At 42.6% G+C, this 72,089-nt stretch overlaps 2 protein-coding genes, 1 long non-coding RNA gene and 2 pseudogenes across 3 annotated transcripts; 1 reads left to right on the top strand and 4 right to left on the bottom strand.

Moving 5' to 3' along the window:
* Positions 1-21,098: 21,098 nt before the first annotated feature.
* LOC136487334 (probable serine/threonine-protein kinase PBL22) lies at positions 21,099-23,148 on the top strand (annotated as a pseudogene).
* A 17,419-nt stretch (positions 23,149-40,567) lies between these two features.
* LOC136487372 (uncharacterized) lies at positions 40,568-41,161 on the bottom strand. The gene is made up of 3 exons (XR_010767233.1): positions 41,095-41,161; positions 40,944-41,011; positions 40,568-40,822 (listed from the first exon to the last, which is right to left on the bottom strand). It is a non-coding gene; the product is annotated as an uncharacterized lncRNA (long non-coding RNA).
* A 6,530-nt stretch (positions 41,162-47,691) lies between these two features.
* Positions 47,692-48,860, bottom strand: LOC136487333 (jasmonate-induced oxygenase 4-like). The gene is made up of 2 exons (XM_066484494.1): positions 48,355-48,860; positions 47,692-48,013 (listed from the first exon to the last, which is right to left on the bottom strand). Exons 1-2 carry the CDS (start codon positions 48,858-48,860, stop codon positions 47,692-47,694), a joined length of 828 nt encoding a protein of 275 aa, XP_066340591.1.
* Positions 48,861-50,410: 1,550 nt separating this feature from the next.
* Positions 50,411-51,244, bottom strand: LOC136487332 (uncharacterized). The gene has a single exon (XM_066484493.1). The coding sequence runs from the start codon at positions 51,242-51,244 to the stop codon at positions 50,411-50,413; it is 834 nt and encodes a 277-aa protein (XP_066340590.1).
* A 19,048-nt stretch (positions 51,245-70,292) lies between these two features.
* The window catches only part of LOC136487331 (probable inactive poly [ADP-ribose] polymerase SRO1), a 36,062-nt pseudogene continuing 34,265 nt past the window's right edge, over positions 70,293-72,089 (bottom strand).

Raw genomic sequence — 72,089 nt, 5'->3', positions numbered from 1 at the left:
GCTACAACGTAAGCAATCCCAACTATCACTAAACAAACTAAAACTACAATGCACTTCAGTAACATAATTATTTCATGATCGTACGCAACTAAAACAGACAAATCATTCTTCTGTTGAATATCAATAAGCTTCTCCTGCTGGCTCACTGACTCATCAGCAGCAGCCGCTACCTCAAGCGCACCCAAATTCTGCACGTATGTAGCATAATCTTCCTCTCAGTACCAACCATCGCATCCATTGCCCTCCCACTAAAATTAAAGCCAAAAAATATTTAGTCAAAAATATTCAAGAAAAGCAGGTCAATTAGCCATAAATAAAAAATGCGTAAGAAACTCACATCGCGATCCGGGCACTTGTAGAAAACACGACCCTTGTTGGGTCCCTGTCTCTTGACTCGGTACTCCATCACAATCTTCTGCTTACACTTGCCGCAGATAATGAGAGGGAGTTCTGGCCTCAGTCGTTTCGCAACCGAACGAGAGGCCGAGGATCCGGTACCAGTTGTCATCTACTTTCTATACTTATTTTTGCAAACTAGTGTAAATTTCATATTTTCTAAAATGATATATTTAACCTAAACTAGTACGGATTTCACATGTTTCAATAAATAACCATCCGTACTAGTTGACCTTGCTTACGTGATCATCTCGGCCAGCATTTCTCCACCGGACGGCACCGTACTTGGCCAAGGAAGAGCTCCGATTCTACGAGAAAGGGAATACGGTCTTTCACGACCGTTGTCGCTCTCCCTCGTAGAATCAAAGTTCCTCCTTGACGTCCGTTACCGCTCGGCAGAGAACATGTTGGCCGAGCTGAACATGGTCCGCAAGTTCAACTAGTACGGATTTTCTATAATTTTCTAACTATTTACTAAGTTTTTCATTTCATGGAAAATTTAATTCTAAAAAAAAGGCATGATTTCTAAGTAGTTCATTTCATGGAAAAAATAATTCTAAGTGACCTGCTCGATATCGGCGAGCTCGCGGACGTTTAGGTTGCCGAGGATAGTAACATTTGTAGATGACATTTGTAGGTCTGAAGTTATCAAATATCCATCAAATTATAGCTCAAAAACATGTTTCAATAAATAACCATCCGTACTAGTTGACCTTGCTTACGTGATCAAATCGGCGAGCATTTCTCCACCGGACGGCACCGTACTTGGCCAAGGAAGAGCTCCGATTCTACGAGAAAGGGAACATGGTCTTCCACGACCATTGCCGCTCTCCCTCATAGAATCAAAGCTCCTCCTTGACGTCCGTTACCGCTCGGTAGAGAACATGCTCGCCGACCTGAACACGGTCCGCAAGTTCAACTAGTACGGATTTTCTACAATTTTCTAACCATTTTCTAAGTTTTTCATTTCATGGAAAATTTAATTCTAAAAAATAAAAGGCATGATTTCTAAGTATTTCATTTCATGGAAAAAATAATTCAAAGTGACCTGCTCGATATCGGCGAGCTCGTGGGCGTTTAGGTTTCCGAGGATAGTAACATTTGTAGATGACATTTGTAGGTCTGAAGTTATCAAATATCCATCAAATTATAGCTCAAAAACATGTTTCAATAAATAACCATCCGTACTAGTTGACCTTGCTTACGTGATCATCTCGCGAGCATTTCTCCACCGGACGGCACCGTACTTGGCCAAGGAAGAGCTCCGATTCTACGAGAAAGGGAACACGGTCTTCCACGACCGTTGCCGCTCTCCCTCGTAGAATCAAAGCTCCTCCTTGACGTCCGTTACCGCTCGGCAGAGAACATGCTCACCGAGATGAACATGGTCCGCAAGTTCAACTAGTACGGATTTTCTACAATTTTCTAACAATTTTCTAAGTTTTTCATTTCATGGAAAAATTAATTCTAAGATCACGTAAGCCACCGGGGACGAGGATGGCGCGTGCTCCAGCGAGGACGAGCGAGGCGTGATTTTGATGAACTAATTTAACTTTTGTTTATCCAAACATATATGCAAATCATCATGTGATTTTGAGCTAAAAATGACATATAAAATCATAATAAAGTCCAACATATAAAGTTACACATGCATCTACATCGCAAAATGAGATAAGCTACTGACAAAACATAAGAGGATTAAGTTTCTTACCTCCAAAATCGAAGAGCAACACCAATGGAGGGGGAGAGAGCAAGAACAACAGCAAGCTGAAGAACAGAGGCAGTGAGTTTGAATGGAATGGCTCGGGCTCGGGGAGGAAGAAATGAGCTGAATTATAGGCCGGGATAATTAGTCCCGGTTAGGGGTCCAAACCGGGACTAAAGATTAATCTTTATTCCCGGGGCATCACCCAAACCGGGACTAATTACCAACCGGGACTAAAGGTAAACCTTTAGTCCCGGTTGGTAATACCAGCCGGGACTAAAGATCCCTGCCCCGCGGACGACCGTTGGGCAGGGACCTTTAGTCCCGGTTGGTATTACCAACCGGGACTAAAGGGGGGCAAAAAATGCCGAGGCTAATGCCAAATTAGGACATCGTTCTAAAGTCTGTTCTCTAGTAGTGATTGTCAACTATTCCCTCCCTCATCTGTCCCTCTCGGTGGATTAGCTACATGACAGCCATTATATTATGGAAACCACACAGGTGGATTTGATCTCCGCTTATTATCGCATTGACCAAATAAAAAATTAAGTCCACGCCCCTTCACAAGTTGCTAAGCTTGTGAATGAATCTGTAGCACATTGAAGTAGTACTTACCATTAATTTTATGTTCTTGATATGCAAGAAGAAGTACAACAAATCCTCCCTCAGTCCCTCTCGTGGAGTAGGAGTAGAATGCAAAGGTTAGTCTTGAATTTAACGTGCAATGTCATTTAGATACAGAAACTCTAAAAATGTATTTTTAGTTTTCCAAACTTATCATATACTCCGTAGGTGTCATGTATGCGGGTCTAAAACTCTTAAATGTAATTTTTTAATCTGAACCTATCATCGATGCGTTATCTAGGTCTAGATGAGCTCCAGTTTGCTCTGCACCTTGACGCCTATACCTAGGGGTGAAAACGGTACAAATATTTTCCGACCGTATTCGAGACCGAATCCGTTTAGAGGGGTTTAAATCTGTCCGTATTCGAGTTCGGATATTCAACATCCGATACCGTATCCGTATCCAAATACTCAAATCGCATATTTATAATGTCGATATCCAATCATATCCTATCCGACATGGCGAACACTATATGTATTCGAATCCGAATCCGAACAGAAATATGAAAACAAATATAATATCAGTGATATCCGTTCGTATTCAATCCGTTTTCATCCGTACCTATACCATGATGAATCCCCAGTGGTTCACTTGTAGATTCCACGTGAGGAAAGGGTCCACATGCATGCTGGGCACTCCATCTCGATGCTCGTGCATATCTATTCCCCTGCTCATGTATAATTCATATAACCTAAGAGCGTCTCTAAGAGACATTCTAAATTTCATGTTCCATATCTTCATTTAGCTATCCACTTCATAAAAAAAATTTCTCCATAATCCAACATATTCCAACAGACTAGCTATATCTTCAAAAGAAAGGAATGTAATTTGGAGCAATGCAAACATGCCACTAGCTGTCAGCCTTACATACACCAAGATAGCAAGGCAGGTCGGCTAGCCAAATTTAGCTTATGAGGCTCACGGGATAGCATGTCGAATAGGATAGCAATCGCGTTGGCTAGTCTATTGGAAGCCAGTTTTCTAGAGTTTTAGCTAAAAATAGTAATAGCAAGTTAGATAGCAATTCTCTTGAACATGCTCTAATAAACCCATTTTTAGTACAAATAAGGTGCCTATATATATGTCAATAGAAACAAAGAGAGAGAATGAGCCTTTATTAGAAGAAGACAACCAATGCAAGTGTCGTTGCAACTGGGGCAATCTCAACTGAGTAATCCAGCTAATTAGTAAGTGTAAGGTTGTCAAACAGCTTAGCTTCTCGTGGCTAGAAAGAAAGTCAAGTCAAGGGCGGCGCATGCAGCGACAGTTCAGTTGGGTGGCGTGCCCCTAGCTAGGATTAATTTATGGCAGGGATTTTCTTTGAACCTGGCCAAACATAGTTTTGTTTTCGTTTGAGATTACAGTACTAGATGACAGTGACGCCTTCACCATGTCAGACAAGGCTGTTCCCACGCGGTGTATGAGCACTCTGAATTTGTCAAGGAATGTTAATTACTTAAATCCACGAACTTTAAAAACATATATATGCGTCTCTAACTTGTTAAATAGTGCACAGTAGTGATCGGTATTGTCTCGAAATGAAGCTATGTATGCGTCTCTAACTTGTTAAGTATTGCACGGTAGTGATCGATATGGTCTAGAAATGAAGCTGCTGTGCAATATTTAACAAGTTCATAACAAAAATATGTTTCAACAAGTTTGTAGATCTAGAAATGCATTTTAGAAATTCATGAATCGGTGGCACATCTCAATAAATTTATTAGAGGCCGGTTTGCTAAGAATCATCATCGTTGTATCATCGATGGAGAGAGTTTTATTTAATTGTTTTATATAGACACTACTGGAAACTCGCATTCTTCTGTGTGTGCGAAAACATAAAGAAAAATGCGAATACCGTCAGAAAAATATTTTTCTGACGGTGTACCCTCAGAAAAATACACACGGAAATATAATGATAGAAAAATCAAATTTTTCTGTCGGTTCATCGTCAAAAATAGTTTTTCTGTAGGTCTTACACACACGGAAAAATTAAGTTCGCCCAGATTAAAAATAATTTTTCTGTGAGGATATCTACACAGAAAAAAAGAAATAAACGTACAGAAAATACGTGTATTTTCCTGTCGGTCTAGGTGAACTCACAGAAAAATTCCTTTCGCCCAGATTAAAAGTAATTTTCTGTGTAGCCATCCTCATAGAAAAAAGAGTTAAACGCACAGAAAAATAATTTATTTTAAAATAGTAGCAACAACATATTAAAATATATATTGTCCATACAGTAATTTCATGACACATCACAACATAATAAATACATTCATAGGTGTCTAAATATTCAGCACATTCATAGATACATAGATGATGTCCAAATGTTCCGGCATCAATACATTCAAAACCATTACCATCTTAGCAGTTCAAGTTTAAGCCAAGATGACCACCGGTATGCATCATTGAGCCATATAGCTAAAACCAAAGCTAGAGCCTCCTAACTAGTTAGTGTGCAAAAGCACAACACTACAAAAGAAGAAACCACCACCACATCCATGTTTTGCAACTAAACACCACCATCACATTCAGTAGAACATATGAAATTAAAGATATTACAAAGGTATAAGCCTGCCTTCAATAACTATGCTAGCAAGTAAAAGAAATGCCTCACTTCTCAAATAAATTAATTTATGAAGACAGAGATAAGTCTATCAGTTAGGCTTATTCAATTTAGAATGATTCAAACGAATGAGAATGTATTATTTCTACAATTAAAAGTATAGGATTTTATTTTCTTGTAATTGAACACTTGCTATGGTAAGCTCTCATCTTCTCCTAACTAAAGTTATAATATACACCACTTAAAATTCAGAGCACCAGAGTAACCTGCTCAAGGGCCCGACATGAAACATAAAAAGGAGTGTGTCAATTACAAAACGAGGAACTTTCTTTAGTTTATATAGGCAGTAAATTCGTCTATAGCATAAAGGCAAGCTGCTTTATAAACATAACAATGTGTTGTTGGTTAAAATATACTTGAAACAAAGGCGACAATGAATAACACCTCGCATCAAAATTCAAATTCAAACTAACTACTAGTAGTTTCTGCATGACATGAAGAAATTCGACATAAAAGATTATGCCAACAAGCCTACAAGAGTAATCATGGAGCAAAAATGACATGATAGGAAGGCATATAGTCAGGCACACGATCTATGCAGCTAGTTTTCTTTGTGGTTCCTCTAATATCTCACTTTTTCTAAGTTCGTTTTTTTTCTGCAGTACAGAACCAAAAATCAGCAATTCTTGCATACTCTAGCTAGCTCAGTACCTTTCATCTTGTCAACATCCTCTACTGCAAGCATGGCTGCTTATGGGAATTACGCATCACAGACTGCTTTAACCTTCATGCTACCTGCCAAAAGATTGTGAACCCACAAATATAAATTAATAACATCAGTTATATTAGATAGATATTGCACTATAATCTGTGCTCTATCCAAGTAACAGCAAGATCGTAAACCAGCAAAATCTCCAAATCTGTGCTCTATCCAAGTATCTAACAGGACCAACAGCCATTTGAGCTGCAACTTCCAATCTCTAAATATGTGAAATATAATCTAAGTACTAAACAAGTAACAAATCAAATGAAGCAAGTTTGATTTACACTTGTCGTGGATTTGTGATGCAACTTGTCAAAAGCAGTACTTTAATTGTGAGACATATGAACCAGGAATAATAAGGGAACAACTTGTGAGAGAATTAGAGTAAATTAAGCATAAGTCCTTTATCTGTATCAAGAAGTATTGGCTTCAAGATACATAAACTATTCAAAAACAGATATGCTTGAGACAAACCTACACTATAGGGCAATGTCAAAGTTAACTCATTTGTATCAAACTTCTCTAAGTTTGGCCAAATTCATAGACAAATTTATTAACAAAATTCAATCCACATCCTATAGGAAGACCAAATCAAAATTTGCTCATTGAGTCATTTAGATACAGAAACTCTAAAAATGTATTTTTAGTTTTCCAAACTTATCATATACTCCGTAGGTGTCATGTATGCGGGTCTAAAACTCTTAAATGTAATTTTTTAATCTGAACCTATCATCGATGCGTTATCTAGGTCTAGATGAGCTCCAGTTTGCTCTGCACCTTGACGCCTATACCTAGGGGTGAAAACGGTACAAATATTTTCCGACCGTATTCGAGACCGAATCCGTTTAGAGGGGTTCAAATCTGTCCGTATTCGAGTTCGGATATTCAACATCCGATACCGTATCCGTATCCAAATACTCAAATCGCATATTTATAATGTCGATATCCAATCATATCCTATCCGACATGGCGAACACTATATGTATTCGAATCCGAATCCGAACAGAAATATGAAAACAAATATAATATCAGTGATATCCGTTCGTATTCAATCCGTTTTCATCCGTACCTATACCATGATGAATCCCCAGTGGTTCACTTGTAGATTCCACGTGAGGAAAGGGTCCACATGCATGCTGGGCACTCCATCTCGATGCTCGTGCATATCTATTCCCCTGCTCATGTATAATTCATATAACCTAAGAGCGTCTCTAAGAGACATTCTAAATTTCATGTTCCATATCTTCATTTAGCTATCCACTTCATAAAAAAAATTTCTCCATAATCCAACATATTCCAACAGACTAGCTATATCTTCAAAAGAAAGGAATGTAATTTGGAGCAATGCAAACATGCCACTAGCTGTCAGCCTTACATACACCAAGATAGCAAGGCAGGTCGGCTAGCCAAATTTAGCTTATGAGGCTCACGGGATAGCATGTCGAATAGGATAGCAATCGCGTTGGCTAGTCTATTGGAAGCCAGTTTTCTAGAGTTTTAGCTAAAAATAGTAATAGCAAGTTAGATAGCAATTCTCTTGAACATGCTCTAATAAACCCATTTTTAGTACAAATAAGGTGCCTATATATATGTCAATAGAAACAAAGAGAGAGAATGAGCCTTTATTAGAAGAAGACAACCAATGCAAGTGTCGTTGCAACTGGGGCAATCTCAACTGAGTAATCCAGCTAATTAGTAAGTGTAAGGTTGTCAAACAGCTTAGCTTCTCGTGGCTAGAAAGAAAGTCAAGTCAAGGGCGGCGCATGCAGCGACAGTTCAGTTGGGTGGCGTGCCCCTAGCTAGGATTAATTTATGGCAGGGATTTTCTTTGAACCTGGCCAAACATAGTTTTGTTTTCGTTTGAGATTACAGTACTAGATGACAGTGACGCCTTCACCATGTCAGACAAGGCTGTTCCCACGCGGTGTATGAGCACTCTGAATTTGTCAAGGAATGTTAATTACTTAAATCCACGAACTTTAAAAACATATATATGCGTCTCTAACTTGTTAAATAGTGCACAGTAGTGATCGGTATTGTCTCGAAATGAAGCTATGTATGCGTCTCTAACTTGTTAAGTATTGCACGGTAGTGATCGATATGGTCTAGAAATGAAGCTGCTGTGCAATATTTAACAAGTTCATAACAAAAATATGTTTCAACAAGTTTGTAGATCTAGAAATGCATTTTAGAAATTCATGAATCGGTGGCACATCTCAATAAATTTATTAGAGGCCGGTTTGCTAAGAATCATCATCGTTGTATCATCGATGGAGAGAGTTTTATTTAATTGTTTTATATAGACACTACTGGAAACTCGCATTCTTCTGTGTGTGCGAAAACATAAAGAAAAATGCGAATACCGTCAGAAAAATATTTTTCTGACGGTGTACCCTCAGAAAAATACACACGGAAATATAATGATAGAAAAATCAAATTTTTCTGTCGGTTCATCGTCAAAAATAGTTTTTCTGTAGGTCTTACACACACGGAAAAATTAAGTTCGCCCAGATTAAAAATAATTTTTCTGTGAGGATATCTACACAGAAAAAAAGAAATAAACGTACAGAAAATACGTGTATTTTCCTGTCGGTCTAGGTGAACTCACAGAAAAATTCCTTTCGCCCAGATTAAAAGTAATTTTCTGTGTAGCCATCCTCATAGAAAAAAGAGTTAAACGCACAGAAAAATAATTTATTTTAAAATAGTAGCAACAACATATTAAAATATATATTGTCCATACAGTAATTTCATGACACATCACAACATAATAAATACATTCATAGGTGTCTAAATATTCAGCACATTCATAGATACATAGATGATGTCCAAATGTTCCGGCATCAATACATTCAAAACCATTACCATCTTAGCAGTTCAAGTTTAAGCCAAGATGACCACCGGTATGCATCATTGAGCCATATAGCTAAAACCAAAGCTAGAGCCTCCTAACTAGTTAGTGTGCAAAAGCACAACACTACAAAAGAAGAAACCACCACCACATCCATGTTTTGCAACTAAACACCACCATCACATTCAGTAGAACATATGAAATTAAAGATATTACAAAGGTATAAGCCTGCCTTCAATAACTATGCTAGCAAGTAAAAGAAATGCCTCACTTCTCAAATAAATTAATTTATGAAGACAGAGATAAGTCTATCAGTTAGGCTTATTCAATTTAGAATGATTCAAACGAATGAGAATGTATTATTTCTACAATTAAAAGTATAGGATTTTATTTTCTTGTAATTGAACACTTGCTATGGTAAGCTCTCATCTTCTCCTAACTAAAGTTATAATATACACCACTTAAAATTCAGAGCACCAGAGTAACCTGCTCAAGGGCCCGACATGAAACATAAAAAGGAGTGTGTCAATTACAAAACGAGGAACTTTCTTTAGTTTATATAGGCAGTAAATTCGTCTATAGCATAAAGGCAAGCTGCTTTATAAACATAACAATGTGTTGTTGGTTAAAATATACTTGAAACAAAGGCGACAATGAATAACACCTCGCATCAAAATTCAAATTCAAACTAACTACTAGTAGTTTCTGCATGACATGAAGAAATTCGACATAAAAGATTATGCCAACAAGCCTACAAGAGTAATCATGGAGCAAAAATGACATGATAGGAAGGCATATAGTCAGGCACACGATCTATGCAGCTAGTTTTCTTTGTGGTTCCTCTAATATCTCACTTTTTCTAAGTTCGTTTTTTTTCTGCAGTACAGAACCAAAAATCAGCAATTCTTGCATACTCTAGCTAGCTCAGTACCTTTCATCTTGTCAACATCCTCTACTGCAAGCATGGCTGCTTATGGGAATTACGCATCACAGACTGCTTTAACCTTCATGCTACCTGCCAAAAGATTGTGAACCCACAAATATAAATTAATAACATCAGTTATATTAGATAGATATTGCACTATAATCTGTGCTCTATCCAAGTAACAGCAAGATCGTAAACCAGCAAAATCTCCAAATCTGTGCTCTATCCAAGTATCTAACAGGACCAACAGCCATTTGAGCTGCAACTTCCAATCTCTAAATATGTGAAATATAATCTAAGTACTAAACAAGTAACAAATCAAATGAAGCAAGTTTGATTTACACTTGTCGTGGATTTGTGATGCAACTTGTCAAAAGCAGTACTTTAATTGTGAGACATATGAACCAGGAATAATAAGGGAACAACTTGTGAGAGAATTAGAGTAAATTAAGCATAAGTCCTTTATCTGTATCAAGAAGTATTGGCTTCAAGATACATAAACTATTCAAAAACAGATATGCTTGAGACAAACCTACACTATAGGGCAATGTCAAAGTTAACTCATTTGTATCAAACTTCTCTAAGTTTGGCCAAATTCATAGACAAATTTATTAACAAAATTCAATCCACATCCTATAGGAAGACCAAATCAAAATTTGCTCATTGAGTCATTTAGATACAGAAACTCTAAAAATGTATTTTTAGTTTTCCAAACTTATCATATACTCCGTAGGTGTCATGTATGCGGGTCTAAAACTCTTAAATGTAATTTTTTAATCTGAACCTATCATCGATGCGTTATCTAGGTCTAGATGAGCTCCAGTTTGCTCTGCACCTTGACGCCTATACCTAGGGGTGAAAACGGTACAAATATTTTCCGACCGTATTCGAGACCGAATCCGTTTAGAGGGGTTCAAATCTGTCCGTATTCGAGTTCGGATATTCAACATCCGATACCGTATCCGTATCCAAATACTCAAATCGCATATTTATAATGTCGATATCCAATCATATCCTATCCGACATGGCGAACACTATATGTATTCGAATCCGAATCCGAACAGAAATATGAAAACAAATATAATATCAGTGATATCCGTTCGTATTCAATCCGTTTTCATCCGTACCTATACCATGATGAATCCCCAGTGGTTCACTTGTAGATTCCACGTGAGGAAAGGGTCCACATGCATGCTGGGCACTCCATCTCGATGCTCGTGCATATCTATTCCCCTGCTCATGTATAATTCATATAACCTAAGAGCGTCTCTAAGAGACATTCTAAATTTCATGTTCCATATCTTCATTTAGCTATCCACTTCATAAAAAAAATTTCTCCATAATCCAACATATTCCAACAGACTAGCTATATCTTCAAAAGAAAGGAATGTAATTTGGAGCAATGCAAACATGCCACTAGCTGTCAGCCTTACATACACCAAGATAGCAAGGCAGGTCGGCTAGCCAAATTTAGCTTATGAGGCTCACGGGATAGCATGTCGAATAGGATAGCAATCGCGTTGGCTAGTCTATTGGAAGCCAGTTTTCTAGAGTTTTAGCTAAAAATAGTAATAGCAAGTTAGATAGCAATTCTCTTGAACATGCTCTAATAAACCCATTTTTAGTACAAATAAGGTGCCTATATATATGTCAATAGAAACAAAGAGAGAGAATGAGCCTTTATTAGAAGAAGACAACCAATGCAAGTGTCGTTGCAACTGGGGCAATCTCAACTGAGTAATCCAGCTAATTAGTAAGTGTAAGGTTGTCAAACAGCTTAGCTTCTCGTGGCTAGAAAGAAAGTCAAGTCAAGGGCGGCGCATGCAGCGACAGTTCAGTTGGGTGGCGTGCCCCTAGCTAGGATTAATTTATGGCAGGGATTTTCTTTGAACCTGGCCAAACATAGTTTTGTTTTCGTTTGAGATTACAGTACTAGATGACAGTGACGCCTTCACCATGTCAGACAAGGCTGTTCCCACGCGGTGTATGAGCACTCTGAATTTGTCAAGGAATGTTAATTACTTAAATCCACGAACTTTAAAAACATATATATGCGTCTCTAACTTGTTAAATAGTGCACAGTAGTGATCGGTATTGTCTCGAAATGAAGCTATGTATGCGTCTCTAACTTGTTAAGTATTGCACGGTAGTGATCGATATGGTCTAGAAATGAAGCTGCTGTGCAATATTTAACAAGTTCATAACAAAAATATGTTTCAACAAGTTTGTAGATCTAGAAATGCATTTTAGAAATTCATGAATCGGTGGCACATCTCAATAAATTTATTAGAGGCCGGTTTGCTAAGAATCATCATCGTTGTATCATCGATGGAGAGAGTTTTATTTAATTGTTTTATATAGACACTACTGGAAACTCGCATTCTTCTGTGTGTGCGAAAACATAAAGAAAAATGCGAATACCGTCAGAAAAATATTTTTCTGACGGTGTACCCTCAGAAAAATACACACGGAAATATAATGATAGAAAAATCAAATTTTTCTGTCGGTTCATCGTCAAAAATAGTTTTTCTGTAGGTCTTACACACACGGAAAAATTAAGTTCGCCCAGATTAAAAATAATTTTTCTGTGAGGATATCTACACAGAAAAAAAGAAATAAACGTACAGAAAATACGTGTATTTTCCTGTCGGTCTAGGTGAACTCACAGAAAAATTCCTTTCGCCCAGATTAAAAGTAATTTTCTGTGTAGCCATCCTCATAGAAAAAAGAGTTAAACGCACAGAAAAATAATTTATTTTAAAATAGTAGCAACAACATATTAAAATATATATTGTCCATACAGTAATTTCATGACACATCACAACATAATAAATACATTCATAGGTGTCTAAATATTCAGCACATTCATAGATACATAGATGATGTCCAAATGTTCCGGCATCAATACATTCAAAACCATTACCATCTTAGCAGTTCAAGTTTAAGCCAAGATGACCACCGGTATGCATCATTGAGCCATATAGCTAAAACCAAAGCTAGAGCCTCCTAACTAGTTAGTGTGCAAAAGCACAACACTACAAAAGAAGAAACCACCACCACATCCATGTTTTGCAACTAAACACCACCATCACATTCAGTAGAACATATGAAATTAAAGATATTACAAAGGTATAAGCCTGCCTTCAATAACTATGCTAGCAAGTAAAAGAAATGCCTCACTTCTCAAATAAATTAATTTATGAAGACAGAGATAAGTCTATCAGTTAGGCTTATTCAATTTAGAATGATTCAAACGAATGAGAATGTATTATTTCTACAATTAAAAGTATAGGATTTTATTTTCTTGTAATTGAACACTTGCTATGGTAAGCTCTCATCTTCTCCTAACTAAAGTTATAATATACACCACTTAAAATTCAGAGCACCAGAGTAACCTGCTCAAGGGCCCGACATGAAACATAAAAAGGAGTGTGTCAATTACAAAACGAGGAACTTTCTTTAGTTTATATAGGCAGTAAATTCGTCTATAGCATAAAGGCAAGCTGCTTTATAAACATAACAATGTGTTGTTGGTTAAAATATACTTGAAACAAAGGCGACAATGAATAACACCTCGCATCAAAATTCAAATTCAAACTAACTACTAGTAGTTTCTGCATGACATGAAGAAATTCGACATAAAAGATTATGCCAACAAGCCTACAAGAGTAATCATGGAGCAAAAATGACATGATAGGAAGGCATATAGTCAGGCACACGATCTATGCAGCTAGTTTTCTTTGTGGTTCCTCTAATATCTCACTTTTTCTAAGTTCGTTTTTTTTCTGCAGTACAGAACCAAAAATCAGCAATTCTTGCATACTCTAGCTAGCTCAGTACCTTTCATCTTGTCAACATCCTCTACTGCAAGCATGGCTGCTTATGGGAATTACGCATCACAGACTGCTTTAACCTTCATGCTACCTGCCAAAAGATTGTGAACCCACAAATATAAATTAATAACATCAGTTATATTAGATAGATATTGCACTATAATCTGTGCTCTATCCAAGTAACAGCAAGATCGTAAACCAGCAAAATCTCCAAATCTGTGCTCTATCCAAGTATCTAACAGGACCAACAGCCATTTGAGCTGCAACTTCCAATCTCTAAATATGTGAAATATAATCTAAGTACTAAACAAGTAACAAATCAAATGAAGCAAGTTTGATTTACACTTGTCGTGGATTTGTGATGCAACTTGTCAAAAGCAGTACTTTAATTGTGAGACATATGAACCAGGAATAATAAGGGAACAACTTGTGAGAGAATTAGAGTAAATTAAGCATAAGTCCTTTATCTGTATCAAGAAGTATTGGCTTCAAGATACATAAACTATTCAAAAACAGATATGCTTGAGACAAACCTACACTATAGGGCAATGTCAAAGTTAACTCATTTGTATCAAACTTCTCTAAGTTTGGCCAAATTCATAGACAAATTTATTAACAAAATTCAATCCACATCCTATAGGAAGACCAAATCAAAATTTGCTCATTGAGTCATTTAGATACAGAAACTCTAAAAATGTATTTTTAGTTTTCCAAACTTATCATATACTCCGTAGGTGTCATGTATGCGGGTCTAAAACTCTTAAATGTAATTTTTTAATCTGAACCTATCATCGATGCGTTATCTAGGTCTAGATGAGCTCCAGTTTGCTCTGCACCTTGACGCCTATACCTAGGGGTGAAAACGGTACAAATATTTTCCGACCGTATTCGAGACCGAATCCGTTTAGAGGGGTTCAAATCTGTCCGTATTCGAGTTCGGATATTCAACATCCGATACCGTATCCGTATCCAAATACTCAAATCGCATATTTATAATGTCGATATCCAATCATATCCTATCCGACATGGCGAACACTATATGTATTCGAATCCGAATCCGAACAGAAATATGAAAACAAATATAATATCAGTGATATCCGTTCGTATTCAATCCGTTTTCATCCGTACCTATACCATGATGAATCCCCAGTGGTTCACTTGTAGATTCCACGTGAGGAAAGGGTCCACATGCATGCTGGGCACTCCATCTCGATGCTCGTGCATATCTATTCCCCTGCTCATGTATAATTCATATAACCTAAGAGCGTCTCTAAGAGACATTCTAAATTTCATGTTCCATATCTTCATTTAGCTATCCACTTCATAAAAAAAATTTCTCCATAATCCAACATATTCCAACAGACTAGCTATATCTTCAAAAGAAAGGAATGTAATTTGGAGCAATGCAAACATGCCACTAGCTGTCAGCCTTACATACACCAAGATAGCAAGGCAGGTCGGCTAGCCAAATTTAGCTTATGAGGCTCACGGGATAGCATGTCGAATAGGATAGCAATCGCGTTGGCTAGTCTATTGGAAGCCAGTTTTCTAGAGTTTTAGCTAAAAATAGTAATAGCAAGTTAGATAGCAATTCTCTTGAACATGCTCTAATAAACCCATTTTTAGTACAAATAAGGTGCCTATATATATGTCAATAGAAACAAAGAGAGAGAATGAGCCTTTATTAGAAGAAGACAACCAATGCAAGTGTCGTTGCAACTGGGGCAATCTCAACTGAGTAATCCAGCTAATTAGTAAGTGTAAGGTTGTCAAACAGCTTAGCTTCTCGTGGCTAGAAAGAAAGTCAAGTCAAGGGCGGCGCATGCAGCGACAGTTCAGTTGGGTGGCGTGCCCCTAGCTAGGATTAATTTATGGCAGGGATTTTCTTTGAACCTGGCCAAACATAGTTTTGTTTTCGTTTGAGATTACAGTACTAGATGACAGTGACGCCTTCACCATGTCAGACAAGGCTGTTCCCACGCGGTGTATGAGCACTCTGAATTTGTCAAGGAATGTTAATTACTTAAATCCACGAACTTTAAAAACATATATATGCGTCTCTAACTTGTTAAATAGTGCACAGTAGTGATCGGTATTGTCTCGAAATGAAGCTATGTATGCGTCTCTAACTTGTTAAGTATTGCACGGTAGTGATCGATATGGTCTAGAAATGAAGCTGCTGTGCAATATTTAACAAGTTCATAACAAAAATATGTTTCAACAAGTTTGTAGATCTAGAAATGCATTTTAGAAATTCATGAATCGGTGGCACATCTCAATAAATTTATTAGAGGCCGGTTTGCTAAGAATCATCATCGTTGTATCATCGATGGAGAGAGTTTTATTTAATTGTTTTATATAGACACTACTGGAAACTCGCATTCTTCTGTGTGTGCGAAAACATAAAGAAAAATGCGAATACCGTCAGAAAAATATTTTTCTGACGGTGTACCCTCAGAAAAATACACACGGAAATATAATGATAGAAAAATCAAATTTTTCTGTCGGTTCATCGTCAAAAATAGTTTTTCTGTAGGTCTTACACACACGGAAAAATTAAGTTCGCCCAGATTAAAAATAATTTTTCTGTGAGGATATCTACACAGAAAAAAAGAAATAAACGTACAGAAAATACGTGTATTTTCCTGTCGGTCTAGGTGAACTCACAGAAAAATTCCTTTCGCCCAGATTAAAAGTAATTTTCTGTGTAGCCATCCTCATAGAAAAAAGAGTTAAACGCACAGAAAAATAATTTATTTTAAAATAGTAGCAACAACATATTAAAATATATATTGTCCATACAGTAATTTCATGACACATCACAACATAATAAATACATTCATAGGTGTCTAAATATTCAGCACATTCATAGATACATAGATGATGTCCAAATGTTCCGGCATCAATACATTCAAAACCATTACCATCTTAGCAGTTCAAGTTTAAGCCAAGATGACCACCGGTATGCATCATTGAGCCATATAGCTAAAACCAAAGCTAGAGCCTCCTAACTAGTTAGTGTGCAAAAGCACAACACTACAAAAGAAGAAACCACCACCACATCCATGTTTTGCAACTAAACACCACCATCACATTCAGTAGAACATATGAAATTAAAGATATTACAAAGGTATAAGCCTGCCTTCAATAACTATGCTAGCAAGTAAAAGAAATGCCTCACTTCTCAAATAAATTAATTTATGAAGACAGAGATAAGTCTATCAGTTAGGCTTATTCAATTTAGAATGATTCAAACGAATGAGAATGTATTATTTCTACAATTAAAAGTATAGGATTTTATTTTCTTGTAATTGAACACTTGCTATGGTAAGCTCTCATTTTCTCCTAACTAAAGTTATAATATACACCACTTAAAATTCAGAGCACCAGAGTAACCTGCTCAAGGGCCCGACATGAAACATAAAAAGGAGTGTGTCAATTACAAAACGAGGAACTTTCTTTAGTTTATATAGGCAGTAAATTCATCTATAGCATAAAGGCAAGCTGCTTTATAAACATAACAATGTGTTGTTGGTTAAAATATACTTGAAACAAAGGCGACAATGAATAACACCTCGCATCAAAATTCAAATTCAAACTAACTACTAGTAGTTTCTGCATGACATGAAGAAATTCGACATAAAAGATTATGCCAACAAGCCTACAAGAGTAATCATGGAGCAAAAATGACATGATAGGAAGGCATATAGTCAGGCACACGATCTATGCAGCTAGTTTTCTTTGTGGTTCCTCTAATATCTCACTTTTTCTAAGTTCGTTTTTTTTCTGCAGTACAGAACCAAAAATCAGCAATTCTTGCATACTCTAGCTAGCTCAGTACCTTTCATCTTGTCAACATCCTCTACTGCAAGCATGGCTGCTTATGGGAATTACGCATCACAGACTGCTTTAACCTTCATGCTACCTGCCAAAAGATTGTGAACCCACAAATATAAATTAATAACATCAGTTATATTAGATAGATATTGCACTATAATCTGTGCTCTATCCAAGTAACAGCAAGATCGTAAACCAGCAAAATCTCCAAATCTGTGCTCTATCCAAGTATCTAACAGGACCAACAGCCATTTGAGCTGCAACTTCCAATCTCTAAATATGTGAAATATAATCTAAGTACTAAACAAGTAACAAATCAAATGAAGCAAGTTTGATTTACACTTGTCGTGGATTTGTGATGCAACTTGTCAAAAGCAGTACTTTAATTGTGAGACATATGAACCAGGAATAATAAGGGAACAACTTGTGAGAGAATTAGAGTAAATTAAGCATAAGTCCTTTATCTGTATCAAGAAGTATTGGCTTCAAGATACATAAACTATTCAAAAACAGATATGCTTGAGACAAACCTACACTATAGGGCAATGTCAAAGTTAACTCATTTGTATCAAACTTCTCTAAGTTTGGCCAAATTCATAGACAAATTTATTAACAAAATTCAATCCACATCCTATAGGAAGACCAAATCAAAATTTGCTCATTGAGTCATATACCAGCATGCATCATTGAGTCATATAGCTAAAACCAAAGCTAACAGATTAGAGCCTCCTACTAGTTAATGTGCAAAAGCACAACACTGCAAAAGAAACCACCACCACATCCATGTTTTGCAACTAAGCACCATCATCACATCGATGCTTGATCTCCATTGTTGTCGAAACCTTGATTGTTGCCAACATTTGTAGCATGAAGGTCCCCATTGGTGTGGCCAACATCATTAGCATTGTTGGCAGACTGAGGCAGCGTGAGAAGAACCAGTTGCCTGCATGTGAATAAAGTTACATCAGTAAGTGGAATTGTCTCCCAACAATATAACACTATTAGCAAAGCCTCTAAATTAGATGTAAAGTCATTTGAATGTGGTACCATGAATTGGACAAGGTTTAAAATGTTCAAACTGCTGGTTTCAAGGTGTGAAACATTACAAAACAACATAAGGCCACTTCCTCACTGCATAGCTATGCAACTTCAATGCAGTAGCTATACAACAATCAACATGAGGCCATTCTGAGTAGTACCCCACAAAATACTAATTAGTTTCTACTTCCTTTCCATCTTCTAATCTCTAAGTGATGGATCTGATAGCTACAAAACATGTTGATAGTGGAATGAATATATACTAATTAGTGGAATGAATATATACTCACAATTCCTGGGCAGTCCAACTACGAGCCAAAAAATTACAAGCCTTCAATTGCATACATAAAAACTGCCAAGGAAATGCAAAACTGATACTTAATACTCACCCAAAACTTTCATTTCACATGGCCAGCTTGCATTTGTTCATCATCCCTTAGAGCCTGAGAGTAGTGCCCCCACTTGTTTGCATGATCTGAATGGTTGGTGAGTTAAGAAAACGGAACCATCAATAAGAAATATAAAGTTACTATCAGTACTATTGCAGGACAAGAATCTGTTTCTAATATATGTAAAAATGCATGCAGGACAGCAAATCATTTATATTTAATATTTCTCTACCATACCATTCAGTGAAGCACCACTAAATCATTATCAGCACAATTGCAGTACATCTATTTCAGCACATAATAAATTTCCAAAAAAAGAAATATGAAGCTATTTTCTCTTGGATAACAAAAACGAAAACAGACATTGAAGGTTGCTACTGCTACCTCACTTATAGTGCCACAATACTTTTCCAAAAGTACCACAAACTGATAAACTAGTGAATTCTACATTTTCACAACCACAATTGAACATAGTTTTGCAATTCAGTTAGCCAAATCAACTTGGATCATGATTCCTAGCTGACCAAACCATGCTTTAAAATGTTGGCATTAACCTATTCTCAAATGCCACACATGCAACAAAGAGAGCAAGTTAAACATGTTATTGTGAAAGCACGACTTACCAGCAACTCGTAGAGAAAAGACGGAGCCTCAAACAACATGTAGCAGTGGCGGAGCATAGCACGAAGACTGAGAATATGAGCAGAAATAAGCCCCAAAAAGTCTTTGTGTTACACAGCATAACAAAAAGGAGAAATAATCTCAAATACTAATGTGTTCAGAGAGTCAAACCATCAATGCTGACTTGTTCATTAATTTTAGCTATTCTGTTTCACTTAACACAAGAACTCCAGATTATTCAGAAAGGCATTAATCTTTTTCTGGTCAAGCTACACATCAATTCTAGATTATCCAGAAAGGCATGCGGAACAACAACTCATATTTAATCATAGATAATCATATTCTAGGACATCTATTAAGCATAGATAGTCATAATTGAACGGATTGAGTAAAGCAATTTTTATAATATATTACTTTACTAGTAAGCTAAATCAGGAATAACACATCATCTTTTACACTAGAGTAGAGGATTAAAGTACATCACCTTACACTTGGGGTTAGATCAGATCCGTTCTGAATACAGATAACAAAATAGCTTAAATTGGGGTTCGTGCTCAGTTTTGCACGAAGGAAGGGAACAGAAGCGACAAGCATACCTGGCGGCGCCAGGACGGGCCGCGTGCAGACTGCCGGCGGATCTGGCACAGGGAGGTCGCGTGCAGGTGCGTCACCGGCAGATCTGGCACAGGCCTCGACCGGCAGCGGGCCTGGGGAAGCGCACGGGAGGGGCCATGCTGGAAGGGGCGATGTTCGTCGGCGGGCTGGGGTGGCGGCCGGCGGCGCACAGGAGGGGCCACGCCGAGAGGGCTAGCCGCGGAGAGGTGAACCTGGGGCGGTGCCACGGGAGGGGCCGCGCCGAGAGGGCCGGCCGCGAAGAGGCAGATCTGGGGCGGCGCACGGGAGGGGCGATGGGGCTAGGGCTGGGGCGACGAGAGAGGCCACCCATAGCCTGGTGGCATGTGGGTGAGAATGAAAAGAGAGGCGGCGGGGTGGTTCTGTGCGTGGGTTCAGGTTTAGGATTTTTTTGTTTTTTTATTTTTTATATAATGCATTTGCTATTCACTGGGCTAAAAGGAGCTGAGGCGGCACCAACCCTAAATCTGGTGTGTGCGATTGAATTTTTCTGTGCGTAATATATGACCGACAGGATAATTGCTATTTTCTGCGTTCCAACAAAACCGACAGAATAATTATAATTTTTCTCTGTGTATTGTCACGCACAGAAAAATAATTGAATTTTCCTGTGAGTTTTTGTATTTTTCTGTCGGGATTTTTGAAACCGACACATTAATGACTAATTTTTCTGTGTGTACTGAGAAAAACGCACAGAAAAATTCATCACCCATAGGAGTATTCGAGTTTCCAGTAGTGAGATAAACAAGTTGATGGCTGGAACTTGGTTCCCTTATTAAAAAAGGATAAACAAGTTGATGTGTCGTTCACCCGGTTATCACGCGGCGCCATCGTCAACGAAATATAGAAGCTTATTCTTACTGGGTGTATAGGAGGACAGGAGTCCAGTAGTCTGCCTAGCTATCAGTGATCTGTTGCGATGTAGAACGGGCTGGAGAGCGCGGCGACCGTGGCGCAGGTCGTCGGCCTCGACGTCGGCGGCCTCATCTCCATGATCGGGCAGGCGGCGCGGACGGCTCGGCAGAACACCAAGGACTGCGAGCACCTAGCTCAGCCGCGTCAGCATGCTAGCCGAGCTGATCCCGTGCCTGCAGGACCCGGAGGCCCGGGCGCTGGCCGGGCTGGACGGCACGCTCCTGGAGGCGCACCACCTCGTCATGTCCTGCCAGAGCCAGAGGAGGGGGCTCACGTCCCAGCTGCTCTCGGCGTCCAGGCAGGCCAAAAGGTTCAGGGACGTCGACCGCAAGATCGACACCTACCTCTCCTTGATTCCTGTCATCATCTACATCGGCATAGCACGCCGCCTAGATGGAAATCCCAGCTCCTGTTCCCAATCCCTCCTGGTAGGTGCTCATCTTTCCATAGTCAAGTCAACTCTCTCTTTCTCTGCTAGCTGTATGGTCTTCACTATATTGTAATCTTGTCTTGGATCCCTAGGAGGAGTCGGGAGGAGCTGAGGATCGGGAGTTCAGGTTCGCGGAGATCGCCGTGGCCACCAACAACTTCGCCGTCGTGCTTAGCGACGACGCCGACTCTGGCACCAAGGTGTACAAGGGCAAGCTCCACAACGGCACTGAGGTGGCCGTTATGCGCCTCAACACTGGCCGGCAAGGCGCGGATGACGCCTTCTTCGTGGAGCACCACATCCTCTCGACGCTCCGCCACGACCACATCATCCTGGGCCGCTGCACCGAGAACGGCGAGCGCATGCTAGTCACCCAGTACATGCCCAACAACGGCTTGCTCAACGACCACACGAGCACCCCCCACTCCCATTGCCAGCCGGTAGGCACATCGATCCACCTCAACTCGGTAATCCAGCTGGTAGCTAAACTTAGGGATTCTTTTTATATATAATTTGGAGAAGATGCTACTTGATCCATGTGCATTACCCTAGATTTGGACATCACTGCCGGTTCAAAAACCCACTTCACTGCCGGATTTTGAACCAACATTGGCATACCGACAGTGATGGGGGTTGACATCACTGCCGGTCCTTAAAAACCGACACTGATCTACAGGAAACAGTGTCGGTTCCTGGCTCCACCCGACAGTGTCCAGTTGAACAACACTGCCGGTTTGTAGTGCCAACCGACAGTGACGGTTGCTTCAAGAGTGTCGGTTCTTGGCTCAAGCCAGCAGTGTTGAGCAAGCCTACACTGTCGGTTCATGGATCAAACCGGCAGTGTTGTAGTAAATATCAGTGTCGGTTCATGGATCAAACCGGCAGTGTTGTTGTAACTATCAGTGTCGGTTCATGGTTCAAGCCGGCAGTGTTGAGCAAGCCAACACTGTCGGTTTGTTTATAACCGGCAGTGATAGTTACGACAACACTGCCGGTTTGTTGCTAACCGGCGGTGATGGCCCGTTCGTATTTTATTGTTTTATAATTTATTTTAATTTATATTTTTTCGTAGAATCGGGTTTCGCTTTATATACGCTACGTAGACGACAGGTCCATCAATATTAAACATTACAAATGTTACAATTACAATTCAAATGTTCTTATCCACATCTCGATCCCTCAAAATAAAAAAGAAATGTTCTTGGACTTCACACATGCTTCTGGGACTTCTTACAATAATCTGGCGAGCCGCTCTAGGCCATACTGGTTCTTGTACTTCACGGATTGTGCAATAGAAAATACTCCATCTTTTTTAATACCTCGGCTAAGATGAATTTTGCCAGCTCCGATTGCAGTGCGATGATCTCCATGTCTAACAGCCTTTCATGGTTATATTTCTTGCGCTATCGTTCAAAAAAGATGATATCCAAAGAGCAATAGTAAATTATTTTGTTGAATTATTAACAGACATAAATGAAATGAGGATTATAGACACCAACTTATCGGCTTCTTTCGATTTCCCGCCGATGTAGCGAAGCATTGCCCACATTACATAAAACCCGCATTCATTGTTTTCTGTCGGCTATGATAGGTACTTCCCCTCTATTTCGACAACCTTGAATGAGACCGGCGTCCCACCGATATGTCTTCTTCGGACACTGAGCAACATTAAAAGAAGAAACATTAGAAAGAGGTATGTGTGATTAGAAAATAATATGTTATTAGGATCGCTTACTAATTCAGCACTGCCACCGGTGCATCCAGATGATGAAATGGTTTTTTCCTCGAGTCCCACACCTCGAGCAGATTTTTGGCAAGATTAACACAAATGAAGACGAAATGGTTGCTGCAATCACATAATCCTAATTATCGAATAATCTTAACGAAAAAAGAAGCATAAAATTAAAAGCCGAGAATACATACTCGTAGTTGTAGGCTAAAAGTATGTGGGTTTTCTTCTTCATCGTGAATTCGTCGAAAACAACAATCAATCACTGTTTCAGGTCTTCCACATCACATCCATAGAGGCCTAGACATGTCCTCTCATTGACTCGCATGGGGTCCAAGAAGCCTATGTAATCCCATTTGCTTTTTAGAATGCAAAATTTTGCTATACACCTACATAAAATCATGGGAAGTGCTCAAAAGTTAACAATTTGTGTCTCAAGAGAGTAGTTAATTGTAAAATCGTGCTTGTAGGTACTTACATAGTCCACAACGTCAACCTTTGAACATCGAGAGAGCGTTTCTGGTATAGCTGGAACAAGCACTCCCACTCGACATCGAACTTCTCTTCTTCAGGATAATGGAAAACATGTGGCGAACGGATAATAACCTCAAAACCAAAGTCGTCCGTCTCTGTTGCTTGAGCCATGTAATATTCATGTAACTGGCACGTATATGTTGTCAGATTTTTATACTCATGACTAGGAACCAAAAGATTGCCCCTTTCATACTTCATTGCCGGTGTTGCCGTCCCTTGTACATCATAATAGACGGTCGCAGCCTCTTCCATGGTTAATCCTGGGTTGTCTTCGGCGTATTTCTGTATGTTCCTTAAATCTTTATTGTGTATTTCTTCATCTATGGTTGTAGCGTATTTATTCTATGTTTATCTTTCGAATTCGGACTTCAACAAAAACGAAGGCAGTGAGGCACAGAGATTGAGAAAACTAACACAATCTTCCTTCGAGATGTGTACTGTAATTTTTTTCTTTCATCAAGGTGGTAACGCTGCCACTAAACGGGCTTTTTCTTTTCTGTTGGTCCACTTTGGGAGCATTAGCGACCGAATCCAAGGACCTTTTCTGCGACTGCGAGGATGTCCTTGATCTTGTTTTGGGCTGAGGTGGTGGAGGAGGATGACGACGAGAATTCTGTTTTCCCGGCGCTGATGAAGATGGAGGAGGAGGAGGAGGAGTCTCTTTTCTCGTGGCTGATGAAGATGGAGTCGGACGAGGAGGAATAGAAGGAGACCTCTGTCTTTTCGGGGGTGATGGCTCCGGATGAGGAGGGGAGTGATCTCTGTTGGGAGATGGTGAGTGATCATCGTGGGTGGGCGAAGACTCGTAGTCGTCCTCATCATCAGAGGACAATTAATGGTCAAGCTTAATGAAGCGCTTGAGCCAGGCCACTTGAGAGCCCTTGTTTTGACCAAGTTTCGGCCTGTCTTCTGCTACGGGGGACTCAATGGGTATCTTGTTATACTTCTTATTAAGTATTCTATTAATGGTGACATGAACGTACCCTAGTGGAATTGGGTGGCCATTAATTGTCCCGTCTCCCACAGGCTAGGCCTGGCCGAGCGCCACCTTGTTCTTTGTCCATTCCTGACGGATGTACAACCTAAAATTGACGGGTTCAGTGATGTCGTCCACCGGATGAGGCACATTCGCCTCTTCTTCGTCGAGCGGGGTCGATCCACAGCTGCTGTGACCCTAAACTGTGGGCTAAAGGTAGTAGGAGTAGGGTTTTGTGGTACTACTGACCCCTTGGATAGCAAAATTTGCTCGACTCACGCTTCAACGGTCGCTTCAATCCGTGCTTCCATTCTGTCTTCCATCTCTTTTAGTCTCCTCAAATACTCTGCCTCATGTTCCGCTCTACCCCTCGAGCGGCTCCGGTAAGTGTTAGATTCTTGGGGGAATGCTAGTTTCCAAGGAACAACACCGGTTCCTCTAGTGCGACCAGGGTGCTCCTTGGTTCCGAGTGCTTGGGTGAGCACGTCTTTCTCCCTATTAGAAGTGCGAGTCCCTTGCCTCATCTCCTCAGTTACCTGTGAGATCCTCTAGATGAGTTCGCTCATGGGTTGATTTGAGGTGCTAAAGCTCCCGTCCTCGGCGTGTCGTACATTTCTCCCCATATAGTATAATACTGATCTGGGCTCCTAATCGACGGTCTCAACCTGAACGCCTTCCTTAGCAAGGCGATCCATCTTTTGAAGTTCTGCTTCAAATTCTGGCATCTTTTTGGCGTAGCCACGAGAGCCGAGATGATGAGGATTCATCGCTTTCTACGAATTCTCCTTATTCTTCCTGCTCAGTTCTAAGTACTCCTCGGATAACCTATATTCCTTGAAATCCTGCCAGAAGTCCTTCTGCTTGCTAAACTGTCCACCATCGAAATCTGACTCTTTATTTTGGAGGACAAAATTCTTGTACAATGTCCCCTTGAAATTCTTGAAGCATGTCCCCATGATTTCTTTTGCTTTTTTCTTGACTAACTCCCTGTCATACTCGGTTGGGAAAGTGAAATACTCTGGGATCTTGACATCCCATATGTAATCCTTCTCGCTTTCAGGAACCCTCCACCGGTCATCATCTTTTCCAATCCACTTCCTGTACTTAATCGGGATGAAGTCCCTAACAAGTAACCCGAGGATAGTCTTGTATTTGGTCAAAGCTATAGGCGGTGAGAGTGGATCCCCGAATTCATCGAACTCAGTAATGTGCCAGTGTGCATTCCTACCAACAGGAATCTTTGACACGCCTAGCTTGGATCTAGCCTTCCTGCTACCCGAACCCTCTGGCTCCTCGGCCGGCGGAGGCTCCTGCTAGAGACACCAAGTAAGCTATGACCCTCTCAATTGATTAGCGTGTGTGGCTACATAGTCACATGATACCAAAGTTACCTGGCCATCTTGGTCATTTTGATCCAGATCGAGCAGGCCAGATGGGGTCCATGGCTGCTCGTTCTCACCGACCTGATTGACACCGTCACCGTTTGTCGGATCATGCGGCTCTCCCGTCCCAGTGATATCAGCCGCTTCTTGTTACTGATCTGTTCTTCGGCGACGGGGTAACAGGCGACGATGAGTCATGGCTATGACACGATCGTGGTTAGTTTTGGCCATGGACAACTACTAATAGCATATGTTCATATATATATATATAATATGTTTACTGCAAAGTCTAATAATAAGTCCATATACAACAAAGTCAAATAATAGCATATGTTCACCTAGAACAAATTCATTGTTTGATTGACCACATACAACAAAGTCCACCTACTCTTCTACGAAACTAATCCTACATCAACTTTCAAATAAGAAAAGCGATGACCATAGCCATAAATAAAAGCATGACATCTTTCCAAGACCAAGGAACTTCACATCTCTGGCGGGTGGCTTCTCTTCGATCTCCAGTGCCAGTGGATGGCCATGGTTTGCATTCATTGGACCATAGTAGGCCGGTTGCCCATGGTTTGGAAGGTAGGCCAGATGACTATAGTAGGCCCTCAAAGCTTCAGCTTCTGTGTTGTATTTTTTGTGCAAATTACCAGGGTAGTGATTGACTTGAGCATAGCAATCTTCCTAGGTTCGATAAATCCCAGGCATGTGACCAACATGAACTACATACCATGCCATGGTTGCCTATACATTTAAGTAAATTAGGCATGTGGTAAGTGGTAATGGTAACTCACTGAACAAGAGTTATTATTCAAGTTATATGGCCAAACTAAATCTATTTAATGTTCTTTATCATTGACATGATAAAAAATTACCTCAATAATTGGACTGTTTATTATTCAGAGATCAATGTGGTTTAGTAATCATACTTGCTGCTGCTACCGAGCCAATTTTAAAAGTTGTTTTAACTTTTTTTCTAGAACAAACATCTATAGATGCCTTTTTTAAGCATGCTATACATTCCATCAAAATCAATTGACACTCTACCTATAGCGATTATACCTGTACACATTTGACAAGAATCCATCATTGCTTAAGCAAGAGCAAAAATTCTTATCTAACTCTTACACAAATAGAACACTCCCTACCGTCACAAATAAGACGTCCACAGTCATTAACGTGTACCTTTGACTGCTAGTTTCTATTGCTTGCAATAATTACAAAGTACAGAGATATCATAACATTATGCAACTACTATTCGAGACAGATACGCTCATATCATTGTCACATATTCAATCTAACTATGTCAAGAGGTGTTGATGATCAATGTTTAAATACTTAGACTGCACACAGCGCAAAAGGTCACTTAGCTGTGACTCGAGGGAATAACTTGTTGCGACAACATGCAAATAACACCAATGGTTCTTAAACAGTTTAGGGCCATGATTACTAGGTCCTCAACAAATCAGTAGGTAGCATAATCTCTTTAGGGAAAAGCTAACTGGTTTATGTAACAGCATGTACATATAAGGATAGCTAAACCAAGGAGTAACAACATGTAACTCAATCGAATAGGAATCGGCTGCTATTGGGAAGACAACAACCGTGGGGCATTTCATTTCATCAAACACTTAGCGGGCAGTGAGCCACGCACTCACCGTGGGGGTGGGAAAGCAGCTGTCCGTGCGCTCCTGAAGGCCTCGGCAGTGCTCCGGCGTGGGGCGGTGGACGGCGTGGGGAGTGCTCCGGCGTGGGGCGGTGCACGGGCATCAGCGTCGAAGAAGAGGAGCGTGGGGCTGGGAACGGCGGCGCGGGGGGCGGTGGATGGGTGCTCCGGCGTGGGGCGGTGCAGAGGCATCGGCGTCGAAGAAGAGGAGCGCGGGGCTAGGAACGGCGGCGCGGGGGGCGGTGGACGGGTGCTCCGGCGTGGGGCGGTGCACGGACGTCGGCGTCGAAGAAGAGGAGCGCGGGGCTGGGAACGGTTGGCGCGGGGTTGAAATGAATTTGGATAATTTCAACCCGCGCCGGGCTTTTATACCAGAGCTCATCACTGCCGGTTCTAATTATAAACCGATAGTGATGGGGGTACATCATTGCCGGTTGTAAGTCTAAACCGACAGTGATGGGGGTATATCACTGTCGGGACATTCTTTATATCACTGCCGGGCCATTCTTTAAACCGGCAACGATTGCCGTGTAGCGGTTACAGTAAAAGTAAGTTATCTTTTCCACTTCTTTCGAATACCTCCTACTGGCTCATCGGTTAAGACCCCGCAACTTAGCCCCTGATACCTGTGTTCGAATCCCGGGTGACCCAATTTTTTTGGTTTAATTTTATAATTTATTAAGCGGTTTAAATGTCAAAAAGATAAAATAAATAAACCTTGGCACACATCCTATACTAGCGCAGCGGTTAAGTGTCTGAACTCTGTAGCCCGAGACCCGAGCTCAAACCCGTGGGCTGGCACAATTTTTTTTAATTTTTTATATATCACTGCCGATTTTCAAAATAAACCAACAATGATAACCAGCATCACTGTCGGTTTCTTCTCATCACTGTCGGTTTTTTGAAACCGATAGTGATGTCTATATATATATTAAAAAAATTCTTTTATATACTAAATAAATAGAAACATATGTATTCCTATGTCGAAATAGCTTGAAATTTTTTGGCAAGCTTGTACACCCAAATTAAGATCCCACATAGGATCTTAGGTTTTTCTAATCATTTTTATTAAATATATTTTTCTGTGTGCTGAATGAGGCAAAAGAGGGTGAATTTCATCTTGGACCCAATAGATTTTTTCATCCACCTCCACAAAATTTTTATCCCTAGGGCACATTAGAGCCTGTGTAAAAGTTTGGCACCATTCCGGAACTTTTCGTGGGTAGACTCAGTTAAACCTATAATTAAACGGTCTCGTCGCGCAGAAATTCAATTAAACCTCAGAAAGTAGCAAACCATCTCCAGAAAATCCCAAACTTGGTGTTTCCTTCACACGTGGCACGTGCAAGCCTAAGAAAAAGTTTGAGACCAATACAACACCGGAATGCCTATGAACCATTGAAACCTTGATAACCTATGTGTATAGTCATGGTTCGATGAAAGGGCACATGTACCTCTATGAAGCATGTATACTCCGCCTATGTCGAAATGGCTTGAATTTTTTTTGGTAAGCTTGTACACCCAAATTAGGACCCCACATAGGATTTTAGGTTTTTCTGATTATTTTTTTATTTATTATATTTTTCTCTGTGCCGAATGAGACAAAAGAGGGTGAATTTCATCTTGGACCCGATAGATTTTGTCATCCACCTCCACAAAATTCTTATCCCTAGCGCACATTAGGGCCTGTGTAAAAGTTTGACACCATTCTAGATCTTTTCATGGGTAGACTCAGTTCAACCTATAATTAAACGGTCTCGTCGCGCGGAAATTCAATTAAACCTCAAAAAGTAGCAAACCATCTCCGAAAAATCTCAAACTTGGTGTTTTCTTCACATGTGGCACGTGCAAGCCTAAGAAAAAGTTTGAGACCAATACGACACCGGAATGCCTATGAACCATAGAAACCTTGATAACCTATGTGTATAGTCATGGTTCGATGAAAGGGCATATGTACCTCTGTGAAGCATGTATACTCCGCCTATGTCAAAATGGCTTGAATTTTTTTGGCAAGCATATACACCCAAATTAAGACCCCACACATGATCTTAGGTTTTTTTGATTATTTTTTTATTTATTATATTTTTCTCTGTGCCAAATGAGACAAAAGATGGTGAATTTCATCTTGGACCCAATAGATTTTTTTATCCACCTCCACAAAATTCTTATCCCTAGGGCACATTAGAGCCTGTGTAAAAGTTTGGCACCATTCTGGATCTTTTCATGGGTAGACTCAGTTCAACCTATAATTAATAGGTGTTGTCGCGCGGGAATTCAATTAAACCTCATAAAGTAGCAAACCATCTTCGAAAAATCCCAAACTTGGTATTTCCTTCACACGTGGCACGTGCAAGCCTGAGAATAATTTTGAGACCAATACGACACCAGAATATATATTTCTAGTTGCCCAACAAATATTACACGAATTACATGCATGACAATAATTAAACACACAAAGCCGTACATATTAAAATTAGAACCCAATTAAACTACGACCTTGAAAACCTAGCTAAACAAACATTAATTACTATCAGAATCACTGCCGGGATCGATCGGGCCACGCACACTAACATGCCTTTGTAGCCATATATGGTAATTGATGTCACGGATTATGTATCCGCTTGTATCGATGAAGTCCAATGCCCATATGAGTGCACTCTCTCGTGCCTCACAATACCAAAAGAATGGTCGGCCATAGATGTAACCTACTGAACGACCACTGCCCCTGTTAGTAATCCTTATGTAGTACTGGCGTCCTTCTATAGTGAGCTGGCCGAGGTTTCCATTGCAGAAGTCCCGATCGTACCCGAGTTGCTCCGTAGCTTGGTCTAGAACGGCCCACAAGCCACGTGCAACATAGGTAAGGTCCTGTAGCGCAATCTGCATATGAAGAAAAAGAAAAAAATTAGAGAATGTTATTACAATAATAAACAACAAATAACCACGACTCAGGTATAAGTGACCATTTTACCACATCTGCATGGTTGTAGCTCGCAAACCATTCGCTTGCTTGCAAGACGGGGATATCACCAGCATTCAAAGCAAGTGCCTTGAAGTACGAGAAATCAGGCATATCATAGCAAATACATCGAAGTGTCTCTAAACAGATGCGCATGGCACTTAATTGGGCGCTTATCACGTCCGGGCTCTGTATTCCCATCCCGTGGATATGGTTCCGATGATTTGAACCCCTCACAGGGATGAAAAAACTGAGTTCACACGTCTATAGCCGACCACTTGCATTAGATGCCATGTTCTCGATGATGTCCGAGATAAAGAACCAGCTAAGTGCTGTTCGCGGCCAATCTATTGGGGATATAGTCTACGACAAATATGCATGCAACAATGATATTAAACTAATTACACTTATTTGTTAGCATCAAAAAACAAAAGATGTTGGAAAATATTTCATACAATAGCTGGAACAAGGAACCATGGAATGGCCACATTAGGAGTGAATGGCTCATCGCCAGGGTGGAAACCTGGTTCTTGTGGTGGGGGAGGTCCGTTGTTCATACCACCTGATCGATAAAATGCAAAAAAATATGAACATAAAATATATGCACAAAAAAATTCTTCCAAGTAAAATATGGCAACATAATTAAATATAGATCGAATGCAAAGAATAAGAATATATATAAATATAGAATGCAAAGAAACATGAATATATAGATCAAATGAATATAGATAGAATATTGGAGAAGACAACATATCAATACCATTGAAAAATGCAGGAGCCATGACCAAATCACGTAGAGAGAGAGAGAGAGTGGATGTCTTGAGAAGTGAGAGTGAAACATGAGAAATAAGACTGAGAGAGTTCATGGGTGGGTGGGATCGATGTATGTGGCCGGCAGTTTGTTTTATATAGGGGGCATGGACATCACTACCGGTTTTTAAATAGAACCGACAGTGAAGGTGGCTATCACTGCCGATTTCTAAATAGAACCGACAGTGAAGGTGCATATATGTAAAGGATATATTTATTTAGATACTATAGTGGGGAAGTTTTAACAAGAACGATATATTTATTTAGACAGTAATGAAATACATCAAAAAATTACAAAAAATTAGAAATAAGTTACATATACGATAACAAAGACCTTACGCTAAAATTCCATATACGATAACAAAGACCTATTTACGTACAGGTCATTGTTACCATCAATGTGTATCAATATATTATAATTTAACCACCTCAGTAGCATTCTTCTTGCACTAACTAGGGTTCAAACAACAGCATCGAGGCGGTCTACGAGCTATACCAGTTGGAGATGATAAGGTGGCATCGATGAATCCATGCCTCTGCTGTACATGGCCTTTTTCTTGGTACAGTCTAGAGCACATCGAATTCAGCTCGGCACCACAACGGATGGCTCTGTGAACCTCGTGGCATCTCCAATCTTCGGTGTTGCTCTATCTTCAGTAGCATTCTTCTAGTACCTCATGTGTGCACTATTTTGGTGGACTATGATGCATAACGATGTCTGTGGTTTGTTGTGAGAGGAAAACATTGTATCATGGCTGATAAGGCCTGGCTAAAACCAACATGCATGGAGAGGCTAGCTCCTAGCCGAGGGCCATTTTATAGGGGCTAGCAGTCGTGGTACATTTTTATTTCTGAACTAAAGTTATCGGGGTAGGTGGGAGCAGTGTTCCAACTGTTATGGTCATGAGAGCACTGTTGGCATGTGAGGAGTATCTACACATCACTGTCGGTTTTAGTTTAAAAACCAACAGTGAATTGAGCCTTTTGTGTCGGTTTGAGCAACTGACTGTGATAGAAGCTATCACTGCTGGTTTTAAAACCAAAACCGGTAGTGAAGGGCCCTGCCGCCATCTTTTAGTAAAAAAATATAAAAAAAACACTATGGGTTTGGAGCCTGCCATCACAGCCTTTTTGTAAAAAATATAAAAAAGTTTGGCCCGCCTAAGATTCGAGCGCGGGTCACGGGGTCGAGAGTGCGCGGCCTTAACCGCTGAGTTAGGATAGGGAGTTCGGTTAGAATGGTTTTATTTTTTTCTTTTATCCCATCGTAATGCACTACTAAATAATAAATGCAAAATCAAAAAAAGTTTGGCCCGCCTGGGATTTGAGCGCGGGTCTCAGAGTACAGAGTGCGCGGCCTTAACCGCTGAGCTAGGATAAGGAGTTCGCTTAGTTTGCTTTTATTTATTTATTTATTAATAGAAATAATGCAGTTAGTTTATATTCTAAAATAACACAAAAATTTGTGTCTTGATTATTTAATTCTATGATAATTAATTAATGGTCTATAATTATCAAATAATAGTGTTTGTGAACATCATCTTAATATTTGATTACATAGTCAATAATTAAATTGTAGAGATGCACACAAAATATAAATTAAATATTCAGTGCGAATTACTGATACAACGTCTGCATAATGATTACATAGTTAACAATAATCTAACTATCTTTAGGTGTATCAACAATGAGAGCCTCATTGTGATCAATTCGTATGTAAGCAGGTTCGTCACCCTCTTGAAGGATAGGTAGGGGTACGTTCACCCTGATTGGAGGTATTTCCTGATAGCCCCTGTAGTCTTCTTCGTCCATCACTCCATCGACACCGACAATCTTCCTTTTCCCTTCTAGGACTACTTTTAGCCTTCCTTTTGTCTTGTTGTCCCTTGCATAGAAGACTTGCATAACATCTCTTGCAAGGACGAAGGGGTCGTCTCTGTATGCGGTCTTAGTGAGATCAATGGTAGTGAACCCTTCGCTGTCAGTGTTGATTTCCTCGAGCCAGACCCACTGGCAGTGAAAAAGAGCTGCCTTCAACGGACCGTAGGCTAGCTCCCATATCTCCTCTATGAAAGCATAGTATGTCGCCTGCACGTTGCTGTTTTCATCGTGAGCATCAAAACGAACACCACAATTTTGGTATGTGCTCTTTCCATCTTGCTTTTTGTGTAAAATGTGAATCCATTGATCTCATACCCTTGGTACTTAAGATATGTACTCAAAGGTCCCTTGGCTAAGGCATCCAGTTGATTACCCAACTTTATTCCAAGCAAGCGACGTCACAACTAGCTGATAAAATCCTCATGTTTTTTATCCAGCCAAGCCTGTGACCTGCTCGGATGCAGAGTTTGCAGTGATTACCTGTGCTCGTCAATGTATGGCATCACACCCTCGACTTGATGGAGAACAATGAACTATCTGTCTGAAAGAAACAGGGTCGTCTACTGTAACAGATTTCTCCCCGATCGTTCCTTTGCCACGTAGTCTTCCCTCAGGACGAGATTCTAGAACTCCAGCCCTTTTGATGTCCAGATAATATGTGCAGAACTCAATGGCCTCCTCCGTTGACCATCCTTCAACCATGCCTCTTCTGGCCTGAATGTGTTCCTAACATACCTCCTGAAAACTTTCATCAATCTTTCGAAAGGAAACATCTGATGCAGGTACATTGGGCCAAGGGCTCTAATTTGGTCAACAAGATGAATGAGCAAATGTAATGAGATATCAAAGTAAGTCGGCGGGAAATGCATCTCAAGCCTAACGAGAGTTTCGGCTATGTCCCGCTGCAGCTGCTCTAGCGTGGACACATCAATGACCTTTTTTGAGATCGTGTTGAAGAACGAGCAAAGCTTTATGATTGGGGCGCGGACCTTTGGGGGGGGGGATACCACGCAGGGCAATAGGGAGTAGCTGTGTCATAATGACATGACAGTTATGGGCCTTCATAGGGCCATAGTTGAACTTGAGTTCTCTCATGTTCACTAGCCTCTTCGGGTTCGCACAGTAGCCCATCGGGACTTTGAGTTCATTGAAGAAAGAAATAAGCACACGCTTTTCTTCCTTCTTCAATGTCCATGACGCAACCGGAAGTTCGAACTGGCCATTCTCTAGCTCCACGGGATGCAGCTCCTTCCTGATTCCCAAGTGTTGCATGTTCAGGCGTGTGGCTAGTGAATCCTTCGATGCCCCTCGGTGTCCATCAAGGTGTTAAGAGTGTTAGCGCACACGTTTTTAGTGATGTGCATGGGATCAAGAAAGTGACGTACACTTAAAAATGGCCAGTAAGGTAGTTTCCAGAAAACTGATTTTTTCTTCCAAATGCTCCCATCAGGCGCTGCTACTGCATTGTCCCTCTTCTCAAGGACAACCTCTAGTTTGTCGAGTTCTTGAAGTATCGCAGGCCTGTCTCGATATTTTGGAGCTAAGCGTTTCTCAATAGTACCATTGAAATCTTTTCTGTTCCTACAGTAAAGGTGATCCTTAGGTAGGAACCTACGGTGTCCCATACAAACTATCTTTGAGTTATTTGGTAGATTTACCGCATCGGTGTCGTCCAAGCACTCGACACATCCAGTATAGCCTTTTGTCTTCTCTCTGGACAACAAACCTCGACCTGGCAGGTCGGTGATTGTAGCGATAAGTACTCCCTTGATCGTGACATGTTCCTTTTTGTACTCGTCCCAAACATCCGGCACACCCTTTTCAAACATCTCCACTAGTTCATCGATCACCGATTCCAGAAACACATCGATGTCATTCCCAAGCTGTCTTGGCCCTTGGATCAGTAGTGGCATCTGGATGTACGACCGCTTCATACAGACCCAAGGTGGAAGGTTGTATATACAGAGCGTTATTGGCCAGGTGCTATGATTGCTTCTAACCTGGTCGAAAGGGTTCATCCCATCTGTGCTCAAAGAAAACCAAAGGTGCCTTACCTCTCCACCGATGTCCTTATAGAACATAGTATTGACAGTCCTCCAGTCATGCCCATCGGCGGGGTGCCTCATCATTGTATCTTTCTTACGCTCTTCGCCATGCCAGCGCAACAACTTAGCTGACTTTGCACATGCAAACAACCAATGCACCCGGGGAGCTATAGGGAAATACCAAACGACCTTTACGGGACCTCCTCTGGTCTTGGTACCCTCATCTAACGACCCTTCCTTGTACCATGGAGCTTCACACTTGGGGCACTTGTCCAAGTCTTTGTATTTTTCTCCATGGTACAATATGCAATCATTGGAACACACGTGGATTTTTTCAACCTCGAGGCCGATGGGGCAGATCATTTGCTTAGCCAAGTATGTCTTTTCTGGCAACTCGTTTTTTTCTAGGAGCATTTTCCTTATTATACCTAACAACTGATCGAAGCCTTTATCGCTTAATCCGTTTGTCAATTTGAACTCTAACAGTATGATGTCGGCTTCCAGTTTGCTCATTGGACAATTCCTATACAATGGTGTTTTACCATCTTGTCTCATTTTCTCTAGCTTTCTCAGCTGTCTTTCACTAAGACATCCGGTCTCTACATTACATAGCAGCTGAGAAATGCCATCGTTATCCTCGGTGTCGTCAACTAGCGTGTTCCTAACCACATTATTAACTGTGGCCATAGGTTCTGTGTTGACACTGGGTTCCTCGTCAGCATCGTGAATGGCTATGTCAGGCATGTCCACATCATCATTGTTTTCCTGCAGAACATTCACACCAACCTCGCCATGCATAGTCCATATCGTATAGTTTGGCATGAACCCCCTGGTAATCAAGTGCGATCGTATAGACTCAATTTGACGAAAGTTCCTATGATTCTTATAATCTTTGCATGGGCAGAAGACATGGTTCCCATTCCTAGCATGGGCTTTGGCATCAGTGATAAACTGGCTGACGCCATGCATGTACCACTTGTCCGTTCGGGACATATGCATCCACTCTCGATCCATCTCTGCACAAAAAAATACTGAGACAGTAATTACAAAGAATTAATAAGAAATCGAGCTTCATGAACAACAATTGTAGCTCGAAAGTACCATTTTTGGAAAATATTATTGTACACTAATTATTGAAAAATTGAAATTGGTAGCCCCGGTCCGGTAAATTGAAAATCATAGTAAAAAACAATTATTGCACAATATTGAAGAACAACTATTCTACTCTACTTCTAAGAACTAATTATAGCATCATATACTAACAATGATGATCTTGACCACCATGAAATAATTAGCTAGGAATTTAAATGTGTTCATAGACACCAACCTTTTGGATGATGGATTCACCACAATTTGAGCCTTGCACAAATGTCCAATTGAAAAAGTGCTCTCTAGAATGGAGAAAGAACTAGAATGTGAATCAAGCAATGTAGCCATCAAGACGAAGCTAATTAAGCAACAAAATCAAAGGAGTGGATGTTTGTTACTAACCTTAAAGCAAAAAGATCAAGCCATTCTTCAAAATCCAAGCACTAGCTTCATGGTGAAGAGCAGCCGCAACAATGGAGGGAAGGGTCCAAACGCGCGCCTCTGTTCTCGGGATGGAAGAGAGGAGGAAGGAGAGAACGACTGCAGCCTTTTTGTGTTGTAGGCTTATCACCGTCGGTTCTTGGCTAGAACCGACCGTGATAGTGCCCAATCACTGTCGGCTCTTGGCTTAAACCGGTAGTGATGAGTGCCCGCCAAAACACTGCCGGTTCAAGCCACAAACCGACAGTGATGTGGTCCTTCACTGTCGGTTTTAGCCCAGCACCAATCATTTTTTCATTTTCAAGCTCATAACCGGCAGTGAAGGTACATCACTGCCGGTTCTCACAAATCCGGCAGTGATGAGGCCGGCAGTGATGTGCAAATCTGGCGTAGTGGTGGGACGTTGATGCTTCTGCCACTCGACTTTCTGAAATCTATCACCCGCGAGTTCTCCGACGAGTAAGAACTGGGAAGAGGCGGGTTCGGAGTTGTTTACAAGGTATGTTGCCTATTTCTTTCTTTCCCCCCAATTTTTTTTTGCAAAATATTTAGCACTAATCTTACTATTACTAATAACTAAAACCACGTCAAGCCTTACAATACACGATAAAAAATAAACTCTAAAATTCTCACAAAAATAAAAAAAATAAGTGGCCTTTAATTTGGTAGGCTCTGACCATAATGGTCAACAATAGTCATTAGATATATTCTGATTTATAAAAAAAGTACCAAGCACTGATATTTTTAAGTGCATAAAGTAATCTCTAAATTTGCATCTAAATTATCCATGTATGCCAATTATAAAAGGTAAAGTAAAGTAGTACCTAAATTTGCATCTAAAGATAACTTAATGTATAATGTACCTAAATTTAAAGTAGTAACTAAATTTAAAGATAAACTTTTCTTTGAGGACTACCCAAAGCTGTTTGGATTGGCTTATTTATTCCCGCAACCATTTGGGCTGCTATCGCTTCGCGTTACCACACGTTTGTTTCACGGAGTCCGGAACCGTTCACGGAGGGATCGAATAAGGTGGCATGCAACGGGGTTACCATCCACCTCTAGGATGTATCCTTTTACGTAGCTCACGAGTCGCTGCGTGCGCCAACCAAACAAAGTGTGTTTTTTTATTACGGTGTAACAGGTAGCGGTGTCACATGCACTAATTACCGAGTGCCTGAAGGTTTGCCAGAGTGCATTTCATCGGACACTCGGCAAATATCCTATTTACCGAGTGTTTTGAATTCAACACTCGGCAAATAGATAACATTCGACAAAACCCAACTTTGCCGAGTGCCTAATAAAAAATACTTGGCAAACTACAACGAAACACTCGGTAAACATGGACACTTGGCAAAGTATAGGCACGTGCGCTGGGCGTGCGGCGGCCATGTGACGGCCGTTGGGTGCGCCACCCTGCCGTTAGAACTTTGCCGAGGGTCCGTTAGAGACACTCGGCAAAGACAAGGTTTGACGAGTGTTTTTTATTGACACTCGGCAAAATAATATTGGTGCCGAGTGTTTTTTATTGGCACTCGGTAAAATAATAATTTTTTTCCTCTCCTGCCCTCCAAACTTTTTCTACTCTCCACATACAACATGTGGTACTACATGTTAAAATTTGGTATATTTCTCGATCTGTTTGCTATATTTAATTAATTTATTGTATTTAGAGGAATTTTTTGGTTTAAGTCAAATTTGAACCGCAAGTGATTCAAATAATGGAATAAATTGAGTGAAGAAATCATATTCATGTTATTGAGTCCATTTTGGGGCCTTACTCGGGAAATGAAAAGAAGTTTCGAATATTTTGTTCAGGAAACACGACCACGAATGTGTGGCCGAATGATTTTTAAATTCTAAAAAAAGCAAATGAAGTTTGAAAATGACGAGATTTGTCAAGATCTCCTGATATCATACGTGGAGACTGGAAAAAATTGAGAAGGTTTCGCACAATTTGTCACGTACAACGCTTACAAACCGAAGCATCTCCGAAGAAGAATCGTAGCGTTGAGAATGATCCTGTAAGATTTGGAGTCAAAGTGAGTCGAATTGGGGTTTGACTTCAAAACTTTTTGTATAGGCAATAGACATCATAGATTGGTTCACGTCAAATTTTGGTAATTTTTCGGATCTGTTTGATAATTTTAATTTATCAACTGCAATTATAGAATTTTAATTGATATAAATTGAAGTTGAGCTATAACTACATGAAATAATGGATTAATATTCATAGAAAAATCAAATATGCATTGTTGAGTGAATTTGACAAGGTATTTTCAAATTACATCGTAACAAATTTAGTAAAACACGTTATGAAGAAGGAGGATGGGTGGGCATGAAATATCAATTTATTTTGCCGAGTGTTAACTGTACGACACTCGGCAAATAATATAGTTGCCGAGTGTCATATAGTGGACACTCGGCAACATACCCAAGCCGGCCCCACTTACCAGTACCGTACCGGTTGGAAATTAAAAAAAACAATGACGAGTGCCCGCAATCTGGCACTCGGCATACCTTTACTTTGCCAAGTGCCAAATCGCGGGCACTCGGCAAAGCCCTTTGCGTTTTACCCTATCCGGCCGCACACTTACTCACACACACTCACACACTCACCCGCACACACGCACACCGTGCCGCGCCGCCGGACCCCCACCCCCCACCCTGCGCCGCCGGATAGCCCTCCGCCGCAGGGCCGCCACCCCCCACAGCCGGGCCGCCACCCCCCGCTGCTGGTCCCCCGCCTTCCCGTGCCGCCGCCGGCGGCCCCCGCCATCCCGGCACGACGCCCCTCCCGCTGCCACATGGCGGCCCGGCCACCCGGCGCCCCTGCCTCCCAGCGTCCGCCGCCGGGTTGTCCCCCTCGCCTGGCCGCCCCCTCCCCGGGTAGCCCCCCTTGCCGGCGCCCTCCCCCGGTCTAGTGAGCCCCCTCCTCCCCCCCCCCCCCCCCCCCCCCCAATTTCCATTCCTTTTCTAATATCAATTTTCTGTTAAATTATGTAATGTTGAAACCAATTGCCTGTTGTTGATGATTTGTTTGCTAGTAAACCAAGATAAAAGGATTTGACTACATTTTTACAGAAGATTAAAAAGAAAAATAGTTGACAGGACTCAAATGCCAATGTGGTAATAGACATAGAACCATCTGTAAGTTTCCTCCTGTTTTTATGTAATGCTCTTTTTGGTATGGTTGTGTAGCTTACATATTATTTATGCTGTCATAAATATAAAAACAACCTACTTCTAATTGGTTTATTCAAGGCCAGTGAATTTATGTGAACATATATATAATGGGATGGGAAGAAATATATAATCGGGCAGCTTGATTTTGAGTAGGAAAATTGTTCACAAGTAGTCAAACACTGCTGCCGGAACATGTGCATAACTGTAAACCCAAGCTAAGTCACTTTAGAAATACATCAACCCGTAAGTGGCACTGTTATCTAACTGAACCTTCATAGACACTGCTGCAAGCTTCAACGCTCGCACGGAAGTCTTATTAAAAGGACAGGTTTTGCACTTTTGCTTCTGACTTTGGTCATGCTACTGCTTGAGACCACGTAGAATGCTTTCTTTAGCCTGTAAACAAGAACAAACCTCTCTTTGGACGAAAGGAGTCCATCTGATGAACAAGAACTAAAAGAAAACTTCCTTTCATGGGATGAGCTAGTCGGAATAATGTCCGGATGTTTCTCTTGACATTCCATATCGAAGCTTTCTGTAGAGTTGTCTTTCCTGACAGAACCGTTTGTGGGCATCCCATGCATAGAAGCATTCCTGACAGTGAAAACAAGTGAAAACCAATTTGACGATGAAAAAGAATGTTTACATTGCCATCGTCATCAATGCACTCTCCAAAATGGCACTAGTTGTCATTACAAGCAGCAATGTCTATTACCTTAACAAGCAAGCAGGCTGATCAGGAGATGAAACAGCTGACTTATCTTTGGCTGTCATATCATTTTCCTACAGCTTTTCGTGGGTTAGATGTCAGCCAAAATTTTATGCTGAGTTATAACACCAAAATTTCCACAGGAATGGAAACTTACAATGTCAGCATCATACTTCGTTGAGATCTCTCTCGACAAATGTGGCCCTTCTGTTGCTTGATCCTGTGAATGTGAATTGCTTTCAGGGTATAAACAGGCCTTAGGACAGAATTTAGAATTAGGCTTCCTAATTTACTCCAATTAATTAAACTTGTTCACATTGCACCTTCTAATCTGCAGATTCAGTGTACTGATTTGCAGTTGAGAAGACAAACCAATTTCTTATGCTGTAACGTTACCCTTACCCATTTTTGGTAGTGATAGCCAATCATTTTCTCCCATTTTTGGTAGTGTACTCATTGTTGCTAAACAAAATAGTTTAGAAAAATGGGGTTAAAATTGATGCCTTTGCTAAACAGTAGTGAGACGGACCCCTAATCTTGGGCTAGTCGAAATTCAACAATCATCCATCTTAACGGGAGACGATGTCTATATTGTGGCTCAACAGGCCACACAAGTTTATTATCTCTCATACCCGTGCCAAACCGACTACCGTCTTAAGGGTTGGGATGTTGTGTACAAGGTATCGCCACACGGTAAACTACTTGTACCAAACAATGAAGATTACAACATAGACCCCAACACATATGACGGAGAGTTCTTCTAAGAAGATGGGCTCGAAGGAAGTTTTGAGATAGACTTAACCAAAGCGATCGGAATGGAAGTAGACAATGAAAGAGTTGCTGACGAGGACACTAGAGACAAGGTTCAGAATGTGAAGGACTTAAAATTACTTCAGCGATTACATTTAGGCAATGGCAGTGATGACGACATTCCCGATCATGATGATTATATTGACACGCGTGATAGTGATGATAAGACTTATGATCCAGCTAATCCCAATTATGATGATTATTTCTAATACATGTATGAGCTGTACTAATTTATTTATTATTTATCATACCATGTTATTTTTGAAGTATGTTTAGTTTATTTTGCATATCTTTCTAAGTATGTTTTGTTTATCTGTGCTGATTGGTTTACTCTTTTTAATTGCAGGAGATTGAACAATGGTGAGCGGTACGAGGAAGATCGCGGCGCTTTACGAAAAATTCAAAGCTGCAGGTTCAGGGTCAGCTTCAGGGAGGGGTCATGGGAAGGGTAAAGGGAAGGTTGAAGGGGCGAGGCCCCCGTCGCCTGTAGCTTCCTCGTCGTCGTCTGAGGAGGAGGAGGTACCTTCCGCGCACGCATCTGGTGACGAGGAGGAGGTACGGGAGGAGCAGGTGGAGGAGGAGGTAGTTGGTTCCTAGGTCTGGTTGCGAGGTCCCTCGACCCTCCCGAGACGACCGATACCTCTTGAGAGACGCCCGATGGTTCGACCCTCTAGGGAAAAGTAAGTAACTTTAGATGTTCTCAATAATTTTTCGTTTGATATGTTGAAAATTACAATGGAAACTAATAATTTATCTTAATTACTTGGGCAGGGGTTGGATTAAGGTCAGTGGGGGTGATCACAACCGCAAGGTCAATGGCATCCTTGGCCTTTTGTGTAGGCTACACTTCCCTGGCTTAGTGTAGTTCGGTGAAGAGCAGCAGCCGGCCTACACGTGGGACCACTACGTCACCGCCTGCGACGCCGCTGATCATGACGGCAGGGTATTCACCAAGAAGGTGGAGCGTGTGACGAGCGAGATGTGGGTAAGTATTCCTCGCACTACATTGCCCAATACATCACATTCACTGGACATTCTTGAAGTAATGACTGCATACGTCACGTCTATATGTAGGACTTCTACAGATGCCAGGAGGGGTACGAGGCCAAGGCAGCCTCCATCTCTGAAGAAGCCGCCAAGATGCTCGTGAAGGACATGCACTATGAGGCGCGCGTCCAGGCCATCATCGACTACTATTCTCAATACAGAGGGATGAAGGTTAAAAAAGAAGAGGCAAGAACAATGAACCTGATCCGGGAACAATTCTTGAAGGTAAATATAGAATATTAATACTTACTCTTTATGAGATTAATTACGCTTAATTTCATTTTTTCATATGTCATACACTTGATGACGTAGGTGCCTTCGTACTGGTGCGCCCAGCATACCCGGTGCTGGGAATACATGGTGGACAAGTGGTTGGAGCCCGGGTGGGTGGAGACGCACAACGCTTGTCGGGACCGGCGTTTGCTGATGCCACGTGCATCACACCATTAAGGCAGCCTGAGCCTCAACGAATACAGGGAAAAATGGGTACGCGAATTCATTTCTTCATTCTAACGCTCAATTATGCATAATTTCTAATCATTTTGCATTTTTGACGCAGTCGTCATCACATGATGGCCAGCCTTGCTCCCAGTTCAATGCATGGGTTCTGTCCAAAAAGGGCAAGGCGGCGGCAAACATCGACTTCAACCCGGAGGACCCTCCCGAGGCGTACAGCGATCCCAACATCCACAGCCGCGTCACTGAGTACACAACGATGGCAAGGGTGGTTCATGGGCCAGAGTTCGATCCGAGCACCTAGGATCTTGATGGAGAAATCGTGATGAGGGTGGGAGGAGGAAAGAAGCATGGCCGGTACTGGATTGGCGACAGTACAATCGACACGACCTCTACTCCCACTCTCTCCCAAATCTGAGTAAAGAGCACGAGCTTGAGCCCGGCGATACGCCCATGGCCAACCACTACACAGTTCTAGATGGAGGCTCTCCAGGTTATTTCTATTTTATTCATCATTCATTGATTGTTACGTACCTTAGCTTTGCATTGTAACATTGGGATAAAATATTATAGGCCCGGGTGGAAGCAAAAACGAAGCAACGTGAGGAGATAGAGGCGAGGATGGAGGAGATGATTCAGCAGAGGGTGGCGGTTGAGCAGCAGAACATGGTGGAAGAATTACGGCTGACGATGGAGCATATGATTCAGCAGAGGATAGAGGCCGAGCGGCAGAGGATAGAGGAAGAAAATCGGTTGAGGATGGACCAAATGTTCCAATACATGCAGAATTTTGTATCGAGTATGGGTCAAGCTTTGCCACCACCACCGATGCTATTCCCTCCATCTCAGCCACCCACAACTACTCCTGTGAGTCACTTGACATCTCATACTGCAGATTGAATACTTTGACTTAGAGAACTTTAGATGTTAGCTCAAAATGACTTAGAAAACTTTAGATGTTAGCACAAAATGACTTAGAGAACTTTAGATTGAATACTTTGCATGTTTTTGTGACTAGGTAGAGATGTAGAGTCGTGGGTAGTCTTGATGCTTTGTTTAGATAGGTTTTGGTCCATGAATCAGCTGGATGATATTGGGCATGTGCATTTGCAATATTGCAACTAAACTCTTAAGATTAGCTTAGGCTCTATAGTTCTCTGTTTTGTGCAGAATTAAGTGCAATCTCCATGTGTCAAGGAACCTTAGATATTAAGTGCATCACATATAAATATCAATCTTGTCTCACACATGCAATCTCTTCTCTTTTGTGTAGAATCAATCGGCGGCATCAAATAATCAACCTCAAGACCCGGATTTGTCGTAGTGGTTCCAAGGGCCTCCGCAGTGATTGCATTTGCATTTGTGGCTTATTGTGACTTAGTTGTGACTTGTGATGATGGTTTATTATGCATGTGATGATGGTTTATTGTGAAGTGTGATGATGGTTTATTGTGAATTGTGATGATGGTTTATTATGCCTGTGACATATAATTATGTCTGTGATGATGGTTTATTGTGAATTATGATGATCTATTGTGAATTGAGAGGGGTCCGTTATACGTAACAGATTAGTAAAAAAGGGGGGGATTTTGGTCGCTTTGCCGAGTGTAACACTCGGCAAAGAGATGCGTTGCCGAGTGTCAAGCCAAAACACTTGGCGAAGAGGCCAATTTCTGTTATTCTGGGAACCTTGTTTGCCGAGTGTTTTGGATTTGCTGAGTGTATTCTACTTGACACTCGGCAAAGTGACCATAAAATCTGGCCGTTGCACGCTTGTTTGAGGAGAAGAAAAAAAATGAAAAAAACTTTGCCGAGTGCCCAGATCTAGGACACTCGGCAAAGAAAAAAAACGTACTTAATTAACCAGATCCGCTCGCGCCCTCCTCCTCCTCCCTCCCCAGATCTGCCTGCCCCCTCTCTCTCCTCCTCCCTCCCCAGATCCGCTCGCCCCCTCTCTCTCTCCTCCTCCCTCCCGACGGATCTCCGACGCCGCCACGCCCACGCCCTCTCTCCTCCTCCCTCCCTAGACCCGCCCGCGCCCTCCCTCTCCTCCTCACTCCTGGTGGATGTCCGGCGCCGCCATGCCCGTGCCCTCTCTCCTCCTCCCTCCCCAGATCCACCCCTCTCTCTCCTCCTCCCTCCCGGTGGATCTCCGGCGTCGCCGCGCCCGCGCCCTCTCTCCTCCTCCCTCCCCAGATCCGCTCGCACCCTCCCTATCCTCCTCCCTCCCAGATCCGCCTGCCCACACCCTCCCCTCCCCCTTCTTCCACGGCGGGCGCCCCTCCCCTCCCTTCTTCCCCCGCCGGCGTGGAGGGCCAAGGCGAGCTCCAGGCCGACAGATCCACGGTGGGTGGTCCTCGCGATGACGGCTGGCATTGGATCCAGTGAGGAGGGCCAAGGGGAGCTCCATGGCGGTAGATCCGCGGCGGGTGGGCCTCGCGACGGCGGCATGCGTCAAATCCGGCTGCTGGGGCTCGGATCCAGCGACGATGGGGTTGTGGCGGCCGGCGTGGGTCTGAGGTAGGTTAGCTCTCCCCATCTCCCTCTCTTTTCCTCTCTTCATCTCCCTCACTCTCTCCCTCGCCGTTGATCAGATCCACGGCGATGGCAGGCGGATCCGACGGGGAGCAACAGCGTGGAGGCGGGCGGATCCAGCGGGGAGCAGCAGCGTGGAGGCAGCGGATCTAGTGGGGAGGTGCCCTCTGATGGTGGATCCGGCAGGGAGGAGCACGCCGGCAGGTGGCATGGTGGTGGCCGGCGACGGGGCGTGGTGGTGGTGGTGGTGGTGGTGGCGGTGTGGTGGCGGTGGTGGTGGTGGTGGCCGACAGCTGTGGTGGTGGTGGTGGCCGGTGACTTGTTTTTTTCCCAAAAAATGTTTGCTGAGTGTTTTTTGAGGACTTGGCATAGTCTTTGCCGAGTGCTCGATGTTTGACACTCGGCAAACAGCTCTTTGCTGATAAAACCTTTGCCGAGTGTCGTTTGCCGAGTGCAACACTCGGCAAATGCTTTGCTGAGTGTTTTTGGGGCTTTGCCGAGTGCCCTTGGGACTCGGCAAAGCTCTTGTATCCGGTAGTGGCTTTGGTTGTCATTGTCTAGACCAGAGCAAATTGAGCCCAGCCTGGCCCGAGCCCGCTAGGGTTTGGCCCACCCACTAGCCTTAGCGGATAGGGCCTAGGCACATATCCGGCTACCTAGAAAAAATTTTCTCGGTCCGAGCCCGGTTCGTAATATTTATTTGAGCTATTTTGTACTAAAAAATGATAGGGCCACCCTACCTAGGCCTGATCTGCGCCCGAGAAATCGATCCTGGCTTGCCTAGTGGAACGATCATGGGTGCGATTTTTTGGCCCAGCATGCAAAATGCTCAGTTCTATCGCAGCCGCTATCTGGAGAGCAACATCAACACCCAAAAACAAGCACCCGCACAGTCCTGCTCCTCCCCCTTCGCCTTTCTCTCCTATAATCTCCTCCCTTTCAAAGGTGTACATCCGTCAATCTATGACCACAACGTGCACCTCCCCCTCAATGTATATACCCTCTTGGGGCTTGGATCTGGCTCCTCCTTGGAGTGGTTTGTGGAGGTGCCTAGAGTGGCTTCTTCTTTCATGTCATGTTGCAATCACCCTTGGCCAAGGGTGGTCATGGTCGGGCCCTCTTGTGATGGATCCTGTAATTTGGCACTGGTTTCTGGGTTCTCCTTCTTGGGTGAAAGCCTCATGTTTGGTTTTGGTAATTGAGACGACTAGTGGACTAACCTTCTGCTAAGTGTTGATTAAGCGAGGTGAATTCCACACCAAGATGGTGACTTGGTGAGCAAGGCTTGGAGTTGGATGGAGGATGATCAATCCAAATGGAGAAAAAATGGAGTGGTGAAAACAAGCCCGAAGGCAAAGCTATAAGATAGGGTTTTGTTTTCACCAGCTGAGATGCAATAGAGTATGTGATCGGGTTTAGGATTGATAGTCATACTATTATGAGGGGAACTTCAAAGTTTAATCGGCTATATAAGTGTCACTAGGTGTGAACTAACTTTGCATATACATTGGACCTAGTGACGCGGACAGATGCAAGTGGAAAATTCTTTTGAAAAGATAACTCAGTGCCTAAGGTCAAGATGTTCATGTTGGAACATATTGGAGTTAGCGAATTTGAGACGCTTGCGATGCTAGTGACTTAGTGTAGGGGTTTTGCACTCACCGGATTATTCCAATGCCCTTACTTCCACCAAAGGAGGATGTTAGATAATCTACTGCTTCCTTGTGTGAACACACAGCAAGGGAAGGCGGCGCCGAAAAGGCTACCTGCTGTGGTACTATAGCTGCTGTAGAAGGCAGGCGCCGAACGACTCACCTGCCTCACTGTAGCCACAGTAGGGATAGGCGCAGAAGTCAGTCCTGATGTGTTATCTAGTCACTATAGTAGCATGGCAGCTGTACTAGGACTAGATGGATAGAGTTGTATAAATAGTTTGCTCTGGCTCTGTAGCAGCATGGCAACTACTATCGGCGTGCAATAATTCAACATTTTCGTCAACAAGGAGCAAGGTGATACCACCAGGGTCAGAGTGAGAGGAGAGGCCAAGGGTCAGCTCAGGCTCTGGGCACTTTGGATAGTAGTTGACACGCATGCTTGCTAAGATGTCCTTACTTCCACCAAAGGCCATGTGAAGGTAGTCCTCATCTAACCCTAAGGTGCTTGACATGGCCTTTAGCAATACTTCACTCAGATTCATTAGCTCAGATGCATACTTCTCAGTCACCTCCCTGCACATACATACACAAGAGATAAGTTTCTTGACATAAGAGTTTTCATTCAGGATTCATATATTTGTATGTAAAGGCTTTTCACTCGTGCACATCATAGGAGTTAGTTCTTTAATCTTGTATTTCAAGTTCCATGGATTTGATCCAGTTGAATTACTGCACACCGAGATGGTAATAAGAAATAGAAGTAAAAGACACCTGAATTCTAAGTTGGACCACTCAGTTAATAACATAACAAAAGATAAGACACCATGCATAAAAACAAATGCATGCATAGTAAACAAATTGCATAATAGAAAGTTCAATTAAGCTAGGTACAGATCGTCTCATTCATGAATTACCTCAGGTGACGAGGCATCTCTGGCCACTTCTCAAGGTTCTTCATATCATTTGGCAGGAGATTTAGGAAGTAATAGTCACTCCAATCCAAGGTTGCACCTTTCTCAACTCCAAGGCGGCTCCCATAGCCCTCATATGTCACTGGTGAGTTTGCATATAACTTTTTCTCTTCCATAGGCAGGTCAAAGAACTCCCTCCATGCCTCTCTCATCCTCTTCACTGAATCTATGCCCACACCATGATTCACTACTTGGAAGAATCCCCAGTTCTTGCATGCTTCACCGATTGCTTCTAGCACCGCTTTGCGATGCTCAGGGATGTCAGAGAAGCATGCAAGATCAATGATAGGGATGCTAAGACCAGGACAATTCATGCTAGTTATGCTACCACAAGGACGCTCAGATGGAGGTTTGATGTATTGTTGCGGCACAGTGGGCACACCCGAGTTTGAAAGGATTTGTACAAGTACAATGGGTTCTGGCCAGCAATGGTCGATGATAGTTGCCATGATGAAAAGTCATGGTTTCTTTGATCTGGTTGTATATGGACATGAATCAGTGGGGGCATATATATAGAGAGAAATTGTTTGAGATATGATAGCGTGCATTAACAATATGGCATTTATGTGCACTTCAAAGAATCTATATCTATATTCTATATTTCTATATTTATATCTATATCTATATCTATATCTATATATCTTATATTCTCAAACCCCACTAGCAATTTATCTTGCCATGCAAAGTGTCCACATCAGCATCCAATAGAACATCCCACTAGCACATACAACTATCTCGCCATGCGAAGTGTCCACATCAGCACCCACTAACACATCCAACTGACACATGCCATTATGTCTTCATTCGAGCTATTCATATTACCAAACCAACATCATTTACTAACATATTCTCAAACCCCACTACAAATTTTTCTTGCCATGCAAAGTGTCCACATCAGCATCTACTAGAACATTCCACTAACACATGCAACTATCTCGACATGCAAAGTGTCCACATCAGCACCCACTAACACATCCAACTAACACATGTCATTATGTCTTCATTCAAGCTATTCATATTACCAAACCAACGTCATTTACTAACATATATTTAGTTGTCCATATCAGAATGCTAAAAACTCATCCACTAACATGTATTATGATATTTATTCATCCATATTAGTAAATATAAATAGTATAATTTCACCTGCGATTTCCGCAGCAACGCGTGGGGCGTTCTAGTATATAGGAAGGATATTCATGCATGTTGTGCAAGCAAGCCAAAGCATTCACGCCAATCTTTAAAATGGAAATATTTGCTATCTTAACCAACAGAGGTAAAAACACAACAATGAAACCTTTTAGTCTCCCTAGAAAGTTAGGGTAAGATAGAGCTGAAACCCCACATAAACCATCATCAGAAAAGGAAATTAAAAAAAAGAAAAAGGACTATATATATTAGGAGATGTAAAGACTATTCATGGTTTATTAGGTACGTTGATTTCTTATTTCCATGAATTTGTGTCTAGGGACAAATCTCTAGGCATATTCCAGACTTCTCTTAAGCCTTTTTTTTTTATCAACTCCTCTTAATGACAAACTTTTCATATATGTTAAACAAATATAAGCTATAATATTTTTTTGAGTAGGATATAAGCTATAATATTACTGTTGCTGTTTCAAAACTAATGAAAAAAAATAAATGGTTGAATCAAATGTGTCCTAGCTTGTCGGGAATCATATATATGGATACACACAACAGCATGTCAATCAGCAAAAAGCATCATATTGCATTATATGTTTGTAGTCTATATTATGACCTTAATGAAGCTTTAGTGCTCAAGATGGTATACAGTGGCAAATCTAGGATTTTAGGTTAGGGTATGCCTCTCAAAAAAAATTTCATACATAATTCGGTAAATCCATTTACCAATTCGGTATTAAGGCTTATAATCATGAATTAAGTGGACAACGTATCTGCTAAATATAGTATAAATAGTTTCAAAAGCCATACCGATAACTGAAATATATGCATAATAGAGTACCAGAGACTTACAATGTTATTTTGCCGACATTTTTATTCGACGCTTTCGAAGGGACATAAATGTCTCAATTATATCATCTTCATCAACTTCAAAAAAAATATCTCGCTCAATGAAAGTGACTAGACAATCATCCAAAAGACTATCTCCCATCTTATTTCGTAGCTTTGTTTTCACTAAAACCATCGCAGAAAATACCCTTTCAACACTTGCCGTTGCCACGGGTAGAAGCAATACCAATTTGAGAAGCTGATAAACCATATCATACACTTTATGCCTCTTTGTTTGAACAAGCTTAACTGAGAGATCAACAATATTTTCTAGACCTTTGAATCTATCATCCTGCCTGATGTCATCAATATAATTATCTAGCTGCAATTCAAGTCTGAGCAAATTATTATTTGAGAAGTCTTTTGGGTAGAATTCAGCTAATCTACGTAGCTTCCGTGCATCAAAAGACTCAAATGAGTTAGAAGGATTGAAGGCCGCCATACAAGACAACAACTCCATATTAATCTCATCAAACCGATAATCAAGTTCTTGACTTATTTGATCAATGACACCAATATATACCTCTCTTCTGAAGTGGTCATCATTGGTTTGCTTTCGAGCACGAGCTTTCCTTACTGATTTTCCATAAGGAACATAATCACCATCCATAGCAGGAACATCAACACCATGTTTATCACAAAATGAGGTGACCCTCTCAAGAAAATTATGCCAACCATTAGACCTCAATTCTTGCATTCTTTTCTTTGCCACATTAACAAGTGATATTGCATTAAGAATATCTTGCTCTCTTCTTTGCAAACACACAGATAACTCATTTGTGTATCCAAGAATAATATACATTAAGTGTGCAAAGAAAACAAACTCAAAGGTCTCAAACGCTCAGGTCACAAAATGTATTTTGGTCCAATCATCCTTATATGTCGGATCATCCCCAAGATCAACCAGTACATCATGGATTGATTCATACATAGTAATGATGCTGCATATAGTTTTGTAATGAGATCCCCATCGAGTATCCCCAGGCCTAGGCAAACCCATCTCTTGATGTAATCCAGTTCCAGATTCAATTTCACCACAGTCAAGTGCTTTCTTGACATTCTCAAGCCTAGCATTTCTAAGCATATCATGACGCTTACAAGAAACTCCAACAATATTCAACAAGATAGATACTTGATCAAAAAAAGAGCCGCAATCAGTATTTCCCTTAGCAACAGCAACAAGAACCAATTGCAGTTGATGAGCAAAACAATGAATATAATAAGCAGAAGGTGATTCTTGCATGATCAATGTTTTCAACCCTTTAATATCTCCTTTCATGTTGCTAGCCCCATCATATCCTTGACCACGGATTTGAGTCAAACTCAAGCCATGACTAACAAGTAAAGCTTCAATTGCAGCCTTCAGTGATAAAGAGGTAGTATCATCTACATGAACAACTCCAATAAAATGCTCACATGGCCTTCCCAATTTGTCAACATAACGCAAGCAAAGAGCTAGTTGTTCTTTATGTGATATATCACTAGACTCATCAGCTAAAATTGCAAAGGGCTCATCACCAAGTTCTTCAATTATTTTCTTTCTAGTTTCTAGGGCACAACAGTGAATATTTTGCTTTTGTATGTCTGGGCTAGTTAAGGTACAGTTACCTGGAGCATTGTCCAAAACATATTTGTTCACTTCTTCACTATTTCCGGCAAGAAATTTCAAAAGTTCAATGAAGTTCCCTCTGTTGCTAGATTCTTCACTTTCATCATGTCCACGAAATGCCAACCCTTGATGCAAAAGAAACTTGATACACCTAAGTGAATAAGTCAACCTTTTCTTATAAAGTCAAAGATCCTCATCACTCCACTTCTGAATATTATAATCAATTGCTACCTTGGGATTTATAAAGCCAATGTATCTCTCTTGAGCTGCAATATGTGCCTTAGAACCCAAATGTTTGAGAAGTGCATTCTCTCCTATATTCCAATTATTCCATCCATCAACAGTAAATGCCTCTGACCCAGCGCCCTTCTTGAACAAGTAGCATATAAAGCAAAATACAACATCCTTCTTAATACTATACTCAAGCCATTCATGATTGTGCATCCAACAATAATTGAATTGACGATCTTTTCCTGAAATCTTTGTTTTCGGAAAATCATGTGCAAAAGGTTTGACTGGACCTTTAGTAATATATGCTCTTCGAATTGCATCTTGATCATTAACAGGATAACAAAAATGGGACGTCTTTCACCTGGATCATGTGGAAGGCGATTGATGTCATAAACTGGTGGCACTGAAGACGGCTGTGGTGGTGGCGGTGGCGGTGGTAGCACAGGATTTTGAGTTTTCTCAACTACTCTCTCATGACTCTGCTCTTCCACCACAGCTACAACCGGATCAGAAGAGCGATTACAAGTGGCAACAGCTGCCTCTTTTTTCCTCTTTACTTCAGCTTCTGAAAAATAGATGCAATATTCCCGGTTCTCTTCATAACTGCATAAAATTAACAAAGAAAACAGAACCAAATATTTAAATAAATTATACTTGCACGATTGAATTCACATATATGATTATGGATCACTTACATGATACGTTTACTGAACAATAGATCAGAATATCCACTCAGATGTTGGGAAAAATCCTCCACCTCGCTGCGTGAAAGATTATTATATAATTTTAGCGCTAAAAAATTAGCAATTGATGTACAAATAAATTTTTAAAAATCCGAAGAACACGAATCTCACCTGAAGCCTAAACCAAACCAGACGAGATCACGAGAACAGTTCTGATCTGATCTGATCCGTATTGGCGTATTGCGTATACGTACTGCCGTAGGGCATAGGGCCGTAGGGCGTGGGCGTCGGATGTCGGCGATCGGCGACTCAGGCGTCCGCGACAGCGATCGGCAACTCGGTGGCGTGAGTGCGTCTGCGAGACGCCGTGACGGCGTAGCCGCGTACAGGCACGAGCAGGGCGAACGACGGAATAGTTGAAGTCGAACAGATGCGCTGTGCACTGCGGTATTGGCTCCGTAATCCCGTCAAAGTGGTCGTCTGGGCGTCTGGCTGCATGGGCCGTGTGGGCCTGAGCGTGATGCTCGCAGAGCCACGCCGCGGCCTGCCTGTCGCTTGCCCCTGACACTCGCATCACGGATGAGTTTTTTTCTTTTTTTTATTAAATATACATATATGTATTTGCTGTTGCATCGGGAAAACAGGGTATGCCGGGGCATAGCCGGCATACCCTGTAGCTCCGCCACTGATGGTATATGTAGGCTTAACTTGAAGTTATGATGTGGACATTCTTGATTACAAATCACTATAGACATGTGATGAATTGACCATTTCGTACAATGCTTGGACTGATACAATTCAATTGATAGGGATGCAAACTTGACTGTTACCAGATATTATGATCAAGAATGGATTACATTTTCAAGTACTTGATTTCTTCATATCCACAGACCAACTAATTGATTGAACCTTTTAATGCTAACATATATATTACCAAATAATATATACAAGAGCATAGCGGACATGTACATGTGCTCATCTCTCTCTGAAGCTTTTTGATATGTAAAGAATAAAGTCTCAATTTTTCATCAACAAACCAGAACGTACCCTTTACTTTGTTTGTTGAGATTGGAAGTTAGCATGAGCATATAATTAATGGTGTAACTGATTGGGTGCTAGCTAGAGATCATGAAGTAAAGAATACAAGATTGTTGCATCAATTCTAAAGCCAGTTACCTATTTCACATAAGGAGCCATACACACAAGTACACAACCTAGAGAAAAATATAGAATACTAAGGAAAACGCAATGTTGATGCACCCTCAAGTTCTTTTTTTTACATAACACTGCTACTAGTTTAGCAGCAATTGCTTTCTGCGCACACAAAAAATTATTTGCTTGCCACCACTGTCACAAAGAGTCTGCAAAAGCTGGTAACGCATCCCTAACTTGCATCTGTTCATAGGATTAGACAGGGCAAATAAGAAAACTGATGATCGACTGCACGTGGTCGAAATCAAGGTCAAGCCACTTGCAGTAATGATATGTATGTACAGCAACACATTATCTAAGTTAATTGTAGACGACTATATGTAATATATAATAGTCACACGAGAAGAAAAAATGGTAGTACGTACTATCCTGCATTGCTACCCCTACTATACCCAACGTGCTATATATCGATGCATGCATATTGCAATTGCATGGCGGTCCGGTGGCAGGGCGACAGCAAGTCTCTGTGACTCGAGACTGATTTGCAAGGCAAGCAAGTGGGCGGAGCACCATCTTCATCTTGCACGCAAGTGTGCTGCGAAAACGATACATATATTTCCATTCCGAGGCAGCATCTAATCTAATCTAATGTTGTTAGTAATCCATCCGCTACTGCTACATAGACAAACGAGTCCCTGTGTTTCGTCAATGCGCACGTTGTGCATTGAAAAGAAAGCGAGGCCTGGAAAAAATATCCATCCATCGAATGAATGGCCATGTAGATTTTCGACACATGCATGTGTTTTTCTCTTTTTGATGCGACGTGCGATGCCTTCAAAAACGCTAACGTATGGACTTGCGTCATAAACTTGTAGCGACCATCTCGAACGAGTCAACTGTATCTTCTTCTTCTTTTCCCTTTGTTATAAGATGGAACCAGTTACCCACCAACAACGTCATCATTTTTGCAAAAAGAAAAAGGAAAAGGAAATAGATAATATTTACCTTCTGTAGACTGTACTCCTATCCGCCAAAAGGACGGTGCAATTGTTAGCCAGCGCAGAGCCAAATGACGCTTCCAGCAAGGCTTGCTCTCCACCTCCAACGCCAAAAGGATAGTGTGTCTGTGAGACCATAACACTTTCCAGTTTCCACACATTTTTCTGTATTTTCAGAACATTATCTCCCGATGTCCATGTATAAGAAGAACCAGGAGCAATTCATCACAAATACTGCCAAACAACGGCCACAGCATGCACAACGCGAGATCGACCACCAGCAGCAACCATATATACGCATAGGGATCAGAGAGGGTTTATTGTTCAGAGTCGACGGGGTCATTCATTCCTGTCCTAGGACATACACTAATCCATACATTCCCACTGGCTTACACCATTGCTACAACCATGGAACAGATGTACAGAACAAGGATCTGATCCAACGGAAATGACGCAGTTTTTAACATTGCTGCTGCTGTTCTGACGCACGCCCTTCTTTACTGAGTTACCGTGTATGTCTATTTATACAACTCTATCCATCTAGTCCTAGTACAGAGCACATGCTGCAACAATAACTAGATAACACAGCAGGGCTGACTCTGCGCCGGCCTCTGCATGTGGCTACAGTGCTGCAGGTGAGCCGTGCGGCGCCTACACCTGCAGTGGCTACAGTATCACAGCAGGGGGACCTTTCGGCGCCGCCTTCCCTTACTGTGTTCACATAAGGTAGCAGTAGATTATCTAACAATCTTTCCCTAATCCTATTGCTAACCCTTGTACCCCCTCTATGCCGATCATCTCCTTCAGCTCCGTGAGTCGAAGACGTCCGAGCGGCTTGGTGAGGACGTCCGCGAGTTGCCGACCAGTTTCGACGAACTCGATGACGATCTGCCCTCCATCGACACAGTCCCTGAGGAAGTGGAACTTCACGTCGATGTGTTTGCTCCGGTCATGCAGAACCGGATTCTTCGCGAGGGCGATGGCGGGCTGGTTGTCCACCATCAGTGTTGGTGGGTGAGCTTCCACGCTGGTTAGCTCGCCCAGCAGCTGGCGTAGCCACACAACTTGGCACGCTACTACGTACTCTGCCTCGCACGTAGACAATGCCACCACCTTCTGTTTCAGCGACAGCCATGAAATTAGAGCCGACCAGAGGAAGACGAGCACGCCAGAGGTGCTCCATCGTCCGTCGATGTCCCCCGCCATGTCTGCATCGCTGAACACAGTGAGCTGCAGCCTACTCCCGCCGGTCTTGGGAAAGATGATCCCTTGATCTACCGTCCCCTTGACGTAGCGTAGTAGCCGCTTCACCGCAGCCTAGTGATCCTCTCTAGGATCCTCCATGAAGCGACTGACGTAGCCCACGGCGAACGCAATGTCCGGCCTTGTGTGGACTAGGTAGCGTAGACAGCCGCCGATGTTCCGGTAGAGTGTTGCATCCACCTTCGCCGCGGTGCTGGCCTTCGTCAGCTTCAGCCGCTCCTCCATCGGAGTCACACATGGCTTGCACTCAGCCATGCCGCTCCTCTCCAACAGCTTGGAGGCATACGCGCTCTGACCGAGCGTGAGTTTCTCCTTCCCCTATCTCACCTCGATGCCGAGGTAGTAGGAGAGTGCGCTGAGATCGCTCATTCGAAAACGAGCCGCCATCTCGCGCTTGAAGCCGTTGATGTCCTCCATGCGCGCACCGGTGACGATCAAGTCATCCACATACACGCCGACAACGAGCTCCTCCTTCCCCCGTCGCCGCGTGTAGAGCGCGTGCTCGGTTGCGCACCTATGAAACCCAAGCTCGCTTAGCGTGGCGTCAAGCTTGGCATTCCATGCTCGAGGAGTCTGCCACAGCCCATAGAGCACCTTGCGCAGTCGGAGCAGCCTGTGCTCCTCTAAAAGGTCCTAATATGGCTAGAGGGGGGGTGAATAGCCGCCATGTAGGGGATGAACCAATCACAAGATGAATATATAGCCAATCACCGGGAGAATGCCAAAGACAAGAGACAATCGATTTTCTCCCGAGGTTCACGTGCTTGCCAACACGCTACGTCCCCCGTTGTGTCGACCAACACTTGGTGGTTCGGTGGCTAAGAGGTGTTTCACAAACCTCGTCCACATGATAGGACACCGCAAGAACCGACCCACAAGTGAGGTAACTCAATGACACGAGCAATTTACTAGAGTTACCTTTCGGCGCTCCGCTGGGGAAGGTACAACTCGCCTTACAATCACCGGAGATGGCCACGAACAATCACCAAATCGTGCCAATCCTCCACCGCTGCACCGAGCCGTCTAGGTGGTGGCAACCACCAAGAGTAACAAGTGAAATCCGTAGCGCAACACGAATACCAAGTGCCTCTAGATGCAATCACTCAAGCAATTCACTTGGATTCTCTCCCAATCTCACAAAGATGATGAATCAATGATGAAGATGAGTGGGAGGACTTTGGCTAAGCTCACAAGGTTGCTATGTCAATGAAAATGTGCAAGAGTTGTAGCTTGAGCCGGCCATGGGGCTTTAAATAGAGCCCCCATAAGATAGAGCCGTTATACCCCTTCACTGGGCAAAACGCGCTCTGACCGGACGCTCTAGTCAGACTGACCAGACGCTGGCCCTCAGCGTCCGGTCGTCCGATGGACGCCACGCGTCACTAGCTTCAAACACTGTTCGTCAGATTTCAACGGCTACGAAGCTGACCGGACGCTCCGGCAAAACTGACCGGACGCAGAAGCCTCAGCGTCCGGTCGTTTCCAGTAAGCTCCCCAAGGCGTATTTCTTCGACCGGACGCGTCCGGTCCACCTTGACCGGACACAGTCCAGCGTCCGGTGGTTAACCCTAGGCACTGTGCCACTAGGTCAGCGCGACCGGACGCAGGCAGTCAGCGTCCGGTGCATTCGGATCCAGCGTCCGGTCACTTGATCGACGCTGGCATCACCTCTGTCTTCTTCACCCTTGCTCAAATGTGCTAACCACCAAGTGTATCACCTTGTGCACATGTGTTAGCATATTTTCACAAACATTTTCAAGGGTGTTAGTACTCCACTAGATCCTAAATGCATATGCAATGAATTAGAGCATCTAGTAGCACTTTGATAACCGTATTCCGATGCGAGTTTCACTCTTAATAGTACGGCTATCTATCCTAAATGTGATCACACTCACTAAGTGTCTTGATCACTAAAATAAAATGGCTCCTACATTTTATACCTTTGCCTTGAGCCTTTTGTTTTTTCTTTCTTCTTTTCCAAGTTTAAGCATTTGACCATCACCATGCCATCACCATTGTCATGATCTTCCCCATTGCTTCATCACTTGGAGTAGCGCTTCCTATCTCATAATCATCTTGATAAACTAGGTTAACACTTAGGGTTTCATCAATTAACCAAAACCAAACTAGAGCTTTCAATCTCCCCCTTTTTGGTAATTGATGACAACCCTTATACAAAGATATGAATTAAAGTTCATTTGAATCCATGTTGCTTGCCCAAGCATATTTTCCATGTGTAAAGGATATGGACAAGTTTCATGAATTCCATATGGTAGCAATTGCTCCCCCTACATATGTGCTAAGAGTTTGGATTGTAGCTTGCACATATGCTTAAATAGGAAATGTAGAAGACAATTTCTACCAAATGATGCTAAGGTATAAGAGATGGACCTTTGAAGCATGATACCAATCGGAGTGCACCAATATACCATCCTTAGCACCATTAGTAACTAGACATATACAAGAACTAGAATACCCCGTGAGATCAACATTACATGCAAGGGTCTAGTTTCCATAGAATGAACATAAGTCTAGTTACTTAGCCTATGCATGCTAGTTTTTCATTTCAACATTCAAACCTACAACTAGCATACACCACACAAGCATGGATATTTGAAATTAAAACTTATGTCATGCAAGCAAACATATGTAATGCTCATTCAAATGCACCATACAAGTTTATGAGCTTGCTCCCCCTATTTGTATGCTCAAAATTTTAATTGATCCCCTTCTTTTGTCATATATTATCTCTCCCCCTTTGTTTCACTATCTTTGTACACTATTTCTCCCCCTTTGTCATCAATGACCACAAAGGCTTAAAGTATAGATAGGGGTGACCTCAAATTATAGATATGTTGGGGGTGAAGCCATGTGAAATGAGGATCATTTTCCCAATTTGGTTCAATCTAGATTACTTGCAAAAGATATTTAACTCGGTTTGATCCAAGGACAAGCTTCTTCACACCTCCAAATAAGGGTTATCTTGTACCATGTTGAGTTAAACACTTATAGCTCATTTTCTAAATCAAACACTAGGTTTACAAGCCCACAAACATGTCATATGCTACCACTAGATCATTTCAAACATACAAGCAATAGTGGTACCATACAAGCATCAAATTCATTTGATTTTCATGAATGAGCCTATTCAAATGTGAAATATGTCTAGATGCACTAATCATGTCCTTAGCAATGGATGGATGACATGTCAATCAACTTTACCTTGCTTGGCTCGAAGGAGAGGCATGTCATATAATGGGGGTGCATCAACACATATTGGAGAAGTCAAGTATATTCAATTCATTCCTTAGCTTGCAAAACCTCTTCTCATCAAGTGGCTTGGTGAATATGTCGGCAAGTTGATCTTCGGTGCCCACACTCTCTATGCAAATGTCCCCTTTTTATTGGTGATCTCTTATGAAGTGATGATAGACATCTATATGCTTTGTTCTTGAGTGTTGAACCAGGTTGTTGGTGAGCTTTACGGCACTTTCATTGTCACATAGCAATGGCACTTGCTTGAACTTGATTCCAAAGTCACTCAAAGTAGCCTTCATCCAAAGTAATTGAGCACAACAACTACCGGCCGAAATGTACTCTGCTTCGGCGGTTGAAAGTGCTACACTATTTTGCTTCTTTGATGACCAAGATACAAGTGATCTTCCCAATAGTTGACATGTGCCTGATGTGCTCTTTCTCTCAACTTTGCATCCCGCATAATCGGAATCCGAATATCCAATCAACTCAAATCTTGCTCCTTTGGGATACCATAATCCAACATGTTGTGTATGCTTCAAGTACCTCAATATTCTCTTAGTTGCCTTCAAATGACTTTCTCTTGGTGAGGTTTGAAATCTATCACACATGCATACACTAAACATCACATCCGGCCTTGATGCGGTCACATAGAGTAGACTTCCAATCATAGACCGATATATCTTTTGATCCACCATGTTGCCACTAGCATCACTATCCAAGCTTCCACTTGTCCCCATTGGTGTACTAATAGCTTTACTCTCATCCATTTCAAACTTCCTAAGCATGTCCTTGATATACTTTCCTTGACTCACAAATATGCCATTCTTCATTTGCTTGATTTGAAGACCAAGGAAGTAACTAAGTTCTCCAATCATAGACATCTCAAACTCACTTGCCATCATCTTGCCAAACTCCTCACAAAATTCTTGATTTGTTGATCCAAAGATGATATCATCAACATAGATTTGCATTACAAACAAGTCATTCCCAAGCTTCTTGGTGAAGAGAGTGGTGTCAACCTTTCCCATCTTGAATCCCTTAGAGAGTAGGAAATCCCTCAATCTCTCATACCATGCTCTAGGTGCTTGTTTCAATCCATACAAAGCTTTTCTCAACTTGTAGACATGGTTAGGTTTCTTCTCATCTTCAAAATCGGGAGGTTGCTCAACATACACAAGCTCATTGATGTACCCATTTAGAAATGCACTTTTCACATCCATTTGGTACAACTTGATGTTGTGGGCACAAGCATAAGCTAGCAAGATCCTAATTGCTTCCAATCTTGCAACCGGGGCATATGTTTCTCCAAAGTCAAGACCTTCAACTTGAGTGTAACCTTGAGCCACTAATCTTGCTTTGTTCCTTATTACTATCCCATCTTGATCTTGCTTGTTCCGAAAGACCCACTTAGTTCCAATCACATTATGATCCTTAGGCCTCTCAATTAAATCCCATACTTGGTTTCTTGTGAAGTTGTTTAGCTCTTCATGCATAGCATTGATCCAATCAACATCCCTCAAAGCTTCATCTATCTTCTTAGGTTCAATGGATGACACAAATGAGAAATGCTCACAAAATGAAGCCAATCTTGATCTTGTTTGCACACCTCTTGAAATATCACCAATGATAGTGTCCAATGGATGATCTCTTGCAACATTGGTTGGTTGAAGCACTTGCACTTGATTGCTAGCATTTGATTGATCACTTGGTTGAGATGATGAACTAGCCATTTGTTGATCTTGCACATTGCCATCACTAGTGCTTGCTTGGATTTGATCATGAGAGCCACTAGCTTGCACATTTGAGTTAGAGAGCACTTGATTCTTGTCATCTTCAACATCAATCACCTCTCTAGGCCTTAACTCACCAATGTCCATGTTCTTCGTTGCATTGACCAATTGAGTGCCTCTTACATCATCTAGATTCTCATCTTCCTCTTGGGAACCATTTGTTTCATCAAACTCCACATCATGAACCTCCTCAAGAATACCACTAGCCAAATTCCAAACTCTATAAGCTTTGCTAGTAGTGGAGTAACCAAGCAAGAAACCTTTATCACATTTCTTTTCAAACTTGCTTAATCTAGTGCCTTTCTTCAATATATAACATTTACAACCAAAAACCCAAAAGTATGCTATGTTGGGCTTTCTTCCATTCAATAGCTCATAAGGTGTCTTTTCCATCATGGGGTGACAATAGAGTCGGTTGCTATAGTAGCAAGCCGTGTTGATTGCTTCAGCCCAAAATGAATGACTCACATTGTACTCACTCAACATTGATCTTGCCATGTCAATCAAAGTTCTATTCTTTCTTTCAACTAGCCCATTTGATTGAGGAGTATACTTGGCCGAGAATTGATGTCTAATTCCAAATTCATTACACAACTCATCAATTCTAGTGTTCTTGAATTCACTACCATTGTCACTTCTAACTTTCTTGATGGTAGTTTCAAACTCATTATGAATGCCCTTGACAAATGAATTGAATATTGCAAACACATCACTCTTGTCACCAAGAAAGAATACCCATGTGTATCTAGTGAAATCATCCACAATCACAAATCCATATTTATTTTCTCCAATGCTAGTGTATGTGGTTGGTCCAAACAAGTCCATGTGCATTAACTCAAATGCCTTAGATGTGCTCATCATACTCTTCTTAGGATGTGTGTTACCAACTTGCTTTCTAGCTTGACATGCACTACATAGCTTATCTTTCTCAAAAGTGACATCTTTCAAGACTCTAACTAAGTCATGCTTAATCAATTTGTTCAATTGTTTCATTCCAACATGACCAAGCCTTCTATGCCATAACCAACCCATGCTAGACTTAGTGATCAAACATGTTGACAATTGAGCTTCTCTAGCATTGAAATCAACTAAGTATAGATTATCATATCTAAATCCTTTGAATATCAAGTTAGAGCCATCTACACTTATGATCTTTACATCATCCACACCAAATATGCACTTGAAACCAAGATCACACAATTGAGCTACCGACAATAGGTTGAAGTTCAAGCTCTCTACTAGTAGCACATTGGAAATGCTAAAATCATTGGATATTGCAATCTTACCAAGCCCTTTGACCTTGCCTTTGCCATTGTCACCAAATGTGATACTATCAATCCCATTGCTCTTGCTTTCATTGATTGAATTGAACATTCTTGGATCACCGGTCATGTGTTGTGTGCACCCACTATCAAGCACCCAATGCCTTCCTCCGGCTTTATAATTTACCTACAAAAGAAGATCAATTCCTTTTAGGTACCCAAACTTGTTTGGGTCCTTGTAGGTTAGTCACCAAGGTCTTTGGTACCCAAATGGCCTTCTTTTTTGGACTCACAATTGGTGTACCAATGAACTTAGCCTTCACACCATTGGCACCCTTATAAAGCATGTAACAAGAATCAAATTTGATCGAGGATACATTAGGTAGCTTGTTCTTGTTAGTCTTGCAATTTTGCTCTATATGCCCAACTTGCTTGCATCTAATGCAAAACCGACCATTGCCCTTCACAAAGCTAGCTTTGGGAGTGACAAAGGCCGCTTTGCCTTTCTTGGGGGTATAGCCCAATCCCTCTTTGTTGGGAGAAAATCTTTGGCTACCGAAGCACTTTAGCAAGCGGGCATCTCCACCATAGGCATTGCCTAAGGCACGAGTGAGCTCATTCACCTCCTTCTTGAGGGTCTCATTTTCCACCATTAGTGATGTATCATTCATAGGTGGAGTAGTAATGATTGTGCTACAAGAAGTGTTAGTAGGAGCAACAATAATGGGTTCATTAAAAGATTCATCAATAAGATCACATGTTAGTCCCACATCACATATTATGATCACTTGCTCCTTCTTGGCTTCCTTCACTTTGACTTGCTCAATGAGAGAGGAGTGAGCCTTTTCAAGCTTAGAGTGAGCTTTGCCAAGCTTCTCATGGGCTTCCATTAGCCTCTCATGAGTTGCATTGAGCTCATCAAGGGATTGCTCAAGAAATTTGACTTTCTTGTTCAATTCCTTGCACTCCTTTCTCTTCATCTCAAAGCAAGTATGCACTTGCTCACACATGTCCATGAGCTCCTCCTTGGAGTACTCCTCATCATCATCATCACTCCTACAAGCATCACTTTCACATTCATCATCATCACTCACATCATATTTTACCTTGGTAGGTTTTGCCATGAGGCACGTCGATGGAGTGTCGAAGATGGAGGGCTTGTTGTTGATGGCGATGCTTGCTAATGCTCTCTTGAGATGTTTCTTGTCATCATCACTAGAGCTATCATCATCCGAAGAGCCATCACTATCCCATGTGACCACATAGCCTCCACCTTTCTTCTTCTTTTGGAAGGTCATCCTCTTCTCCTTCTTTTCTTTCTTTTCTTTGTTGTCCTTCTTGTTCTTCTTCTTTTTATCTTCATCATTGTCACTATTGTAGGGACAATTTGCTACAACATGATCAGGGCTCTTGCAGTTGTAACATCTTCTCACATATTCTTTGCTCTTTGTGTGATCTCTTCTCTTTCTTGCACCATAGCCCTTCTTCTTCATGAATTTGCCCATCTTGCGAACAAAGAGAGCCATAGCTTCATCATCAATATCACTAAGATCCTCATCATCACTTGATTCTTTCTTGGACTTGCCCTTGTTCTTGTATGATGAGGAGCTAGCCTTAAATGCTATGCTTTTCTTCTTCTTGTCTTCTTCTTCCTTCTTGTCTTCCTTGTCATCCCCCTCCCTTTCCACACGGTATGTCTCTTGTGTCATGACATCACCTAGTACTTGGTTAGGGGTAATCTCCTTCAATCCTCCTCTATTGATGAGCAATCTCAACATTTCAAATCTTAGAGGTAGGCACATTAAGAACCGGTGAGAGACATCATCATTCTTGATCTTTTCTCCCAAGGCCTTCAAGTCATTGACAATTACTTGTAACCAATGGAACATCTCCGGAATGCTCTCATCATCTTTCATCTTGAAGCTTGTCAACTTGTCCTTGAGAATATACAACTTGGCACTCTTCACCTCCGGTGTGCCCTCATAAGTTTCCTCCAATCTTGTCCACACCTCATTAGCTCTCTCACAATCCTTGATTTGCTCAAACACCTTGGAATCAATGGCATTGTATATGGTGTTGAGAGCCATTGTATTGCATTGCTTGTTGGTTCTATCTTGGTTGGTGGGATTGTCGGGATTAATGATAGCGTAATCATTTTTTGTCACTTCCCATACTTGATCATTGATTGAACCAAGATACATTTTCATTTTTCTCTTCCAATAGTCATAGCTTGTGCCATCAAAGAAAGGTGGTTTGCCTCCCACATGGTTGAACACAACTTGAGCTATAATTTGACACCGAGGTTGTTAAGCCTTCACTTAAACGGTGACCACGGCTCTGATACCACTTGAAAGGTCCTAATATGGCTAGAGGGGGGGGGGTGAATAGCCGCCGTGTAGGGGATGAACCAATCACAAGATGAATATATAGCCAATCACCGGGAGAATGCCAAAGACAAGAGACAATCGATTTTCTCCCGAGGTTCACGTACTTGCCAACACGCTACGTCCCCGTTGTGTCGACCAACACTTGGTGGTTCAGTGGCTAAGAGGTGTTTCACAAACCTCGTCCACACGATAGGACACCGCAAGAACCGACCCACAAGTGAGGTAACTCAATGACATGAGCAATTTACTAGAGTTACCTTTTGGCGCTCCACCGGGGAAGGTACAACTCCCCTTACAATCACCGGAGATGGCCACGAACAATCACCAACTCGTGCCAATCCTCCACCGCTGCACCGAGCCGTCTAGGTGGTGGCAACCACCAAGAGTAACAAGCGAAATCCACAGCGCAACACGAATACCAAGTGCCTCTAGATGCAATCACTCAAGCAATTCACTTGGATTCTCTCCCAATCTCACAAAGATGATGAATCAATGATGGAGATGAGTGGGAGGACTTTGGCTAAGCTCACAAGGTTGCTATGTCAATGAAAATGTGCAAGAGTTGTAGCTTGAGCCGGCCATGGGGCGTTAAATAGAGCCCCCATAAGATAGAGCCGTTATACCCCTTCACTGGGCAAAACGCGCTCTGACCGGACGCTCCGGTCAGACTGACCGGACGCTGGCCCTCAGCGTCTGGTTGTCCGATGGACGCCACGCATCACTAGCTTCAAACGCTGTTCGTCAGATTTCAACGACTACGAAGCTGACCGGACGCTCCGGCAAAACTGACCGGATGCAGAAGCCTCAGCGTCCGGTCGTTTCCAGTAAGCTCCCCGAGGCGTATTTCTTCGACCGGACACGTCTGATCCACCTTGACCGGACACAGTCCAGCGTCCAGTGGTTAACCCTAGGCACTGTGCCGCCAGGTTAGCGCGACCGGACGCGGGCAGTCAGCGTCCGGTGCATTCGGATCCAGCGTCCGGTCACTTGATCGACGCTGGCATCACCTCTGTCTTCTTCACCCTTGCTCAAATGTGCTAACCACCAAGTGTATCACCTTGTGCACATGTGTTAGCATATTTTCACAAACATTTTCAAGGGTGTTAGTACTCCACTAGATCCTAAATGCATATGCAATGAATTAGAGCATCTAGTGGCACTTTGATAACCGTATTCCAATGGGAGTTTCACTCCTCTTAATAGTACGGCTATCTATCCTAAATGTGATCACACTCACTAAGTGTCTTGATCAGTAAAACAAAATGGCTCCTACATTTTATACCTTTGCCTTGAGCCTTTTGTTTTTCTCTTTCTTCTTTTCCAAGTTTAAGCATTTGACCATCACCATGCCATCACCATTGTCATGATCTTCACCATTGCTTCATCACTTGGAGTAGCGCTTCCTATCTCATAATCATCTTGATAAATTAAGTTAGCACTTAGGGTTTCATCAATTAACCAAAACCAAACTAGAGCTTTCATCCTCTCCCTTGACGGTGAAACCTGGAGGTTGCTTGACGAAGACCGTTTCCGCCAGTTCGCCGTTGAGGAAGGCTGATTTAACATCCAGGTGATGGACGCGCCGGTCCTTTGCTGCTGCCAAAGCTAGTAGCAAACAAACCGACTCTATGCGCGCTACTGGCGTAAAGACCTCCTCAAAGTCTATGGCCTCGAGCTGAACAAAGCCTTGAGCGACGAGACGCACCTTGTGCTTGACAATGGCGCCGAGCTCGTCCCGCTTGACCTTGTACACCCACTTCAGGCTGATCAGACGACATCCTGGAGGTGGATCGATGAGCTACCAAGTCTCGTTTTCCTCGATCGTCTTCATCTCCTCCAGCATCGCCCGTCGCCAGTTTCCATCGCACTCGGCTAGCGTGAATGTGGGTGGTTCCTCAGCACTGACAAGCAGAAGCTCTACGTCATTGAGCAGTCAATCAGCCAGTCCTAAGGGTCCTGTGCCACCGATGATGTTGTCCAGCCTACAAAATCGCACCTCCTGTAGTGTTTGGCCACACTATAGGAGTGCTCAGCCTCAGTCTTGGAGTGGTCGGCAACACTGCAAGACGTGTTGGCTCCGCCACGGGAGTGCTCGACACCCGTCCTGGAGTGGTCGCCACCACTACAAAACCTCCCAGCACCACTCCTGGCGTGCTCAGCATCCCTCCAGGAGTGCTTGGCACTCCTCCCGGAGTGCTCGGCATCCCTCTCGAAGTGCTCGGCACTGCCCCAGGAGTGCTCGGCTCTACCGCCGGAGTGCTCTACACCTCTTCCCCAGCGTCTCCACCACCATGGATGACCAAGTGCTCGACGGTGAAGGTGCTGGTGAAGTCGCCAGCTTCCCGCGTGCTCGGACTGCTCTAGTCCCAAGCCGTCTCCTCGTCGAACAAGACATCGCGTGAGACAAGCACCTTGTCTCCGCGTGGATCGTAGAGCCGGTATGCCTTGGTACCCTCCGCATAGCCTAGGAACACCATGTGTGTGCTATTGTCCTCCAGCTTGGTGAGTTTCGGCTTTGTCTTCCTGACGTGGCCGATGCAGCCGAATGTCTAAAGGAAGGACATGCTCGGCTTGCGCCCATACCAAGCTTCGAACGACATCTTGCCCTTAGGGCCTTGGTCGGAGTGCGGTTGAGGATGAACACCGCTGTGGTCACCGCCTCCCCCCAAAACCTTGCTGGCATGCCTTTGGCCTTCATCATGGATCGGGCCATGCCGACCACCGTCTGGTTCCGTCGCTCCACCACACCATTCTGTTGTGACGAGTACGGTGCGGTGTGGTGTTGCCCCACACCCTGATCCACGCAGTACCCAGCGAACTCCACCGAAGTGAATTTGTCACCGCGATCAGTCCTCAGCACGCGGAGCTTCTTGCCGCTCTCAGCCTCTGCATGCATCTTGAACTTCTTGATCGCTGCCGCCGCTTCGTCCTTGCTCGTCAGGAGTTGCAGCCACATGTAGCGACTGCAATCATCCATGAGCAGGAGGAAGTACCACCGACCACCGTTTGTAGCAGGCGTGATCGGCCCACAGAGGTCGCCGTGGACGAGTTCGAGAGCGTCCTTTGCGCGATACTTGGCCGCCTTTGGGAATGGTAGACTCATCTGCTTCTTGGCCAGGTAGCTGTCACATAGCTCGCCTCCGTGCTTGATATGGGGTAGCCCTCAAACCATCTTCTCTAGCCGACCAAGCGCGTCGAAGCTAAGATGTTCGAACCGGGCATGCCACATCCACGGTTCCTCAGTGTGCCTTGCCGCCAGGCACACCGGCTGCTCTACCTTCAGGTCGAGTAGGTACAACCGGTTTAGGGACCTCTTCACCTTGGCAAGAAGTCGCTGCTCCTGGTCCCTGATCCTAAGGACTCCGTCCTTGATCAGTACCTCGCTACCGCGCTCATCCAGCTGACCAATGCTGATGATGCTGGAACACAGCTGCGGGATGTAATATACATCCATTAGCGCGCGGTGCTCCCTGTTCTAGCACCTGAAGATGATGGTGCCGCGCCCTTGGATAGCTACCCGTGAGCCGTCATCAAACTTCACCATACCGGTAACATCGTCGTCGAGCTCGGAGAAGGATGCCATGGAGCCCGTCATGTGGTTACTGGCATCAGAGTCCAGATGCTACCGTTGCTCCTGGTCGGTGCCCACACGTCCGAGGTGGACTTGGGCACGTGGTTCATCGAGGTTGACAGTCTTCAGGGTCCTCCTAGGTCCTTCCACCATCATCGCCTCTTCCTTCTCCTCGGCCTCGACGTTGTGCAGTGCATAGAACGTCGCCATCAGGATAGTGGCCTCATCATCATCATCATCAGCTTGCGCCAGATGAGCCTCATCCTTCTTCTCCTGCTTGCGATTTGGGCACTCCCGTGCCCAATGACCCATCTTCCTATAGCGCCTGTAGGCGTTGGGGTCGACCTACTTCTTCTTCTTCGAAGAATCCCTAGCGCCGCGCTTGCCATCGCCACCGTGGCTGGAGGAGGCTGCCTTCCCAGAATTCCTCCGAGCAGCCCACTCCTCTTCCGTCAGCAGCTGTTTGCCTCTGTCCTTTGTTGCTGTCACCTGCTCCAAGCGCTCGTCCACCGCCCGCAGATGGCCTATCACATCCTCAATGGTGAGGGTGGACAAGTCCAGCATCGTCTCTATGGAGAGAGCGATCTGGATGTACATTGTCGGCACGGAGTGGAGGTACTTGGAGACCGCCTCCTCTTCGTTGATGGTGACGCCATGGCTCTTCAGCTTGCTGATGAGCGTCTACAGGCGGAGGGAGAAGTCCTCCACCATTTCACCATCCTTGAACTTGAGGTTGGCATACTCCTGCTTTAGAAGCTGGGCCGTCGCCTTCTTTGCACGGTCGGAACCGACGCGCATCGCCGTAATAGCCTCCCACGCCTCCTTAGCCGAGCTCTTCGTCCCCAACAGCTCCCTATACTTTGCCGGTACAGCAGCGAGGATAGCCTCCAACGCTGACATGTCATCTTCTTCATTGTCGGTGCCCTTGTCAACAACGTTCCAGAGCTGTCGGGCTCTGAGCTTGACCTTCATGGTCACCGACGACACTCTATAGTTGGTGCGAGTCAGCGTCGGCCAACTGGTGCCGCTGACCTCCCGCACCGTGCGAACAACGACCTCCGATCGTGGCTGGGTAGCCACAGCAGTGCCACTGCTGTCGCCCATCTCCGAACCGCCCATCATCGCCAGCGGTTAGTTTGGCGACGGCGCTTGTACGGCTCCGATACCACTTGTTGGCCCACAGGATCACCGGCTCAGGTGAGTGAACCACTCACCGGTCTTGCTGAGCACCCACTAGTATTGCCGATCACCCACTAGTCGTGCCGACCACGAACAAGCGTTGTCCATCCCCACACACTATGGCTAGAGCTTGAAGAAGAAGGGAGAACAGAGCAAACACACACAGTACAAGACACCAGCGTTGGCCGAAGCCCTGTCTGGGAGATGTCAAATCTGAACTCTCTTTACTGAGTAGCCGTGTATGTCTATTTATACAACTCTATACATCTAGTCCTAGTACAGCGCACATGCTGCAATAGTAACTAGATAACACAGCAGGGCTGACTCTGGGCCGGCCTCTGCATGTGGCTACAGTGCTGTAGGTGAGCCGTGCGGCGTCTGCACCTGCAGCGGCTACAGTATCACAGCAGGGGACCTTTCGACGTCGCCTTCCCTTGCTATGTTCACACAAGGTAGCAATAGATTATCTAACAATCATGAGGTGCTGGGCTAGGTGGTGCGATACCCAGTGAAAGGAATTTCTGGCCTTCAGGTGTCATTCTTGGTGCAGAATTGAGTTGTTTCACGCCTGTAGTTTTGGAATTTCCAAGTGACAAGCTTGGTCAGCAGATTCATAGCCCTTAGGAGTGATGCCTGGAGCAGAAACTCCATGGGTTTGGGAGGTATTAGCTTGTGCTAGAGAAGCATAACCAGGACGTCCTGTGGTTGGTGTGGCAGATTTGCATAGGTGCCACTCTTCCTACAAAGGAATCTTGGTTTTTGGCACACGAGGTTGCAGAGTTTCCAGGTGGCACCATCTGTACAGGAGGACCTCTGCACCTAGGTTCTGCACTTGTAGAAGCCCCACACATGGCAACAGCAGAACTAGATGTTTCTGGCACACCACTTGGTGCCAGACAATCTTGATCTTTGGGCACCATATCCGCTGCAAGGGTATCACATCTTTTGGTGCTAAGAATTGTGGCATGTTCAGACACAGCATTTGGTGCATGTGAATCAGCATGGTTAACCCTCAGAGTTAATGAACAATCTCCACCTGCCTTATACCAAGCTTCAACAGAAGGCTTGTACCATAATGATGGCTGCAACAGAAGCCAAAAACAAAGTGACGCTAGATGCCATTAAGAAAAAAGGTACTGCACATTACTTATTTGGAATACTTAAGATCATGCCTGAGAAGAGTAAAGAAAATACTATACAACGGCTGGACAAACAGGTTATTTCAAACCATTACAGACTGCACACTCATCAAGTCCAAGCAAGTGGAGCAAGGGATGAAAGGAAGGATACACATGCAAGTAAACTAAACTCTGAGGAAGGAAAGGTTTTCACGAGACTGGGTTGAACACCCCTAATTGTAACAATTTCTCTTTGCACATAACCACTAGTGCTCAAGAGGCATGAAGCTGTTTGATAATTTCCTATCAATCTCTCTTACCATGAACCATCAAACAATTCAACTATAGAAATGTTAAAAGTAGATAAAGCACATAACAGCCTTGTTATGACTAACTTGTATGGTAACAGTTGCATATCCATACTATTCATGAGACACAGATCAATTGCTTTTGCTTCAAAAAAGATACAGGTTTGGGTTTGGAAACTGAAAAGAAGCCCTCTGTTATGCAGCCAGGCTCATGCAATCAGCATTTTGTAAAACAACCTTTAACAGGTTATTATGGTGAAATTGGGAAACAAAATGTGTTACGAAGTCCCTCCTATACAAGCTTGAACTTGCAAAGAGAAGAACCAACACAAGCCTTGAAAGGTTCCCTCAGGTTTGACATGAAAGAAAATGCAAGCAACTATGAACTTACACAGTAATGAAGCTTCTTCAAGGCCTCCAAAAGTACTTTCTCTCCAACTATTATTATCAATTTCTTCACCATTTCTTCACGAGTTATTATGCTTTCCTGTCAGGTGGAAAGATTGAAACGGTGGTTCAGCACACACCAACAAACCACAATAAATACCTACCTTATAACATAACTTTTCAAGCTGATAGTACCTTCAGCTCTTCATAATGATGGAAAAGAAGCTCCCTTGACACAGATGATATATTGTCTTGAATAACTGCAAACAGAACTCTGAATGATATCCACGGGGAAGCTGGTCCTTCTTCACCTGTTTCATAAATTACCTACAAACAGATTGTTTGGTTGGATAAATGGAATACTACCATACACCAAAGCTAAAATCGATTGCCATTGTAAGATGCACAGAGGAGGGGGGGGGGGGGGGGGGGGGGTGTCACTGAACAGAGT

This window comes from Miscanthus floridulus, chromosome 10, assembly GCF_019320115.1.
Source record: "Miscanthus floridulus cultivar M001 chromosome 10, ASM1932011v1, whole genome shotgun sequence".
In the NCBI taxonomy this organism is placed as follows: Eukaryota; Viridiplantae; Streptophyta; class Magnoliopsida; order Poales; family Poaceae; genus Miscanthus; species Miscanthus floridulus.
This window is presented reverse-complemented; position numbering and strand designations above follow the sequence as displayed.

Coding starts and splice junctions, on each gene's coding strand:
- LOC136487333 (XM_066484494.1), bottom strand. CDS start 48,860: ATGGCAACTATCATCGACCATTGCTGGCCAGAACCCATTGTACTTGTA. Junction 48,014..48,354: donor GAGATGCCTCGTCACCTGAG/GTAATTCATGAA, acceptor ATGTATGTGCAG/GGAGGTGACTGAGAAGTATG.
- LOC136487332 (XM_066484493.1), bottom strand. CDS start 51,244: ATGTATATTATTCTTGGATACACAAATGAGTTATCTGTGTGTTTGCAA.